Consider the following 72,089-nt stretch of genomic DNA (forward strand, 5'->3'; position numbering starts at 1 on the left):
TGGGACTCGTTCAACATCTTCTTCACGATCTCTATAATAGTCCTATTTATTGCATGGTTGATCGATAAGAGTTGTTGGGACGCCTCCGGAAAGGCGTTGTTCACAGTGCGGGACATCCGCTAGCAGTTATCAAGTTTAAAACTGTCACACATCTTTTCCCTTAAGCATGGATTAATAATATGAAAACATTTTAAATCTACCGGCTGATTTTCACACCGCATAAGCCGTCTCGAACGCATGACATGTGTCCAGTCCATGGCCGCTCGCTCCGTCCTAGCCTTATCTTCTTCGTGTCCACATGTTCGTCCATTCCTTTTCCCATCCACCCGTTGTCACACGCGGGAGAGGAGGCATGGGGTTGCAATATGAAGGAGGAGGCCGAAGCCTGACGCCGCTCGTCGTCGGCACTGCAGCTCAACATGTGAAGGCCGGAGGCAGGTGCCGCTCATCGTCGGAGCAAGCAACATCCCCCATAGATCTCGCCAGGGTGGCGGAGCTACAATGCAGCACTAGCGGCGCTCCGACCCCGTGAAGCTCGCCGGCGACGATGCTGTAGGGGAGCTCTCGCCGTCTGTCGAAGCTGTAGTGCTCGCGCCGGCTGTCGAAGTTGCGGTGCTTCAATGCAGCAGCCATGGGGCTGCTCGCTGGACACGAAGCTTCAACGCAGCAGCCATGGGGCTGTTTACCGGGCAGAAAGCTTCAACGCAGCAACCATGGCGCTGCTCATCGGCGACAGAGTTGCAACACAACAACGATGGTGCTACAACGCAACATCCATGGCGATGTTGCTCGCTGGCGACAGAGCTGCAACACAACAGCGATGGTGCTTCGATGCAACATCCATGGCGTTGCTCGCCGACGACAAAACTTCAACGCAACATCTATGGCGCTGCTTGTCGGCGAGAGAGCTGCAACACAACATCTATGGTGCTACTCGTCCGTCGATGGAGCTGCAAAGGTGTGAAGATGTTTGCGGATCTCACGTGTGATAAAGTTAGAAAAGCCGAAGGAAGACAAAAGGATGACTGAAGAAGGAATCAAGCGGCTCTAATGAATCATTGCGAAATAAATCGGACGGCTTGCTAGGTGGCTGATCTTTGCTAACAGCAAGCAAGCAAGAAGCGCCAAGAACCGCGGCAGCAGGTAAGGGAGTTGCGAGCGAGAGACGGGGAGTTCTGCCTTTTTTTTTTTCATGTCCGTATCATGGATGGAGACGAGGGGGATTAATGAGCGCTGATCCAACGACCACGCGAGGTGAAATCGGACGGTCGGGAAGGTGACAGATCTGAAGCCCGATCGGACGGTCACCGACGCGGAGCAGAGAGAGTCCATCTCAAAAACGGGCACGAACTACACGGCGCCGACGTCTTTTTTGGCTGGACGCCTGGACCAGACCCGATCGCGCTCCCCACCGCCTCTCGCTCCCGTCGCCTGCCGCCACCCGCCGCCGAGGGTCTTCAGCGCGGCTGCCCTCTCCCGGCTCGCTCGGACTGCACCTCGCTGAACCACACGCACGGCACAGAGGCTGCCATCCGCGCGCGTCGTCAGCATCCGATCCGATGGCGGTGACGGGGCGAGAGGGGGACGACGTCGACCACTACGAGGTGCTCCGCCTCCCGTCCGGCGCGGAAGGCGCGGCGCTGAGCGTCGAGCGGATTGACAAGGCCTACCGGACGCAGTCGCGGCTCCGGCACCCCGACAAGCGCCCCGACGACCCCAACGCCACCGCCGACTTCCAGGCCCTCGCCAGCTCGTACAAGCTCCTCCGCGACGAGTCCCTCCGCCGCGAGTTCGACGCCCGCCTCCGAGGCCGCCGGGAGGCCGCCGCCCGCGCCGCGGCGAGAGGGGCCAAGCGGCGGAAGGCCGTCTCGGACCTAGAGGAGCGCGAGCGCGCCTTCACCGCCCGCAGAGGCGTCGGCGCTGCCGAGCTGGCCAAGCGAGAGGACAAGCGGAAGGCTGCCGATATCGAGCGCAGGCTCAATGAGCACTTCGCTCTCAAGAATTCCTGAATCTCTGGCGTTGCTTCGACTTCGGTAATGTCTCGATGTCGTCTGAATCTATTCGATTATCTGTTCGTTTTTATTCATTGTGCAGGATCGATAGCGATGTACTCTTGCTGCAGTTACAGTTTGCTGCTTGCCTTTTGGGAGGATGAATGGTGTTGGGGAATATCTTTAAAGCTTTAGTTAGATTTAAAAAGTAAAATGCTGCACCTTAAAAGTTAAAACTAGCTTATTTCTGAAAGGATGGCAGTTGATCAGAAGGGATAACTTTTGCAACCGCAGCTATAGCCTTAGGGCATGTACAACAGTACCGACGCCTCCTATCTATAGTATACATACACATCACCTATAGACACCGCGAAAAAAAAATATACAACAGGACATCAGGTGTAAACGCTCCAACCGCTAGTAAATATTGGACCTACAAATATGCAATCCATCAGCCCATGCACACGACGGACTCATACAATGGAAAAACAGACGTCTATAAGCAGTGATTTACCTGGGAGTAGACCGTCGTTAATTCTACAGACAGGCTCTAGTGTTTCCCTCTTTCTCCCTCTTCCACGTCATTTATTTTCATACATGGCATGTATCACAGACGGCTGACTAGATGCCGTTGTACATGCCCTTACAGATGAACATGTTAGAAATAGATTATAACTGTACGAACGTATGTGTCCGTACGGACGCCTCCTTTCCCGTAGAGCCGCCTCTTTTATTTACCGATATTGTGAACAGTCGCAACATTTATAACCGGTGTCTCCAAGAGACGCTTACCCATGTATAAATGCCCAGTTTTAGGATCAATGCAATAGACAAGTTTCACATTCTCTCGTTTACGTTCAACACGTTATCAGCACGCTCTCAACTGAGCGATCTCGATTTCAAGAAGAAAAGAAGAACAGAGAGGAACGGGAAGAACAGAGGCATACATCTGCTATGCTAATAGGTAAGAACCACTAAAAATCGAAGACCTCGAACCAACAAGGTGAGCACCAAAGTGACCTCCGATTCAAGATGTTCTTATCACCTTGATAACATCGGACAACGGAAAGGCTCCTCGGCCTCAGACCCGTTCTTCGACCGGCACGTCGCACCATGCGCCCAAGCCGACAGCCGACCTGCGTCAGAGCGGCGCAGCGGCACCCGGGACCGTGGGACCTCGGTCTGCGGCTCCTCACGGTGCGGCGTCGTCCGCAGTGGAGCGACCGCCCAAGGCGCAGCGCCGCGAGGGAGAGACGGCGGCGGACGCTGCTCCCGCTCGCATCCCTGCGATGCAGCCGCACCCATGGCCGCTGCCTCCTAGCGAGCCCCCCCAGCGGCTCGGCCGAATGAGTCGCGGTAGCCGATTCCGACCGGCGGCGCCCGCCGGGACGCGGCCCGCCAACCCCCCTCCCGGTGACAATCTCCGGCGCTTGGTAGCACTCGTGATTTGGGGAAACTGTTTCCGTATGGAACAGCAACGGAGAAGAACCTTGTCTGTTCGATATTTTATTTCCCCTGTGTCCGTGTCCTCCCCTTCTCCGATCAACGGATCAACCGATCTGGTCCTTTCTAGCCTGCCTAATAGGCCCAGTTAATTACGTGTTGGGCTTGGCTACCAGCAAAGTATTTATTTAACAGCTCGTTTACATGAGCAGTTTAAGATATTGGTCAACTAGCGCTATTACTACTTTGAAGTACTTGTCATGTTTTGGACCTTTGTATATTAATGTTTTAGACTTACGTTGTGTCTGCAAATCATTATATGTTCAATGTGTTTGCACTCTGCAATCCCTATAACATATATAATGGGTACAATAATATTATTTTTGCAATTGAAATTTATTTTCTTGCAAAGTTAAATATCAACTCACCATCAATTAAGTTCAAAATTTCCTAAAAGGCACAAAGTGACTTAATTCGAATTGAATTGATATGAAAAAAATTGTGAAGTGACTATCAAAAGGCGAGACGGACTCCAAATGTTGATATCTCGAAACGAGACATACCCCATTTGGTGATATCTCGAAAATAAAGTGATAGATGTTTGTGGTCTACACCAAACAAAATTCAAGTCTTCACTTGAACTCACGATTTTACAAATTTTATTACATCATAACCATGATGATTTTAATTTACATACAAGTAAATTTACAAATCCCTGGTTCTCATTCATGTAGGACAAAATGACCGTCAAAGAATTTGAAGAGCTTGCGCTTGACGGACATAACTACCCTACATGGGCTATGGATGTTAAAGTTAGTCTTTCATCCCGTGGAATTGCAGCTGCACTCATACCACCTGGGGATCCTCTTCCGCAGGGAGTTGCACAATTAACCGAGCAACAAAAATATGGTGCTTTATATATTATAAGGAACCATATTCACCCATATCTGAAATCTGAATATTTAATGGAGGAATCTCCAAGCAATATATGGCAAGCACTCAAAACTCGATATGAACGGCAAAAGGCAGTTTTACTACCTGAAGCCACTCATGAGTGGACCCATTTAAGACTCCAGGATTTCAAATCCATCGGAGATTGTAATCATGCGGTTCACAAGATTTGTTCAAAGTTGGGCTTTTGTGAGAAAGAACCTTCAGAAGTGGAGAAGATAGAAAAGACTCTATCAACTATGCTCCCGGCTGATATGATCCTACAACAACAATATCGTGCAAGGGATTACCTGTTGGGGAACGTCGCATGGGAAACAAAAATTTTCCTACGCGCACGAAGACCTATATAGCATGGTGATGTCCATCTATGAGAGGAAATGAGTGATCTACGTACCCTTGTAGATCGTACAACAGAAGCGTTAGTGAATGCGGTTGATGTAGTGGAACGTCCTCACGTCCCTCGATCCGCCCCGCGAACAATCCCGCGATTAGTCCCACGATCTAGTACCGAACGGACGGCACCTCCGCGTTCAGCACACGTACAGCTCGACGATGATCTCGGCCTTCTTGATCCAGCAAGAGAGACGGAGAGGTAGAAGAGTTCTCCGGCAGCGTGACGGCGCTCCGGAGGTTGGTGATGACCTTGCCTCAGCAGGGCTCCGCCCGAGCTCCGCAGAAACGCGATCTAGAGGAAAAACCGTGGAGGTATGTGGTCGGGCTGCCGTGGAAAAGTCGTCTCAAATCAGCCCTAAAACCTCCGTATATATAGGTGGGAGGGAGGGGACCTTGCCTTGGGGCTCAAGGAGCCCCAAGGGGGTCGGCCGAGTCCAAGGGGGGAGGACTCCCCCCCAAACCGAGTTGGACTTCGTTTGGTGGGAGGGGGACACCCTTCCTTCCCACCTCCTCCTTTTTTTTCTTTTCTCTTGATTTTCTCTTCTTGGCGCATAGAGCCCTTTTGGGCTGTCCCACCAGCCCACTAAGGGCTGGTGTGCCACCCTCAAGGCCTATGGGCTTCCCCGGGGTAGGTTGCCCCCCCCCCGGTGAACTCCCGGAACCCATTCGTCATTCCTGGTACATTCCGAGTAACTCCGAAAACCTTCCGGTAATCAAATGAGGTCATCCTATATATCAATCTTCGTTTCCGGACTATTCCGGAAACCCTCGTGACGTCAGTGATCTCATCCGGGACTCCGAACAACATTCGGTAACCAACCATATAACTCAAACACGCATAAAACAACGTCGAACCTTAAGTGTGCAGACCCTGCGTGTGACAGCCCGGTGCCGACGTTCCAGAAGATTCCCCTCTCTTTCCGTTTTCGTCATGTGATTTATTTTATTTGTCGCATCATCATCGCATCATGCGCATCATCTGCATTGCATCGGCATCTCTGTTGTCGCCCGTTTTCAAAACTTGCATTCGTTAGTAGTCGCCGGTTCTCGTCGTTGTCCGTTCCGAGCCCCGGCCGCACACGCACGCGCCCGCGGCACCGTCGAAACCCTGTTTTAAAAGCGCGTTTAAAACTCTCTCTGATCGAGGTGAAACTTGGCACGCGGTCGCGATTAGATGTAGCTAGGCCGCCTGTCGAATTTCGTCGCGATCGGAGACCGACTGGTACCCGAACGGTCGACCGTAGCGGCACCGTCTTCGGTTATTCGTCGGACGTCTATCGGTGTTGTTAAAAACTCATGCCGTGCCGCCCGCTCTCCCTCTCGTCTCCGGATATCCACACAACACGGCCACTTAGCACGTCCCGCGTTCGGAATCGTCCGAATCCGACCCCGCGGTTGGATCCGGATCCCGATTCCGGTTAACCGAGCTCCCGTTTGTCTATATATAGACCCTCTTATTATTTTTAGGACAGCTACCTCTCTCCTCCTCGTTTTCCGCGCAGCCTAAACCTAACCCTAGCCGCCGCCCCACCTCTCTCTCCCCTGCCGCGCCGCCGGGCCCGCGAAGCCCATCCGGGGCCCGCCCGGCCCGGATCGCGCCGCCGCTCCTCCCGAGCTCGCCTGGAGGCAGCCGACCGCTGCAGTTCCGCGACCTCGCCTCCGCCCCTTGCCGGCCGGGTCCCACCGGAGGAACACGCCGGATCGAGCGGTCCCTCGCCGGCGTCCCTGTTCCCCTCTCTATTGCGAATCCCGTGGGGTATCTCCGCCTGCAGCCGCCGGTTCCGGTGAGATCCGGACGGTCCGGCGTTCCTCGGGTTCCCTGCGCCCCGCGCCGGCCACCGGAGCTGCCGGTCCGTAGCTCCGCCACGCCGTCGCGCAAGGTGCACCGCCGCCAAGATCCGCCGCTCGTGGCCCTCGTCGCCTCTGCCTCCATGCTCGCCGCCGCCTCGCAGCTTGCGCCGGCGCCGCCAGGCCCCGTGCCATCGGGCACGGGAGGAGACGAACGGGAGCGTAGCCTGCTCCCGCACCGCCCGTCGCACGCGTGGGCCGCCCCCAGCATGCCTGGGCCGAGCGCCCGAGGCCCAGCGCCAGCGCCGCCTCCAGGGTCACGCAGACCCGAGCTGGGCTGGCCTCCCGCCCCGAGGCCCAGGCCAGCAGCCGTGGTGAGCCATCTCCCAAGCCCTTTTTATGTCGCCCTGGGCGTCTGTTAATTATCTTAAGCTTCAGTTTCGGCCCGTTAGACATCTATTTTATTTTTCCTTTTTTCGGTTTAGTTATTTCAGGTTTAGCTGATTATTATTTTAAACGCCCGTAACTTTTGTTCCGTTAGTCGGATCGAGGTGATCTTTATATCGTTTTGGGGTAGCTTCGCGAGTAGAACACGTTTATCGAACATGCATATTTATTTAACGTTGTTTAGAGTGCCTAATGTCTCGTTTTACGTGCTGTTTAACTAGGATCCATTCCGTAGTTAATTTTCGTGTGCATCCGGATTGCCCGTATGCCATAGATTTAATGTCCATGTTTTAGGGACCATGTTTCTACGTATTTTAGAGCGGTCACTCGTATTTTTCCGTGTAGGGTTTTGCCGGTAGTTGCTTTTCCCGTATATAGGTTATCCTCCCGCATTATTGTGTGGCAAGATTTTGTGTTGCAAACCCCACATTATATATATGTTTCCGGGGTAGAAAAATCCCATGGATTTTTCTGTGCAATTAGTTTTAGCTTTTGACGAAGTTAGTTCGCGAGATATTTTACCGTGATGCCCTTTGGTTTAATTCGTAGGATTTAATCCGTGCGTCGTTTGACGGAGTTGTCAACTAGAGAGTTGATCTTGGATGTTTTGTTTAGTCCCTGGTATTTTTGGTTGCAATAGAAATGCATGTTTAGGTGTTGTTTGACTGCCCTCAAGTTGCTTGAATAGTGCTGTTTCAGAGGAGCTGAAATATTTCTAAGTCTGGAATCTGCTATTATTTTGTTGCTGTTTTGTTTTGCTTCTAGCTTGTGACCTGTAGCTCTTTTGGGGTTGGTCCAATGGAGTTATATGTACCCCTTATGTTTCTTTAGCATGCTGTGAAGTTTCATGCCATTTGGAGTCCTGTAGCTATAGGTTTTGCTGCTGTCAATATTGCTTCAGGCTGAAAACTGCACTTTGACGAGGTGTTATTTTCACTAAGTCTGAAATAGTGCGTGAGTTGCCATGTTGTGTCTTCTTTTCCTAGTGCTCCTTGCTGCCATGTTAGTTGTTGTCAGTAGTTTGTAGTAGTGCTTCTTGCCCTCTTCCGTGCCATGCCTTGCTTGAGTTTATCGGAGTTGTGTAGCCGGAGTTGAGAGGTGTAGAAGTTGCTATGTAGCTGTTTTAGGCAGATTGTAGTGTTTTCTTGTTTTGCTCGTAGTTTTCGAACCGTAGCTCCGTCTTGATCGTGCCCTACATGTAACTTGCTTAGAATCTCATGTAGTTTCATTTCCTCTTGCTGTTTGTTTGTGTTGAAGTGCTCGTAGCCGCCGTTGCACACATTTTGCATTCATGCCATCATATCTTGCGGTGCTTGTATCTGTTGAACCGTAGCTCCGTTGGAGATGTTCCTTATGTGTAGATTGCTTGCCATGACGCGTAGAATCACGTGAACCTATTTGTTTTGCTGTTAAACAACCAATTAAATGCATTAGTTCAGATTTGGACAGAATTGTAAATTAACATGTGAGGTCGTCTCGGAGGTGCTATATGACATTTCCGACCTCATTTAAAATGCCTAGATAAGTAGTTTAATTTCCGCTTCACCTCTTGCCTGTTTGACAACATTAATATTGCCGTGTAGATAACCGGGAGTGAACTAAATAATTAACGTGGAGTCTCGTCAATATGCAACTCGTGCATATTGAACTTCACTTAAGGTGTAGTGTGTGATTGTGTGATTTGTCATGCCGTGACTTGCATGTATGCAGTAGCTCAGGCATCATATGTATTGTGCATCGTGTGGTGAATCTCGTGTGTTGATTTGTGTTTCCGGTTTGCTTCGTCTCGATAGAGTTCCGCAGCGTGCCGGATTGTGAGGACCCGTTCGACTACGTCGGTTCGTCTGCTTCACGGAGGCATTCTTCTTCTCAGCGGGATCTCAGGCAAGATGATCATTTCCCCAGATACCATTACTATCATTGCCATGCTAGTTTTACCGTTGCTACCGTTTATGTCTCGTTGCCTACCACCTGTTAAATGTCAGCCTCTCAACAATACCATGTTAACCCTCAACCTGTTCAACCTAGCAAACCACTGATTGGCTATGTTACTGCTTGCTTAACCCTGTTGTTAGCATTGCTAGTTGCAGGTGCAGATGCTTCCATGTGATAACATGGGTCCCTTGTCATATCACCATATTAATACTATTTAATTTAATGCATCTATATACTTGGTAAAAGGTGGAAGGCTCGGCCTTTCTAGCCTGGTGTTTTGTTCCACCTTTGCCCCCTTAGATTCGGCTACCGGTGTTATGTTCCATAAATGAGCGCTCCTAACATGATCGGGGTTGTTATGGGGACCCCCTTGATAATTCGTTTTAGATTAAGGCTGGTCTGGCAAGGCCCAACTTTGGTACTACTTTTGCCTAAACACCTAATAAAATTGCATAGGGACTTTCCGGACCTCGAGGATAATTTAATCAACCCCCGGGCCAGTGCTCCTCATGAGTGTTGGCCCCACCTGAGCGATGTCCGGCGCCCCTCTGGTCACCCGGAGGTTTAGCGATCCCGACGTCTAGCTCATCCGCCGTGTCCTGAGAACGAGGTACGCGACTCCTATCGGGATCGTCGACACGTCGGGCGGCCTTGCTGGATTAGTTTTACCTTTGACGAGATATCTTGTGCATCGGGATTCCGGTGATGCTTTGGGTAATCTCAGAGTTGAGGTTTTCCACTAGGGAATCCGACGAGATCGCGAGCTTCGTGATTGAGGATTTCTATGCGGCTTGTGGTAATTTGTGATGGACTAGTTGGAGCACCCCTGCAGGGTTAAATCTTTCGGAAAGTCGTGCCCGCGGTTATGTGGCAGCGTGGAAAATTTGTTTAACACTGGTTCTAGATAACTTGAAGTTAATTAATTAAAATATGCCAACTGTGTGCGTAACCGTGACTGTCTCTTTCGTGAGTTCCTTCTCCGATCGAGGACACGGTGGGGTTATGTCTGACGTAGGTAGGTGTTCAGGAGCATTCTTTTGATCATCTGTAGTGACGTCCGTTATGCGTAGATCTCCCCCCTCTTATTTCTTGTACTCGTAAGTTAGCCACCAAATATATGCTTAGTCGCTGCTGCAACCTCACCATTTAACCATGCCTCACCCACTAAGCTTTGCTAGTCTTGATACCTTTGGAAATGAGATTGCTGAGTCCCCTGTGGCTCACAGATTACTACAACACCAGTTGCAGGTACAGGTAAAGGTTATTCGACGTGAGCGCGTTGATTGTTCATTTGGAGTTGCTTCTTCATCTTCTTCTCCTTCTTCGATCTAGGACGGGTTCCAGGCCGGCAGCCTGGGATAGCAAGGATGGACGTCGTTCTTCTTTTGTCATTTGTTTTCATCCGTAGTCGGACCCTCCTCTTACTCTTGATGATTATGTAATGTGCTGATGTGACTCTGATGTAGCTTGTGGCGAGTGTAAGCCAACCCTTCATATATCTCATCTTTTCAGTACATGTACTTGTAACGATATCCATCCTTGCGACACGACGAGATGCGCTTCTATCCCTGACGAGGCCCCCGTGCCAAATTGAGGATAGGGTCGCAACTTGGGCGTGACATTGCGGGTTCGAGAACTATGTAGACATGACCCGAGAGACTCCTCGGTCAATATCCAATAGCGGGACCTGGATGCCCATATTGGATCCTACATATTCTACGAAGATCTTATCGTTTGAACCTCAGTGCCAAGGATTCATATAATCCCGTATGTCATTCCCTTTGTCCTTCGGTATGTTACTTGCCCGAGATTCGATCGTCAGTATCCGTATACCTATTTCAATCTCATTTACCGGCAAGTCTCTTTACTCATTCCGTAATACAAGATCCCGCAACTTACACTAAGTTACATTGCTTGCAAGGCTTGTGTGTGATGTTGTATTATCGAGTGGGCCCCGAGATACCTCTCCGTTCACACGGAGTGACAAATCCCAGTCTTGATCCATACTAACTCAACTAACACCTTCGGAGATACCTGTAGAGCATCTTTATAGTCACCCAGTTACGTTGCGACGTTTGATACACACAAAGCATTCCTCCGGTGTCAGTGAGTTATATGATCTCATGGTCATAGGAATAAATACTTGACACGCAGAAAACAGTAGCAACAAAATGACACGATCAACATGCTACGTCTATTAGTTTGGGTCTAGTCCATCACGTGATTCTCCTAATGACGTGATCCAGTTATCAAGCAACAACACCTTGTTCATAATCAGAAGACACTGACTATCTTTGATCATCTGGCTAGCCAACTAGAGGCTTGCTAGGGACGGTGTTTTGTCTATGTATCCACACATGTAAATGAGTCTTCATTCAATACAATTATAGCATGGATAATAAACGATTAACTTGATACAGGAATTATAATAATAACTATATTTATTATTGCCTCTAGGGCATAATTCCAACAGTCTCCCACTTGCACAAGTGTCAATAATCTAGCCCTCACATCACCATGTGAATTACATTGTAATAAATCTGACACCCATACAGTTCTGGTGTTGATCATGCTTTGGCCGTGGAAGAGGTTTAGTCAGCGGGTCCGCTACATTCAGATTCGTGTGCACTTTGCATATATTCACGTCCTCTCCCTCGACGTAGTCGCGGATGAGGTTGAAGCGTCGTTTGATGTGTCTGGTCTTCTTGTGAAACTGTGGTTCCTTTGCTAAGGCAATGGCACCAGTGTTGTCACAGAACAAGGTTATTGGATTCGGTGCGCTTGGCACCACTCCAAGATCCATCATGAACTGCTTCATCCAGACACCCTCCTTAGCCGCCTCCGAGGCAGCCATGTACTCCGCTTCACATGTAGAATCTTCTACGACGCTTTGCTTGGAACTGCACCAGCTTACTGCACCCCCATTAAGAATAAATACGTATCCGGTTTGCGACTTAGAGTCGTCCGGATCTGTGTCAAAGCTTGCATCGACGTAACCTTTTACGGCGAGCTCTTCGTCACCTCCATACACGAGAAACATCTCCTTAGTCCTTTTCAGGTACTTCAGGATATTCTTGACCGCTGTCCAGTGATCCACTCCTGGATTACTCTGGAACCTACCTGCCATACTTATGGCCAGGCTAACATCCGGTCTAGTGCACAGCATCGCATACATGATAGAACCTATGGCTGAAGCATAGGGGACGGAGCGCATATGCTCTCTATCTTCATCAGTTGCTGGGCACTGAGTCTTACTCAATCTCGTACCTTGTAGAACTGGCAAGAACCCTTTCTTGGACTGTTCTATTTTGAACCTCTTCAAAACTTTATCAAGGTATGTGCTTTGTGAAAGTCCTATCAGGCGTTTTGATCTATCCCTATAGATCTTAATGCCTAGAATGTAAGCAGCTTCTCCTAGGTCCTTCATACAGAAACTTTTATTCAAGTAATCCTTTATGCTCTCTAAAAACTCTACGTTGTTTCCAATCAGTAATATGTCATCCACATATAATATTAGAAACGTCACAGAGCTCCCACTCACTTTCTTGTAAATACAAGATTCTCCAACCACTTGTATAAACCCAAATGCTTTGATCACCTCATCAAAGCGTTTGTTCCAACTCCGAGATGCTTGCACCAGTCCATAAATGGATCGCTGGAGCTTGCACACCTTGTTAGCATTCTTAGGATCGACAAAACCTTCGGGTTGTATCATATACAACTCTTCCTTAAGAAAACCGTTAAGGAACGCCGTTTTGACATCCATCTGCTAGATTTCATAATCGAAAAATGCAGCTATTGCTAACATGATTCTGACGGACTTAAGCATCGCTACGGGTGAGAAAGTCTCATCGTAGTCAACTCCTTGAACTTGTGAAAAACCCTTTGCCACAAGTCGAGCTTTATAAACGGTCACATTACCGTCAGCGTCCGTCTTCCTCTTAAAGATCCATTTGTTCTGAATGGCCTTGCGGCCCTCAGGCAGTACCTCCAAAGTCCACACTTTGTTCTCATACATGGATCCTATCTCGGACTTCATGGCCTCCAGCCATTTGTTGGAATCTCGGCCCACCATTGCTTCTTCATAATTCGCAGGTTCATTGTTGTCTAACAACATGATTGATAAGACGGGATTATCGTACCACTCTGGAGCAGCACGTGGTCTAGTCGACCTGCGTGGTTCGACAGAAACTTGAACTGGAGTTTCATGATCATCATCATTAACTTCCTCCTCAACCGGCGTCGCAATGACAGAGGTTTCCCCTTGCCCTGCGCCACCATCCAGAGGGATGAGAGGTTCGACAACCTCGTCAAGTTCTATCTTCCTCCCACTCAATTCTCTCGAGAGAAACTCCTTCTCGAGAAAAGCTCTGTTTTTAGCAACAAACACTTTGCCCTCGGATTTGAGATAGAAGGTGTACCTAACTGTCTCTTTTGGGTAACCTATGAAGACGCACTTTTCCGCTTTGGGTTCCAGCTTTTCAGGCTGAAGCTTTTTGACATAAGCATCACATCCCCAAACTTTAAGAAACGACAACTTTGGCCTTTTGCCATACCACAGTTCGTATGGTGTCGTCTCAACGGATTTTGATGATGCCCTATTTAAAGTGAATGCAGCTGTTTCTAATGCATAGCTCCAAAATGATAACGGCAAATCAGTAAGAGACATCATAGATCGCACCATCTCTAATAGAGTACGATTACGACGTTCGGACACACCATTACGCTGTGGTGTTCCAGTCGGTGTTAACTGTGAAACAATTCCACATTGTCTTAAGTGAGCACCAAACTCGAAACTCAGATATTCACCCCCATGATCAGACCGTAGGAACTTGATCTTCTTGTTACGATGATTTTCCACTTCACTCTGAAATTGCTTGAACTTTTCAAATGTTTCAGACTTGTGCTTCATCAAGTAGACATAACCATATCTACTTAAATCGTCAGTGAAGGTGAGAAAATAACGATATCCACCGCGTGCCTCCACGCTCATTGGACCACACACATCGGTATGTATGATTTCCAACAAGTCACTTGCACGCTCCATTGTTCCTGAGAACGGAGTCTTAGTCATCTTGCCCATGAGGCATGGTTCGCACGTGTCAAGTGAATCAAAGTCAAGTGACTCCAAAAGTCCATCAGCATGGAGTTTCTTCATGCGCTTTACACCAATATGACCTAAGCGGCAGTGCCACAAAAATATGGCGCTATCATTGTTAACTCTAACTCTTTTGGTCTCAATGTTATGTATATGCGTATCGTTATCAAGATTCAATATGAACAATCCTCTCACATTCGGTGCATGACCATAAAAGATGTTACTCATAGAAATAGAACAACCATTATTCTCTGACTTAAAAGAGTAACCGTCTCGCAATAAACAAGATCCAGATATAATGTTCATGCTCAACGCAGGCACTAAATAACAATGATTTAAGTTCATCACTAATCCTGGCGGTAACTGAAGTGACACTGTGCCGACGGCGATTGCATCAACCTTGGAACCATTTCCTACGCGCATCGTCACTTCATCTTTCGCCAGCCTTCGCCTATTCCGCAGTTCCTGTTTCGAGTTGCAAATATGAGCAACAGAACCGGTATCGAATACCCAGGCACTACTACGAGAGCCGGTTAAGTACACATCAATAACATGTATATCAAATATACCTGATTTTTCTTTGCCCGCCTTCTTATCTGCCAGATACTTGGGGCAATTGCGCTTCTAGTGACCCATACCCTTGCAATAGTAACACTCCGTTTCCGGCTTAGGTCCAGCTTTGGGTTTCTTCGTTGGATTGGCAACAGGCTTGCCGCTCTTCTTCGAATTGCCCTTCTTGCCTTTGCCGTTTCTCTTGAAACTAGTGGTCTTATTCACCATCAACACTTGATGCTCTTTACGGAGTTCAGACTCTGCGACTTCCAGCATCGCAAACAACTCGCCGGGAGACTTGTTCATCCCTTGCATGTTGTAGTTCAACACAAAGCCTTTATAGCTTGGTGGCAGTGATTGAAGGATTCTGTCAGTGATAGCTTCTTGCGGGAGTTCAATCCCCAGCTCGGCTAGACGGTTTGAGTACCCACACATTTTGAGCACATGTTCACTGACAGATGAGTTTTCCTCCATCTTGCAAGCATAGAATTTATCGGAGGTCTCATACCTCTCGATCCGGGCGTTCTTCTAAAAGATAAACTGCAACTCCTGGAACATCTCAAATGCTCCATGACGCTCAAAGCAACGTTGAAGTCCCGGTTCCAAGCCATACAAGACTGCACATTGAACTATTGAGTAGTCCTCCTTACGTGCTAACCAAGCGTTCTTAACATCCTGATCAGCCGTAGCGGGTGGCTCATCTCCTAACGCAGCATTAAGGACATAATCCTTCTTCCCAGCTTGTAAGATTAGCTTAAGATTACGAGCCCAGTCTACAAAGTTGCTTCCATCATCTTTCAACTTAGCTTTCTCTAGGAACGTATTAAAATTCAGGATGACTGTCGCGTGAGCCATGATCTACAACACAAATATATTCAAAGTGGACTTAGACTATGTTCAAGATAATTAGAGTTTAACTTAATCAAATTATTCGCTAAACTCTCACTCAAAAAGTACATCTCTCTAGTCATTTGAGTGGTTCATGATCCACTTACACTAGCTCAAGTCCGATCATCACGTGAGTTGAGTATAGTTTCAGTGGTAAGCATCCCTATGCTAATCATATCATCTATATGATTCATGATCGACCTTTCGGTCTCATGTGTTCCGAGGCCATGTCTGCACATGCTAGGCTCGTCAAGCTTAACCCGAGTGTTCCGCGTGCGCAACTGTTTTGCACTCGTTGTATGTGAACGTTGAGTCTATCACACCCGATCATCACGTGGTGTCTCGAAACGACGAACTGTAGCAACGGTGCACAGTCGGGGAGAACACAATTTCGTCTTGAAATTTTAGTGAGAGATCACCTCATAATGCTACCGTCGTTCTAATCAAAATAAGGTGCATAAAAGGATTAACATCACATGCAATTCATAAGTGACATGATATGGCCATCATCACGTGCTTCTTGATCTCCATCACCAAAGCACCGGCACGATCTTCTTGTCACCGGCGCCACACCATGATCTCCATCAACGTGTTGCCATCGGGGTTGTCGTGCTACTCATGCTATTACTACTAAAGCTACATCCTAGCAAAATAGTAAACGCATCTGCAAGCACACACGTTAGTATAAAGACAACCCTATGGCTCCTGCCGGTTGCCGTACCATCGACGTGCAAGTCGATATTTCTATTGCAACATGATCATCTCATACATCCAATATATCACATCACATCATTGGCCATATCACATCACAAGCATACCCTGCAAAAACAAGTTAGACGTCCTCTAATTTTGTTGTTGCATGTTTTACGTGGTGACCATGGGTATCTAGTAGGATCGCATCTTACTTACGCAAACACCACAACGGAGATATATGAGTTGCTATTTAACCTCATCCAAGGACCTCCTCGGTCAAATCCGATTCAATTAAAGTTGGAGAAACCGACACTTGCCAGTCATCTTTGAGCAATGGAGTTACTCGTAACGATGAAACCAGTCTCTCGTAAGCGTACGAGTAATGTCGGTCCAAGCCGCTTCAATCCAACAATACCGCGGAATCAAGAAAAGACTAAGGAGGGCAGCAAAACGCACATCACCGCCCACAAAACCTTTTGTGTTCTACTCGAGAAGTCATCTACGCTTGAACCTAGCTCTGATGCCACTGTTGGGGAACGTCGCATGGGAAACAAAAAAATTTCCTACGCACACGAAGACCTATCATGGTGATGTCCATCTACGAGAGGGGATGAGTGATCTACGTACCCTTGTAGATCGTACAGCAGAAGCGTTAGAGAACGCGGTTGATGTAGTGGAACGTCCTCACGTCCCTCGATCCGCCCCGCGAACAATCCCGCGATCAGTCCCACGATCTAGTACCGAACGGACGGCACCTCCGCGTTCAGCACACGTACAGCTCGACGATGATCTCGGCCTTCTTGATCCAGCAAGAGAGACGGAGAGGTAGAAGAGTTCTCCGGCAGCGTGTCGGCGCTCCGGAGGTTGGTGATGACCTTGTCTCAGCAGGGCTCCGCCCGAGCTCCGCAGAAACGCGATCTAGAGGAAAAACCGTGGAGGTATGTGGTCGGGCTGCCGTGGAAAAGTCGTCTCAAATCAGCCCTAAAACCTCCGTATATATAGGTGGGAGGGAGGGGAACTTGCCTTGGGGCTCAAGGAGCCCCAAGGGGGTCGGCCGAGTCCAAGGGGGGAGGACTCCCCCCCCAAACCGAGTTGGACTTCGTTTGGTGGGAGGGGGACACCCTTCCTTCCCACCTCCTCCTTTTTTTTTCTTTTCTCTTGATTTTCTCTTCTTGGCGCATAGAGCCCTTTTGGGCTGTCCCACCAGCCCACTAAGGGCTGGTGTGCCACCCTCAAGGCCTATGGGCTTCCCCGGGGTGGGTTGCCCCCCCCGGTGAACTCCCGGAACCCATTCGTCATTCCCGGTACATTCCCAGTAACTCCGAAAACCTTCCGGTAATCAAATGAGGTCATCCTATATATCAATCTTCGTTTCCGGACTATTCCGGAAACCCTCGTGACGTCCGTGATCTCATCCGGGACTCCGAACAACATTCGGTAACCAACCACATAACTCAAACAAGCATAAAACAACGTCGAACCTTAAGTGTGCAGACCCTGCGGGTTCGAGAACTATGTAGACATGACCCGAGAGACTCCTCGGTCAATATCCAATAGCGGGACCTGGATGCCCATATTGGATCCTACATATTCTACGAAGATCTTATCGTTTGAACCTCAGTGCCAAGGATTCATATAATCCCGTATGTCATTCCCTTTGTCCTTCGGTATGTTACTTGCCCGAGATTCGATCGTCAGTATCCGTATACCTATTTCAATCTCGTTTACCGGCAAGTCTCTTTACTCGTTCCGTAATACAAGATCCCGCAACTTACACTAAGTTACATTGCTTGCAAGGCTTGTGTGTGATGTTGTATTACCGAGTGGGCCCCGAGATACCTCGCCATTCACACGGAGTGACAAATCCCAGTCTTGATCCATACTAACTCAACTAACACCTTCGGAGATACCTGTAGAGCATCTTTATAGTCACCCAGTTACGTTGCGACGTTTGATACACACAAAGCATTCCTCCGGTGTCAGTGAGTTATATGATCTCATGGTCATAGGAATAAATACTTGACACGCAGAAAACAGTAGCAACAAAATGACACGATCAACATGCTACATCTATTAGTTTGGGTCTAGTCCATCACGTGATTCTCCTAATGACGTGATCCAGTTATCAAGCAAAAACACCTTGTTCATAATCAGAAGACACTGACTATCTTTGATCATCTGGCTAGCCAACTAGAGGCTTGCTAGGGACGGTGTTTTGTCTATGTATCCACACATGTAAATGAGTCTTCATTCAATACAATTATAGCATGGATAATAAACGATTAACTTGATACAGGAATTATAATAATAACTATATTTATTATTGCCTCTAGGGCATAATTCCAACATTACCATGTTTATTTTGAACTTATACATGTACTCCTCTAAGCAGAGAAACATGATGAACTTCTTTTGAAGAATAGTCATCATCGCCCGGTTGGGGCTGTCCCTCTACCTGAAGTACATGCAAATTTTCAGAAAAACAATGAGTTTAATGGTCAATTCAATGGCCAAAACAAGAACTTCAATGGTAACAACTACCACAACAAGAAGAACAAGCCACACAATTCAGACAAGGGGAAAGGCGTAGCAAGGAACAAGTTTGATAAAACTAATCTTTGCCAGAAATGTGGATGCTACAAGCATATCACTAAAAAATGTCGCACCCCAAAACATCTGGTAAACCTCTACGTGCAATCCATGAGACGTAACAGACCAGTCCAAGGAGCAAGATATGAAGCCCACTTCAATCTTCAACCTGGTAATAACATGGAAGCTGGATGTTCGCAAGATGTTCAAGAAGAACCAAGCAACACCGAGAAATTCCATCTACCACATGACTCCAAGGACACGGAGAATATGATGATCGAATATGCATCAAACGACGTATTCGATGACTTTCACTAGTCGATCACCTCCATTAGATAATATATTTACATCCATCATATTGTTGCAATAAAAACATATTATTATTGTTGTTGTCATCACCATATATTGTAAAGCACAATATATATTGTATCAGCACTTTGCTATCAATAAAACTTGTGTATTCTATATATCCAATGAAAGTTTTTATCGCTGAAAATTCTACACCTCAATATATAGAATTTTACGACAGTCAATCCGATGGAAGAGAAAATTATCTTTGTGGACAATGTAACCACAAACTCTATACATGAGGATATCAATCGCTAGACGCGATACAATAATTGTTGGCCCTAGTTGTGCCAAAATTTTACTCCCTAAGGGTACTCAAGTACTAATTGAGAACACTTTATATTATCTTAATTTAATTTGTACCTTTACAAGATATAGAGATATCCGTCAAAACGATTTCCATATTGAAACTATGATGACAACTAAGAGGAGTATCTCTTTTTTACCAAAGCAATCGGATATGATAAGCATTTAAACGCAATATTTCCTCTCTATCATCAAAATTGTATTGCACATACATTAAACGTGCAGTACATGTTGCGAAAAAGTCATGCAGTGTTACACCCTCCTGACATGATTCAACTGCAGTATACTAGATCTCGTAGTATCCTCCCTATAAACATAGTACATGCAAATTAAAAGTATTTCCTATCTGCGATTATTTGGTTGCATACCAATATCACCACCGCGGCATACATCAATGGCTCCTCATGGAAAATTGGGATCTATGTGAGGAATAACTCTATTCCGTCAAATACCTCAAGCCCCTATCAGGGGGAGTTATTCAAGGCCAGTATACTTAGTGAGGACTATTTCTAGGCATTAGGGGGAGATTTTTAAATATGCCAGAAAACCAATTGGAATGTTTGACACATTTCTGCGTCATATTCACGTACTCAAGACATTGGACTTCACGTCCAGAAAATTAATTTGCAATAAATTGCAAATAACCTGCCAAATTCATTTACTGATTATATATATATATATATACATATATATCATAAAATTCTATAATCCTGCAACAATTGTGCCCGAAAGAGTGGAGGTACCAACAAAAACCACTCAACTCCTTGTTCAAAACAAGTGAGGAAGAAGTAAGGCCACAAAGTAGGTTTCAACTTCTTGCAAGCAACAAAAGAAACTGAGGAAGAAACCCTCGTAATCAGTAAATGCAAGTCAATTTCACGTTGATAGACACAAAATGGGTAGTACACACCCAGTGGATGAAAAACCATCACAACCCAGCTCAATAGTGCACACAATGACTGGGATATCGGAATACCTAGACTAGACCGTATTGGGAAACCACGAAGAGTCACCAAGGGTAAATAAAATTTTCATCAACTATATACATTCTGGAGAATCATATATTGTCGACATACACTTCTCCACCATATTGCAAACAACCTTTAACAAGATCCAGATCCAAAGACCATGGCCATGGCAGAGTTAAAACACTTGTTTGGATTAGGCTCGGTCAAAGGATGCAATTCAGGGAGAAACATCCTTGCCCAATAAAGGAAGGTATACACAAAAGGAATACCTACACCAGTTTTCGTCCAAAAACGGATTGAGAACAACAAGGTGGTGAGTCAATAGCAAGGAATGTAGCATAAGGGTTCACGCAGATACCCAAAATCCATTCTCCAGACACAAGTGATATCACTTTCCGATAACTTGTCTCAAATGGCAGCACAAATCATCTATTTATGCAGTTGATAGATGTAGTGACCATATATATTCATGTGTCACTTGATTCAGACATATATGTTCCCCGTGGGAATTCCAATTCTGAATCCAAATACAAATTGCAACATACATAGTGTAAACTCAATAAGTCACCTCATGACTTACAATAGTCGGAACAAATTTGGTACAACCGACTTAGTTAGTTTCTTATACAAAAGGATTACTCTAATGATGATGATTGTTCACACGTGTTCAATAATCCTAAATAGGGCATTCATCAAATAAGTTTATGTTGATGAAGCACGTAATCATCTAGAGATGGAATTTAATATGAAGTATATAAGTAGAACCAAATTTTGCTTTAGCTACAATATGAGCACCTTTGCTCAAGATCTAGGTACACCCATTTTCCTATATCCAGAAATTATTGGAGAAATTCAAATATGGGTCATATCCATCCAAACTCTATTGTTGTTCAATATCTAGACGTAGAGAAACATATATTCAAACCATGCAAGATGGAGAAGTCAGTGCCATTGGACCTAACACTAGTGAACAGGAAAAAGAGTATCTTTCGATATCTCCAATGCACCAAACACCTTGACCTATTTGCAAAATTTCAGAGAAATCTGAACTCCAATATCATCGGATGCACTCATACTGACTACTTATCTGATCCCCATGTTGTCAGATCACTAATAGGCTACATGTACCTATATGGTGGGCTTGCCATTCCATTGTTGTCTTCAAACAGACTCTAATGGCTACAACCACCTATCATTCTGAAATACAAGGCTTCACATAAATATGTGTGGCTTCACGGAATGATAAACCGCATACAACATTCATGTGGAATTGGTTCTATTGAATCACCAATTATTATCTACAAATATAATAATACTTGTGTTGCTCAGATGCAAAAAGGTTATACAAAAGCAATATCACTAAGCATATTGCAACCAATTTTCAAGGATCAGGGGGAGTATCTCTTCCTGAATTATAACCTATTCAAACATTATATTACACTCTTTTTCCCTTTATGAGTTTACTCCCAAGGTTCTCATCAGGGTTTTTAATGAGGTAATATCAACACAAGAATATATGTCATACTTCCTATTTTTCCCCACCGGGGTTTTTAACGGATGTATACATGGCATATAAAATGTCCTCTCAACTTACCAATGAGTTTTATCCTCTCGAGGTTTTCTCATATAAGTTATCAAAGAGACAATCACCATCATATGTTGTATCATTTTCTTCTTATTTTTCCCACTGGGTTTTAAGGAGTTTTAACAACATATCAAATACTATTCTCCTCACATTTTTCCCAAAGGGTTTATGGGGGAGATATTAACAACTTCAAATACAATATGTCATACTTTTCTATTTTCCCCACCGGGGTTTTCAAAGGAAGTATACAAGACATATTTATTGTTCTCTAAACTCGCATATGGGGTTTTCCTTTATTAAGGTTTTCTCATATGAGTTATCAAAGAGACAATAATCAATATATGTTGCACCATTTTCTCCTTATTTTTCCCACTGGGTTTAAAGGAGTTTTAGCAACATATCCTACACACTACTCTCCTCATTTTTTCCCACAGGGTTTTAGAGGAGTTATTCAAATCAATATACACTTGTGATCAAGACCAACTATTTCGAAGATTATACATGGAATACAAGACATGCAAGAAGGTGCTTTGTGCAAGGGGGAGTGTTAGAAATAGATTATAACTGCCAAAGGGTAGTTACTTTTTGCCCAAAGCGTCGTACGAACGCATGTGTCCATACGGACGCCTCCTTTCCCGTAGAGCCGCCTCTTTTATTTACCGACATTGTGAACAGTCGCAACCCTTGTAACCGGTGTCTCCAAGAGACGCTTACCCATGTATAAATACCCAGTTTTGGGATCAATGCAATAGACAAGTTTCACATTCTCTCGTTTACATTCAACAGAACATACACCACATTTGTAGGTTAACACTCTAAAACATCTTCCTTTGACACGTCATAGCATGGTATATTTTTAGTTATAGCCTTACAGCAAAAGTATTTCATCATCCAAAGTAGCCATGTGAACGTATGTAGATTATTCAGCATCAAACATCTTCCTTTGACACATCATAGCAAAGCTTTTTTTCTTTTCTTTTTTGTGTGTGTGTACATGTCTCATTTTTCTTCCTTAGTACCAATGTAGATTTCAAAACTATCCAAGATATTGCCTATTTGTATGCTGCAAGAGATTTTAATTTGTATTTTTTATGTTAGCACTGACCACAACTTGGTATAATTTTTCTCTTTAGGCACACGGACCAAAAACAGACAAGGGTAGGATCTTGAAGGTTTCATGGGAAGGGGGTGCAGATTACTACACCGCAGCAAAGCTGGACGAGATCTTTAAGCAATTCGGCACGGTTGAAGACATTGTGATCAAGACTAGTAAATCAAAGAGCAAGGGCTCAGCACTTGTTGTCATGGCTTCCAAATTGGCAGCAGTAAGTCTCATTTGTATATATCGTTCTTTTTGTCTGGGAGAGTTTTTCCACCGCAAAAGTCCTTTAGATCTTGAACTAGCATAGAAAATTGAGTTTGTTTTTAATCCACTGCAAGATAGAAGTTCATAAGCAATTCTTACAATGTCCGCATGCCCATGTGTGATCGTGCATGGCTTCTTGCTGTCTTTATTTATGGTTCAACATATATGTCATTGGTTTCATTTGCGTTTGTTATCTCTTGGAATCGATTATATATTTCTATTATGTGGCTAACAAATGCGTGTTCTTTTAACAGAAAACGGCACTCGAGAACCATTCTGTCTACAATGTTTTCCTTGTCCCGTTAAATGTTTCTCTTATTGAAGAATCGGACGTGTTGCCAGCAGAGTCAACTCAAACACCTCAACCGAGAAGATGCAACGTTGCCGGGACTGAACTTATCGATTTCGAAGAAAGGCTGCTTCGAAATCTTCAAGAGGTACTTAAATGAACATGATTTTAGTTGCAGCCGCTTTGTTGCCTTTCTTTTTTCTTCAGTTTTCACCATATTACTTGAATATACATATTCATGTGCATCACGGCTAGTGAACAAAAAGAACTCCATCTTAGAATTCTGTTTAGTTTCCTTAGTTTGCATATGCTGTTGTGTGATACAGATATACTCGTGGAATGCACGTTGCACGACGTATCAAACCGATTTAACTAATACACATGTTCTTGACTTTGCAGATCCTGAAAAGGAAGGAATGTGTATAATTCATGGTCTTGAAACATGGGCTAGCAACTTAAGGAGGACATCTGCCATCCCCACCACCTGAGGATCATCAGGACAATTCGTTGCAAATTCAAAACATTTTTGTAGTATCCGCTGCTGATATATTTTTGCGGGTTACGCACATGCTGGACCCAATCTGTATCCAGCTACGGTGATATCTTGTTCTTTTAACTCTGTTTCTTACAAGTATTGTCTGGAGCAGCTTGTACTTCAGATTTTAGAGGCAATATTTTCTAGTAAGTTTAAAGAAAACAAAACCCCTCCTTGTATTTTTCACGCACTTGTAATTCCTAGTTGGTGCTGGACAGTCAAAACTTATTTCGGTAGGCTCTGCCATGCCATGAAGTCATGAACAATAAGCTCATGGCGTGACACGTGAACAATAAGCTTCATCAAACATAAAATGGTTTTGACTTAATTCAAAATAGATGGAGCTTATAAGCTGAAAAAGTAGAGAGCAGGTGTGTTTTGGATGATGGCCAAAACCCAGCGTGCCAATTTTTTGTTAATGACCGAATTTCCCAAATTTCTCTGATGTCAGTTTTTTTGACATGGCAAATCGAACATTTTTAATGGCAATTTATATTGGCGTGAGGATGATAGATTTAGTTTGCAAGCACGGTAATTTTCTGGCAAAAATGAATTGAGACGGATTTGTCATGCTCATCAAGCAAACTTATCCTCGACGAGCGCAATTTAACATGAAAAATATTTGTTTTGCCAGTTTGCTGGATATTCGGGTCCAATTTCTTTTGGCTGTGTTTGGCCAGTGTGTGACTTCCTGGCAGACAATGAAGGCAAAGAATACACTGGAGGAATTAGTTGGTGTTTCCGGGAGCGCCCAAGAGTGTGTGTGAAAAATATTTTTTGAAATGTAAAAAGAATCCAATAAAATTATGTGCTCTGTACGACATACAAATTTCTAAACAAAAAGGTTAAACATTTTGGCATGTGCAAATAAGTCCCACACATGTGGCACGAATCAACTCCGCCCACACACGTGGGCTAAAAAAGTCGGGCCGAACGCTCTTCTAATCGCACATTGTAACACGACAGTCTTTCTATTTCTCAAAAAGAATGCATGCAAACAGGGACAAAAACAAATGATGTCAGCGGAATTTTTTGGATTTTTCAAACTTTAAAATATTTTATCGCTTAAATGAAAATTTTGATTGAAAACCTAATTTCATCATTTAATCCGTCGCGATGAGATCTTCGGAATTAGATTTCATATAGATATTTTGATAACTTTTTATTGGGTCAAAAGTTGTCATGTCTATTGCATATAAATTGTCATCATGATTATATTAAAATTGTCATGATATATTTCAACTATATTTTTCTATGTTTAAAGTAAATTTCAACATGTTATAAAAGAAGAAATTAAGAAACTAAACTTGCCATGATGAATTACTAAAATTTGTCATGATCAATGAAATAATTTTGACATGGTTTATAAGTATAAAGAAACACGTCGTCATTTACTTTAAAAATGCTTGGTTAATGGTTCAAATTTGCGATGAACCAGAAAATAGAATTGCCATGGTGAAGTACTAAAATTTGTCATGGTTCATAAAAATATATTTTCCATGTTCAAAATACTAGAATTGGCATGATCAAAATACTAAAACTATCATCATCTATAAACTTAATTTGACATGATGAATTATTAAAAATTACCATGATACATGAATTAAATTTGCCGTGGTTAATTACTAAATTTGCCATGGTCAATTAATAATAATTACCGTGAAAGTAGTTGAAATACAATGGTGGCTTTAAATCCAGGAAAAAAAAACTAGATGAAACGTGTTGTGGTAACTTTTTTGTAAACACTAGGACAATTTTAGTGTAAATATCATGGCAACTTTTGGCCGAAAAACAGTCGCCGAAACATATCAATATGGAATTAAGTTTTGAAGATCTCCTTGAGACGGATTCAATGATGAAAATGTATTTTTATTGGATTTTTTATTTAATTGATAAAACATTTGTAAGTTGAAAAAACAAAAAAAATCGTTGAAGTCATATATTTAATGTATCAAGATGAATGGTTATGAAGGCATGTGAACCATGTTGACTCGTGTAACACGCATGGGCATAACTATTTCGAAAAAAAATCAAACGTTACCTAAAATTTTTCATCATAGATTTGTATTTTTCATCGGCGAAATGCTGCTGCTCCGTTTCGCATGAAAATTTTCAGGGATGTCTGCGACACTAACAAGAAAATTTACAAAAAAAGTTTTTTATGCAAACATTTAATATATCTTTTGTTTACTATTCACGCTTGGGTGAAGTTGGAGGAGGTAATTCCGAGTTCATGCGAAGCAGCAGCGCCGCTACGAGTTACGACAGTGCAATCCAGCGGACACGTCACCACCATCTTGTCCCCTTGCTTCGCTTGGTTGGTTCGGCTCATCCCGGATAGACCGGCCCCTTGCTCCACCCATGGCCACGCCGCTGGTCCTCGCCTGCCGTGGCGCCGCCGCCGCCGCCACTACCACCACCTGCGCCTCCCAGCACCTTGCCGCGGCCACCTCCAAGGAGCCCCCACCGAGCGTGAGGCCTAAGCCGGGCGGCACCAAGTCGCTCGTCCTCTCCCACGCCGCCGCCGGCCGCATGGACGACGCCCAGGAGGCCCTGGCGGCCGCCGGAAGCCGGGACGCGTTCCTCCACAACGTTGTCATCCGGGGCCTCGCCGACGCGGGCCTCCCGGGCGCCGCGCTGGCCGCCTACGCCGCCATGCTGGCGGCCGGCGCGCGCCCCGACCGCTTCACCTTCCCCGTCGTCCTCAAGTGCTGCGCGCGGCTCGGCGCGCTCGACGAAGGACGCGCAGCGCACTCGGCGGCGATCAGGCTCGGCGTGGCGGCCGCTGACGTGTACACGGGCAACTCGCTCCTCGCCTTCTACGCCAGGCTCGGCCTCGTGGACGACGCCGAGAGGGTGTTCGACGGAATGCCGGCCAGGGACGTCGTCACCTGGAACTCCATGGTCGACGGCTACGTGTCCAACGGCCTCGGGACGCTCGCACTCGTCTGCTTCAGGGAGATGCACGAGGCGCTGGAGGTGCAGCATGACGGTGTCGGGATCATTGCCGCGCTCGCAGCTTGCTGCTTGGAGTCGGCTCTAATGCAAGGGCGGGAGGTCCACGCCTACGTGATCAGGCACGGGATGGAGCATGACGTCAAGGTTGGCACTTCTATCCTTGACATGTACTGCAAGTGTGGCGACATTGCTTCTGCCGAGGGCGTGTTTGCGACGATGCCGTCGAGGACCGTGGTGACATGGAATTGCATGATAGGTGGGTATGCGCTCAATGAACGGCCTGAGGAGGCATTTGACTGCTTCGTGCAAATGAAGGCAGAGGGCCACCAGGTGGAAGTGGTCACTGCTATCAATTTGCTGGCTGCCTGTGCTCAAACTGAGAGCTCACTGTATGGAAGGAGTGTTCATGGTTACATAACTAGAAGACAGTTTCTTCCTCACGTGGTGCTTGAGACTGCTCTTCTTGAGATGTACAGCAAAGTTGGCAAAGTGAAATCATCGGAGAAGGTATTTGGACAGATGACGACCAAAACTCTGGTATCATGGAACAATATGATCGCTGCCTATATGTACAAGGAGATGTATATGGAAGCGATCACATTGTTCCTCGACTTACTGAATCAGCCGCTTTACCCTGATTATTTCACCATGTCGGCAGTAGTACCGGCGTTTGTTTTGCTGGGGTTGCTGAGACAATGCAGGCAAATGCACAGCTATATTATCAGGCTAGGTTACGGGGAGAACACTCTCATCATGAACGCAATTATGCATATGTATGCTAGGTGTGGTGATGTTCTGTCCTCAAGGGAGATATTTGACAAAATGGCAGCTAAGGATGTGATCTCTTGGAACACAATGATAATGGGCTATGCGATTCATGGTCAGGGGAGAAGTGCACTGGAGATGTTCTCCGAGATGAAATGTAATGGCCTGCGACCAAATGAGAGTACCTTTGTCTCCGTGTTGACTGCTTGCAGTGTCTCGGGCTTGACAGATGAAGGCTGGACACAGTTCAATTCAATGCAACGTGACTATGGTATGATCCCACAGATTGAGCACTACGGATGCATGACAGATCTGCTCGGTCGGGCAGGTGATCTTAAAGAGGTTATGCAATTTATTGAAAATATGCCAATAGATCCAACATTCAGGGTTTGGGGCTCCCTACTGACCGCAAGCAGGAACAGAAATGATATAGATATAGCAGAATACGCAGCAGAGAGGATATTCCAACTAGAACAGGACCAGTTGGAACATGACAACACAGGTTGCTATGTTCTTATTTCTTCCATGTACGCCGATGCTGGGAGATGGAAGGATGTCGAGAGAATAAAATCACTGATGGAAGAGAAGGGGCTCCGAAGGACAGATCCAAGAAGCATAGTTGAGCTTCATGGTATCTCCTGCAGTTTTGTCAACGGGGACACGACACACCCTCAGAGCAAGATGATTCAAGAAGTGTCCAACTTTCTGTCAGGAAAGATTGGAGAAATGAGGGACCCAATGAATCAGTCCGATCCGACCTCTCTGGACTCGAGGAGAACAACAGAGCCTAACAAGCATAGTGTGAGGCTGGCTGTCGTTTTTGGTCTGATATCAACCGAGGCCAGAACCCCAATTCTTGTCAAGAAGAACGTGCGTATATGCAACGACTGCCATCATGCGCTGAAGTTGATATCGAAATATTCAGGACGGAGGATTGTTGTCGGCGACACAAATATCTATCACCAATTCTCGGATGGCTCTTGCTGCTGCGGTGACTACTGGTGAACAGAATGGTTCTGGTTGATGCCAAGCTCGAAAGCATTTCGGCAAGAGCAAGCGAGCACCAGGGCGCAGATATGGTTTCATGACAATCTGCAGCTGCATGTCACAGATTCAGACCTGACACAGCTTCTAAATTCTGATGCTCCATTTTTGCTCTAAAAAAATGCTTCTGAATTCCGATGCTAGCACCAGTAGTCCAGTACAAACTTTAGGGAACATACATGAGGGATCAACTCTCGTGTACTCGTCGCATCGGCTGGAAGAACATATCTTGTCTTGCTGCTGGCAATGGAGATCACACATGTACTGGAAGAAGCACCGTCTTTTGACTTTTGTAACTGACAATGACACGGTGTACAAAGCCGGTTCTTTTCAACTGAAAATTTTGGAAATACAGGTAACCCAGTGTATAGTTGTATAGCACACATACATCATACATGGATCAAATCCAAAATGAATGTTGATTTCCTGTCACATTTCTTGGCAAAGATAGAACAGGGCATGACAATTGACAAGGATGAAATGCTTCATAAGCAACTCATTTTGTGTCGCATGGCATAAGCCTTCGTACATAGTGACTTCTACAACCAAATTATAACAAACATAAGCAGCAGCAGCAGAGAACTCGGCCTCCAGTCGGGGTGGGGGTGGGGGGGATCTACGACCCGCCGCGGCGCTTGGCCTCCTCGGCCTGGACCATGCGGCGCGAGGCGTCGGCGACGCGCTCCAGGGCCTGGTCGACGGCGTCGCGGCCGCCGATGAGGAGCCGCGCCACCACCTCCGGGTCGCGCTCGCCGCGGGCCTCCTCGAACTCGCGGCGCGCGTTGGCGCGCAGTGTGTCCCGCCACGGCACCCCGCGCTCGTCGGGCCACTCGAACAGCCGCGTCGCCCGCAGGATGTCCCGGTACAGCCCCAGCGCCTCCCGCCGCGAGCTCGTCAGCCGCCGCCGCGCCAGGGCCTCCGCCGCGTCGTCGTCGAGGATGGGGGATGGGGACTTCTTGGTGAGGTGGCGGTCCAGGAGCTCGTCGATGGTGTCGGGCCCCTCGTGGATGGATCGGACCCCCGGCGGCGGGGGCTGCCTCCCGCCGGCGAGGGCGCGGAGGAGGGGGGAGCCGCGTGCGCGTGCGCGTGCGGCCACGGCCATGGTGGTGTTTCGTGTGGGTTGGGTCGGGTCGTCGGTTGGGTTCCTTTTGCGGGTCGGGTCGGGCTCAGTGGCGGCTTTGACCTGGTTGGGTTGCAACTTGCGGCAAAGAGCGGCGAACTGTTCAGACCGGAAGCACGATTACCCAGAATACTTTCCATTTACACAGCAAAATCAGATGAGTACAGTAACGAAGCTTGATGGATCACAATGTCTTCGATTTCATACAATTCACAGCAAATCCCACTCCTCCAAGTTCGTTTTGCATCCAAAGATTTACATGCAGTAGTAGACTAGTAGTAGGACTGATTACAGCAGGAAGAAGCATGTGCAAGCATCAAGCTTCTCTCAGCTCAGCGCGGGGAGGCGGCGGCGACGGCGGCGGAGGAGGAGCCGGTGGCGGTGGGCGTGACGGCCTTGACCTTGATCCGGTACCTGGGCCGGCGGGGGATGACCTGGCTGGGGCCCATCCCGAGCTGGCCCGTCCCTTCCATGACCGGCGGCCCGTCGTCGTAGACGTGGCCGAGGAGCTTGCCGCAGGCGTCGCAGCTGATGCGGGTGCGCTTCCGGTGGATGCCCCAGTAGTCGAGCGTCTCGAAGAAGGGCCGGATCCTGTCCTCCGCCGCGAACCGCAGCCGCGACTCGTCCGCCCAGCTGAAGGACAGCGTGCCCTTGTTCCCCGCCTCGAAGTAGGTCCCCGCCGGGTACAGGTGGGACGCCGAGAGGTTCAGGTCCGCGCCGCACGCCGCGCACCCGTACGCCGCCGCCGGAGTCGACGGTGGATGTGCCATCCGTGTGGTTTGGATGGTTTGGTCTTGGGGGATTTTCACGGTACGCTGCGCCCACCGCGTTGGACCGGGCGTTTTGAGGAGACAGGGAGAACGTTGGATTTTCACAAACACCCATTCAGAAGTCCACATCACGGACTGGTAAAACCACATACAAATCTAATCGACTTTAGCTGGTAGGCAGCTAGTCTCAAATAATCCTTAAAAAATGAGAGCAAATAGTTCGCGAGCGTTTTCTCGTGAGCCTCTCAACCATCGCTTCCGTGCGTCGTCACTTGCGCGTTTCCAGCCGCCGTCATGTGTCGCGTTCTGAGCGTTTTTTTAGAAAAAAATTTCGCACGTATTTTCGTCTTTTTTGAATGGTTTTTCCTGAACTTTTTTGGTGTTACGGTTTTTCATCGGTCTTTCGTAACTTTTGGACGGAAAAAAATTTCAAAATATTTTCGCGAAAAAATGCGTTTTCTGTTATTTTTTACACGAAAAAACATGTTTCTGTTTTTTCGATAGACACGGTTTTGCTTTCGCGAGAGGCACGGTTTTGCCTTGGCGAGAGGCACAGTCGTGCCTGTGCCTCTCGGTAAGGAATAAAACGCGTTTTCTGATTTTTTTTGAGAGACACGGTTTTGCTTCCGCGAAAGTCACGGTATTGCCTTCGCGAGCGAGAGGCACGATTTTGCTTCCGCAAAAGTCACGGTTTTGCCTTCGCGAGAGGCACACCCCCGAAAGGGAAAAATGTGTTTTCTGTTTTTTTTTTGCAAGAGGCACGGTTTGACTTCCGTGAAAGGCACGATTTTGCCTTCGCGAATGGCACGCCGGTGCCTCTCCCGAAAAGGGGGAAAACGTGTTTTCTGCTCACTTCTTTTCCATGAGAGGCACAGTTTTGCTTCCGCAAGAGGCACGGTTTTGCCTTCGCGAGAGGCACGACCCGTGTCTCTCGGAACCGGTCCCCAAAGTTCGCGGAACGTTCGGATCGCCCCGGGAACAAAAATCAGTGAATAATAGCATAGAAAACTGATCAGAATGGACCAAATCCGCGAGTTCTGACAATGTCCCCATAGACCAACCTCGAAGTTCCCCGATCGTTCGGATCGCCCCAGAACCCCAAATCAGTGAGTAATAGCATAGAAAACTTGTTAGAATGGACCAAACCTGCGAGTTTTAACGAGGTCCCCGTCACCGGTCCCCGAAGTTTCCCGAACATTTCTTGCGTCACGGGATCCAGAATCAGTGAGTAATAACATAGAAAACTGGTCAGAATGGACTAAATCTGTGAGTTTTCATGAGGTCAGAATCAGAATGAACTAAATCTGTAATAGCTAATTAAAATATCTTAGACCCCAACTCTTTTTTACTATACCTAGGAGATTACTGCGAGTAAAAACGCATTGGCTGTAGCCAGCTACCATTACTAGACTTGCCTGCATGCGGCCTTAAAAACGCGGACGTCGCTGGGTGGCCAAACCACCTTTTAAGCACGGACAGATCATAGAAAACTGGCTAGAATGGAGCAAACCTGTGATTTTTGATAAAGTCCCACTAGCCGGTCACCAAAGTTCGCGGAACGTTTGGATCGCCCCGGGAACAAAAATCAGTGAGTAATAGCATAGAAAACTGGCCAGAATGGACCAAATCTACGAGATTTGACAATTTCCCCATAACTCGACCCTGAAGTTTCCCGAACGTTTTTAGCGCCACGGGACCCAAAATTAGTGAGTAATAGCGTAGAAAACTGGCCAGAATGTACCAAATCTGTGAGTTTTCATGAGGTCACCATAACCGGACCCCGAAGTTCCCCGAACGTTCGTATCGCCCCGGGTCCCAAAATTACTGAGTAAATAACATAGAAAACTGGCTAGAATGGACCAAATCTGTGAGTTCTCACGAGGTCCTCGTAAAAGGTCCCCGAAGTTTCCCGAACGTTTTTAGCGCCACGGGACCCAAAATCAGTGAATAATAGCATAAAAAACTGGTCAGAATGGACCAAGTCTGTGAGTTTTCATGAGGTCATCGTAACCGGACCCCGGAGGTCATCGAACGTTCGTATCGCTGCGGGTCCCAAAATTAGTGAGTAAAAGAATAGAAAACTGGCCAGAATGGACCAAATTTGCGAGTTTTGAAGAGGTCCCCGAAGTTTTTCCGAACATTTGTAGCGCCACGGGACTTAGATACAGTGAGTAATAGCATAGAAAAGTGTACAAAATGGACCAAATCTATGAGTTTTCATGAAGTGAGAGTAACCGGACCCCGAATTTCCCCGACCGTTCGTATCGCCCCGGGTCCCAAAATCAGTGAGTAATATCATAAAGAAGTGGCTACAATGGACCAAATCTGCGAATTTTGACAAGGTTTGAGTAACCGGTGCACGAAGTTCGCGGAACGTTCGGATCGCACCGGGAACAAAAAACAGTGAGTAATAACATAGAAAACTAGCCAGAATGGACCAAATATGTGAGTTTTGACAATGTCCCCATAACCCGACACCGAAGTTCCCCGAACGTTTGGATCGCCCCGGGACCTAAAATCAGTAACTAATAGCATAGAAAAATGGCCAGAATGGACCAAATCTGTGAGTTTTAACGAGGTCACCATAACCGGACCCCAAAGTTTCGCAAACGCTCGTATCGCCCCCGGTCCCAAAATCAGTGAGTAATAGCGTAGAAAACAGGGCAGAATGGACCAAATCTGCGAGTTTTGACGAGGTCCCTCTAACCGGTCCCCGAATTTCCCCGAACATTTGTAGCGCCACGGGACCTAGAATGCGTGAGTAATCGCATAGAAAACTAGTTAGAATGGACCAAATTTGCGAGTTTTCATGAGGTCCCCATAACCGGACCCCGAAGTTCCACGAATGTTCGTATCGCCACGGGACCCAGAATCAGTGAGTAATAGTATAGATAACTAGTCAGAATGGACCAAATCTGCGAGTTTTCACGAGGTCCCCGTAACCAGACCCCGAAGTTCCCTCAACGTTCATATCGTCCTGGGTCCCAAAAATCAGTGAGTAATAGCATAGAAAACTAGCAAAAATGGACCAAATGTGCAAGTATTGACGATGTCCCAATAACCCGACTCCGAAGTTCCCCGAACGTTTGGATCGCCCCATGACACAAAATCAGTGAGTAATAGCATAGAAAAGTGGCCAGAATGGACGAAATCTGCGAGTATTGACGAGGTCCCCGTAACCGGTCCAGAACTTTCCCAAACATTTGTAGCGCCACGGGACCGAGAATCAGTGAGTAATAACATAGAATCTGGCCATAATGGACCAAATTTGTGAGTTTTTATGAGGTCTCCTTAACCGAACCCCGAAGTACCCCGAACGTTCGTATCGCCCCGAGTCCCAAAACTAGTGAGTAATATAATAGAGAAGTGGCTAGAATGGACCAAATCTGTGAGTTTTGACGAGGTCCCCGTAACCGGTCACCGGAGTTCGTGGAACATTTGTAGCGCCCTAGGACCCAGAATCAGTGAGTAATAGCGTAGAAAATTGGCTAGAATAGACCAAATCTGCGAGTTATGACGAGGTACCCGCAACCGGTCCCCGAAGTTTCCCAAACATTTGTAGCACCACACGACCCAAAATTAGTGAGTAATAGAATAGAAAACAAGCCAGAATGGACCAAATCTGTGAGTTTTCAAGAGGTCTCCGTACCGAACCACGAAGTTCCCTGAACGTTCTTATCGCCCCGGTTCCCAAAACCAGTGAGTAATAGCATAGAAAACTGGCCAGAATGGACCAAATCTAGGAGTTCTGACGAGGTCCGTGTAACCGGTCCCCGAAGTTCCCCGAACGTTATAGCGCCACGGGACCCAGAATCAGTGAGTAATTGTATAGAAAACTGGCCAGTATGGACCAAAAATTTGAGTTTTCACGAGGTCTCCATAACCGGACCCCGAAGTTCCACGAACATTCGTATTGCCATGGGACCTAGAATCAGTGAGTAATAGCATAGAAACTGGTTAGAATGGATCAAATTTGCGAGTTTTCACGAGGTCCCCGTAACCGGACCATGAAGTTCCCTGAACGTTCATATCTCCCTGGGTCCCAAAATCAGTGAGTAATAGCATAGAAAACTCGCAAGAATGGACCAAATGCGCGGGTTTTGACAATGTCCCCATAACCCAACCCCGAAGTTCCCCGAACGTTCGGATCACTACGGGACCCAAAATCAGTGAGTAATAGCATAGAAAACTGGCTAGAATGGACCAAGTTTGCTAGTTTTGAGAAGGTCCCCGTAACCGGTCCCCGAAGTTCGCGGAACATTCGGATCACCCCGGAAAAAAAATCAGTAAGTAATAGCATACAAAACTGGCTAGAATGGACCAAATCTGCAAGTTTTGACAATGTCCCCATAACCCGACCCCGAAGTTCCCCGAACGTTCGAATCACCTCGGGACCCAAAATCAGTGAGTAAGCATAGAAAACAGGCCAAAATGGACAAAATCTGCGAGTAGTGACGAGGTGCTCGTAATAGGTCCCTGAAATTCGTGGAACGTTTGTACCGCCCGGGGACCCAGAATCTGTTAGTAATAGCATAGAAAACAAGCAAGAATGGACCAAATCAGCGAGTTTTGACGAGGTCCCCGTAACTGGTCCCCGAAGTTCGCGGAATGTTCGGATCGCACCGGGAACAAAAACCTATGAGTAATAGTATAGAAAACTGGCCAGAATGGACCAAATCTGCGAGATTTGACAATGTCCCCATAGACCGATCCCGAAGTTCCCCGATCGTTCGAATCGCACCGGGACCCAAAATCAGTGAGTAATAGCATAGAAAACTGGCCAGAATGGACCAAATCTGCGAGTTTTAACGAGATCCCTGTCACCGGTCCCTGAAGTTTCCCGAACGTTTCTAGCGCCACGGGATACAGAATCAATGAGTAATAGCATAGAAAACTTGCTAGAATGGACCAAATCTGTGAGTTTTCATGAGGTCAACGTAACCGGACCCTAAAGTTCCTCGAACGTTCGTATCGCCCCGGGTCCCAAAATCAGTGAGTAGTACTCCCTCCGTCTGGGATTATAAGGCTCTTCAACAACATCTCTCGGACCAAGGGAGCTGCAGTAATTCAAACGCAAAAGCTAAATGACTGCATGCTTCGGTAGATCATTAAAATATCTTAGACCCCACTTCTTTTTTACTATACCCAGGAGCTTGCTGCGAGTAAAAGCAATACAACGGGACATGCATTGGCTGTAGCCACCTACCATTACTAGACTTGCCTGCATGCGGCCTTAAAAACGCGGACTCCGCTGGGTGGCGAAACGACCTTTTAAACACGGACAGATCATAGAAAACTGGCTAGAATGGACCAAATCTGCGAGTTTTGAGAAGGTCCTAGTAACCGGTCGCCAAAGTCCGCGGAACATTCGGATCACCCCGGGAACAAAAATCAGTGAGTAATAGCATAGAAAACTGGCGAGAATAGGTCAAATCTATGAGTTTTGACAATTTCCCATAACTCGACCCTGAAGTTTCCCGAACGTTCGGATCACCGAGGGACCCAAAATAAATGAGTAATAACATAGAAAACTTGGCAGAATGGACCAACTCTATGAGTTTTGACAAGATCTTCGTAACCAGACCCCTAAGATTCCCGATAATTTGTAGCGCTCGGGACCCACAATCAGTGAGTAATAGCATACAAAACTAGCCAAAATGGACCAAATCTATGAGTTTTCACGAGGTCACCGTAACCGGATCCCAAAGTTCCCCGAACGTTCGTATCGCCCCGGGTCCCAAAATTAGTGAGTAAATAACATAGATACCTGGCCAAAATGGACCAAATATGCGAGTTTTGACGAGGTCCCCGTAACCGGTCCCCGAAGTTTCCCGAACGTTTGTAGCGCCACGGGACCCAAAATCACTGAGTAATAACATAGAAAACTGGCCAGAATGGACCAAATTTGTGAGTTTTCATGAGGTCACCTTAACCGGACCCCAAAGTTCCCCGAACGTTCGTATCGCCCCGGGTCCCAAAATTAGTGAGTAAAACCATAGAAAACCGACGAGAATGGACCAAATCTGCGAATTATGAAGAGGTCCCCAAAGTTTCCCGAACGTTTGTAGTGCCACGGGTCCTAGTTACAGTGAGTAAAAGCATAGAACAGTGTACAGAATGGACCAAGTCGATGAGTTTTCATGAAGTCATAGTAACCGGACCCCAAATTTCCCCGAATGTTTGTATCCCCACGGGTCCCAAAATTAGTGAGTAATATCATAGAGAAGTGGCTAGAATGGACAAAATCTGCGAGTTTTGACAAGGTCCGAGTAACCGGTCCACGAAGTTCATGGAACGTTCGGATCTCCCCGGGAACAAAAATCACTGAGTAATAGGAGAGAAAACTAGCCAGAATGGACGAAATTTGGGAGTTTTGACAATGTCCCTATAACCCGACCCCGAAGTTCCCCGAAAGTTCGGATTGCCCCGGGACCCAAAATGAATGAATAATATCATAGAAAACTAGCCAAAATGGACCAAATCTATGAGTTTTCACGAGGTCACCATAACCGGACCCCAAAGTTTCGCAAACGTTTGTAGCGCCCCGGGACCCACAATCAGTGAGTAATAGCGTAGAAAACTGGCGAGAATACACCAAATCCGCGAGTTATGACAAGATACCCGGAATTGGTCCCTGAAGTTCCCCGAACATTTGTAACGCCACGGGACCCAGAATCAGTGAGTAATCGCATAGAAAATTAGTCAGAATGGACCAAATGTGCGAGTTTTCATGAGGCCACGGGACTTAGAATCAGTGAGTAATAACGTAGATAAATCGTGAGAATGGATCAAATCTGCGAGTTTTCACGAGGTCCCCGTAACCGGACCTCGAAATTCCCTGAACGTTCGTATCGTCCTGGGTCCCAAAAATCAGTGAGTAATAGCATAGAAAACTGGCAAGAAATGGACCAAATCCGCGAGTTTTGACAATGTCCCCATAACCCGACCCCGAAGTTCCCCGAACGTTCGGATCACCCCGTGACCCAAAATCAGTTAGTAATAGCATAGAAAACTGGCCAGAATGGGCAAAACCAGCGAGTATTGACGAGGTCCCCGTAACCGGGTCCCGAACTTTCCCAAACGTTTGTAGCGCCACGGGACCCAAAATCAGTGAGTAATAGCATAGAAAACTGGCCAGAATGGACCAAATTTGTGAGTTTTCATGAGGCCACCATAACCAGAGCCCAAACTTCCGTGAACATTCGTATCGCCCCGGATCCTAAAATTTGTGAGTAATAGCATAGAAAACACGCCAGAATGGACCAAATCTGCGGGTTTTCACGAGGTCTCCATAACCGAACCCCGAAGTACCCCGAACGTTCGTATCGGCCCGAGTCCCAAAATCAGTGAGTAATATCATAGAAAACTCGCTATTACTCACACATTTGTAGCATGAAGTTTCTCAAACATCTGTAGCACCACACGACCCAAAACTAGTGAGTAATAGCATAGAAAACATGACATAATGGACCAAATCTGTGAGATTTCACAAGGTCTCCGTACCGAACCCCTAAGTTCCTCGAACGTTCGTATCGCCCCGGGTCCCAAAACCAGTGAGCAATACATAGAAAACTGGCCAGAATGGGCCAAATCTACGAGTTCTGAAGAGGTCCATGTAACCTGTCCCCGAAGATCCACGAACATTTGTACCGCCACGGGACCCAGAATCAGTGAGTAATAGCATAGAAAACTGGCCAGTATGGACCAAAAATTTGAGTTTTCATGAGGTCCCCGTAACCGGACACCGAAGTTCCACGAACATTCATATCGCCATGGGACCTAGAATCAGTGAGTAATAGCATAGAAAACTGGTCAGAATGGATCAAATTTGCGAGTTTTCACGAAGTCCCCGTAACCGGATCCTGAAGTTCCTTGAACGTTCATATCGCCCCGGGTCCCAAAATCAGTGAGTAATAGCATAGAAAACTCGCATGAATGGACCAAATCAGCGGGTTTTGACAATGTCCCTATAACCGGACCCCGAAGTTCCCCGAACATTCGGATCGACACGGGACCCAAAATCAGTGAGTAATATCATATAAAACTAGCTAGAATGGACCAAGTCTGCTAGTTTTGAGAAGGTCCCATAACCAGTCCCCGAATTTCGCGGAATGTTCGGATCGCCCGGGAACAAAAATCAGTAAGTAATAGCATAGAAAACTAGCTAGAATGGACCAAATTTGCGAGTTTTGACAATGTCCTCATAACCCGACCCCGAAGTTCCCCGAACGTTCGAATCGCCTCGGGACCCAAAATCAGTTAGTAAGCTTAGAAAACTGGCCAAAATGGACAAAATCTACGAGTAGTGACGAGGTCCCCAGAGTTCATGGAACGTTTGTAGCGCCCGGGGACCAAGAATCTGTGAGTAATAGCATAGAAAACAACCAAGAATGGACCAAATCAGCGAGTTTTGACAAGGTCCCCGTAACCGGTCCCCGAAATTCATGGAACTTTTGGATCGCCCCGGGAACAAAACTCTGTGAGTAAGCATAGAAAACTGGCTCGAATGAACCAAATCTGCGAGTTTTGACAATGTCACCATAGACGGACCCCGAAGTTCCCCGATCATTTGGATCGCACCGGGACATAAAATCAGTGAGTAATAGCATACAAAAATGGCCAGAATGGACCAAATCTGTGAGTTTTAGCGACGTCCCCGTCACCGGTCCCCGAAGTTTCCCGAATGTTTGTAGCGCCACGAGATCCAGATTCAGTGAGTAATAGCATAGAAAAGTGGTCAGAATGGACCAAATCTGTGAGTTTTCATGAGGTCACCGTAACCGGACCCCAAACTTCCCCGAACGTCTCTATCGCCCCGGGTCCCAAAATCAGTTAGTAGTACTCCCTCTGTCCGGGATTATAAGGCCCTTCGACAACATCTCTCGGACCAAGGCAGCTGCAGCAATTCAAACGCAAAAGCTAAATGACTGCATGCATTGGCTGCATTTTTGGAAGCTAATTAAAATATCTTAGACCCCACCTCTTTTTTACTATACCCAGGTGCTTGTTGCGAGTAAAAGAAATACAATAGGACATACATTGGCTGTAGCCAGCTACCATTACTAGACTTGCCTACATACGACCTTAAAAACGCGGATGCCGCTGGGTGGCCAAACGGCATTTTAAACACAGACGGATCATAGAAAACTCATTAGAATGGACCAAATCTGCGACTTATGAGAAGGTCCCAGTAACCGGTCCCCAAACTTCGCAGAACGTTCGGATTGCCCCGGGAACAAAAATCAGTGAGTAATAGCATAGAAAACTGGCCAGAATGGACCAAATCTACGAGTTTTGACAATTTCCCGATAAGCCGACTCTCAAGTTGCCCAAACGTTCGGATCGCCGAGGGACCCAAAATTAGTGAGTAATAGCATAGAAAACTTGCCAGAATGGACAAAATCAGCGAGTTTTGACGAGGTCCTCATAACCGGACCCCGAAGATTGCCGATAATTTGTAGCGACATGGGACCCAAAATTAGTGAGTAATAGCGTAGAAAACTGGCCAGAATGGACCAAATCTGTGAGTTTTCATGAGGTCACCATAACCGGACCCCGAAGTTCCCTGAACGTTCGTATCGCCCGGGTCCCAAAATTACTAAGTAAATAACATAGAAAGTTGGCTAGAATGGACCAAATCTGCGAGTTCTCACGAGGTCCCCGAAGTTTCCCGAACGTTTTTAGCGCCACAGGACCCAAAATCAGTGAGTAATAGCATAGAAAACTGGCCAGAATGGACCAAATCTCTGAGTTTTCATGAGGTCATCGTAACCGGACCCCGAAGTTCCCCGAACGTTCGTATCGCTCCGGGTCCCAAAATTAGTGAGTAGAAGCATAGAAAACTGGCCAGAATGGACCAAATTTGCGAGTTTTGAAGAGGTCCCCAAAGTTTTTCCAAACGTTTGTAGCGCCACGGGACCCACATACAGTGAGTAATAGCATAGAAAAGTGTACAGAATGGACCAAATCTATGTGTTTTCATGAAGTCACAGTAACCGGACCCCGAATTTCCCCGACCGTTCGTATCGCTCCGGGTCCCAAAATCAGTGAATAATATCGTAGAGAAGTGGCTAGAATGGACCAAATCTGCGAGTTTTGACAAGGTCCGAGTAACTGGTGCAAGAAGTTCGCGGAACGTTCGGATCGCCCCAGGAACAAAAAACAGTGAGTAATAGCATAGAAAACTAGCGAGAATGGACCACATATGTGAGTTTTGACAATGTCCCCATAACCCGACGCCGAAGTTCTTCGAACGTTCGGATCGCCCAGGGACCCAAAATCAGTAATTAATAGCATAGAAAATGGCTAGAGTGGACCAAATCTATGAGTTTTCATGAGGTCACGATAACCGGACCCCAAAGTCTCAAAAATGTTTGTATCATCCCCAGTCCCAAAATCAGTGAGTAATAGCGTAGAAAACTTGAAAGAATGGACCAAATCGGCGAGTTTTAACGAGGTCCCTGTAACCGGCCCCCGAAGTTCCCCGAACATTTGTAGCGCCACGGGACCCAGAATCAGTAAGTAATCGCATAGAAAACTAGCCAGAATGGACCAAATCTGCGAGTTTTCATGAGGTCCCCATAACGGGACCCCGAAGTTCCACGAACGTTCGTATTGCCACGGGACCCAGAATCAGTGAGTAATATCATAGATAACTGGTCAGAATGGATCAAATCACCGAGTTTTCATGAGGTCCCCGTAAACGGACCCCAAAGTTCCGTGAACGTTCATATCATCCTGGGTCCCAAAAATCAGTGAGTAATAGCATATAAAACTAGCAAGAATGGATCAAATCCGCAAGTTTGACGATGTACCCATAACCCGACTCCGAAGTTCCCCGAACGTTCGGATCGCCACGTGACACAAAGTCAGTGAGTAATAGCATAGAAAACTGGCCAGAATGGACGGAATCTGCGAGTATTGACGAGGTCCCCGTAACCGATCCCCGAACTTCACCAAATATTTGTAGCTCCACGAGACCCAGAATCAGTGAGTAATAGCATAGAAAACTGGCCAGAATGGACCAAATTTGTGAGTTTTCATGAGGTCACCGTAAGAGGAGCCCAAACTTCCCTGAACGTTCGTATCGCCCCGGGTCCCAAAAATCTGTGAGTAATAGCAAAGAAAACAAGCCAGAATCGACCAAATCTGCGAGTTTTCGTGAGGTCTCCGTAACCGAACCCCGAAGTACCCCGAACGTTCGTATCGCCCCGAGTCCCAAAACTAGTTTGTAATAGCATAGAAAACTAGCTAGAATGGACCAAATCTGTGAGTTTTGACGAGGTCCCAATAACTGGTCACCGGAGTTCCTGGAACTTTGTAGCGCCCCGGGACCTAGAATCAGTGAGTAATAGCGTAGAAAATTGGCTAGAATAGAACAAATCCGCGAGTTATGACGAGGTACCCGTAACCGGTCCCCGAAGTTTCCCAAACATTTGTAGCGCCACACGACCCAAAATTAGTGAGTAATAGCATATAAAACAAGCCGGAATTGACCAAATCTGTGAGTTTTCACGAGGTCTCCGTACCGAACCACGAAGTTCCCCGAATGTTCGTATCGCCCCGGGTCCCAAAACCAGTGAGTAATAGCATAAAAAACTGGCCAGAATGGACCAAATCAATGAGTTCTGACAAGGTCCATGTAACCGCTCCCCGAGGTTCCCCGAACGTTATAGCGCCACGGGACCCATAATCAGTGAGTAATTGTATAGAAAACTGGCCAGTATGGGAATTTTTTTGAGTTTTCACGAGGTCCCCGTAACCGGACCCCGAAGTTCCACGAACATTCGTATTGCCATGGGACCTAGAATCAGTGAGTAATAGCATGGAAAACTGGTTAGAATGGATCAATTTGTGAGTTTTCACAAGGTCCCCGTAACCGGACCCTGAAGTTCACTGAACGTTCATATCGCCCCGGGTCCCAAAATCATTGAGTAATAGCATAGAAAACTGGCAAGAATGGACCAAATCCGCGGATTTTGACAACGTCTGTATAACCCGACCCCAAAGTTCCCCGAACGTTCGGATCACCACGGGACCCAAAATCAGTGAGTAATAGCATAGAAAACTGGCTAGAATGGACCAAGTCTGCTAGTTTTGAGAAGGTCCCCGTAACCGGTCCCCGAAGTTCGTGGAACGTTCGGATCGCCCCGGGAACAAGAACTTGTGAGTAATAGCATAGAAAACTGGCTAGAATGGACCAAATCTACGAGTTTTGACAATGTCACCATGGACCGACCCCAAAGTTCTCCGATCATTTGGATCGCACCGAGACAGAAAATCAGTGAGTAATAGCATATAAAACCGGCGAGAATGGACCAAATCTGCGAGTTTTAACGACGTCCCTCCTACTGCAACAAAAGACCTTCCAACGGCGCCAGAAACAAGCATGCTGACGGGAGAATATTCTTGTCTTGATACTCCTCAGGAACGGCACCAGGAATCTTTCTCCTATGGCTACGCCTTTAGGGACTTCCTTGGCAAATATGCAAAGGATTCCCCTATGGCCTTGGAGCCTTGCGTTGGTGTTCCTTCGAAGCAGAAAGGGTGATGTAGCACAGCGGCGGTAAGTATTTCCCTCATTTTTGAGAACCAATGTATCGATCCAGTGAAGGAATATCACAAGTACCTGCTGTTGGGTAACGCAGCATAAATTCAAAATTTTCCTACGCATATTCAGATCTTCCTATGGAGAGACCAACAACGAGAGAGGGGTAAGAGCATCTTCATACCTTTGAAGATCGCTAAGCGGAAGCGTTGCTAGAACGCGGTTGATGGAGTCGTACTCGCAGCGATTCCCATCTAGTGCCAAACTACGACACCTCTGCGTTCAACACACGTGCAGCCCGGTGACGTCTCCCGCACCTTGATCCAGCATAGGGTTTGCTCCCCTTTTCTCTCCCCCACGCATTGGGCTGAGTGGGGAGGCGCACCAGCCCACCTAGTGTTGGAAATATGCCCTAGGGGAAATAATAAATTAGTTATTATTATATTTCTTAGTTCATGATAATCGTTTATTATCCATGCTATAATTGTATTGATTGGAAACACAATACTTGTGTGGATACATAGACAAAACACTGTCCCTAGTAAGCCTCTAGTTGACTAGCTCGTTGATCAAAGATGGTCAAGGTTTCCTGGCCATAGGCAAGTGTTGTCACTTGATTACGGGATCACATCATTAGGAGAATCATGTGATGGACTAGACCCAAACTAATAGACGTAGCATCTTGATCGTGTCATTTTGTTGCTACTGTTTTCTGCGTGTCAAGTATTTGCTCCTATGACCATGAGATCATATAACTCACGGACACCGGAGGAATGCTTTCTGTGTATCAAACATCGCAACGTAACTGGGTGACTATAAAGATGCTCTACAGGTATCTCCGAAGGTGTTCGTTGAGTTAGTATGGATCGAGACTGGGTTTTGTCACTCCGTGTGACCGAGAGGTATCTCGGGGCCCACTCGGTAATACAACATCACACACAAGACTTGCAAGCAATGTGACTTAGTGTAAGTTACGGGATCTTGTATTACGGAACGAGTAAAGAGACTTGCCAGTAAACGAGATTGAAATAGGTATGCGGATACTGACGATCAAATCTCGGGCAAGTAACATACTGATGGACAAAGGGAATGACATACGGGATTATATGAATCCTTGGCACTGAGGTTCAAACGAGAAGATCTTCATAGAATATGTAGGATCCAATATGGGCATCCAGGTCCCGCTATTGGATATTGACCGAGGAGTCTCTCGGGTCATGTCTACATAGTTCTCGAACCCGTAGGGTCTGCACACTTAAGGTTCGACGTTGTTTTATGCGTATTTGAGTTATATGGTTGGTTACCGAATGTTGTTCGGAGTCCCGGATGAGATCACGGACGTCATGAGGGTTTCCGGAATGGCCTGGAAACGAAGATTGATATATAGGATGACCTCATTTGATTACTGGAAGGTTTTCGGAGTTACCGGGAATGATGAATGGGTTCCGGGAGTTCACCGGGGGGGGGGGGGGGGGCAACCCACCCCGGGGAAGCCCATAGGCATTGGGGGTGGCGCACCAGCCCTTAGTGGGCTGGTGTGACAGCCCAAGAGAGCCCTATGCGCCATAGGAAGAAAAATCAAAGAGAAAAAAAGAGGAGGTGGGAAAAAGGGGAAGGACTCCTCCTTCCAGACCTAGTTGGACTCGGTTTGGAAGGGGAGGGTTCCCCCCTTAGGTTCGGCCGACCCCCTTGGGAGTCCTTGGACCCCAAGGCAAGGCTCCCCCCTCCTCCCCCTATATATACGGAGGTTTTAGGGCTGATTTGACACAACTTTGCCACGGCAGCTCGACCACATATCTCCACGGTTTTACCTCTAGATCGCGTTTCTGCGGAGCTCGGGCGGAGCCCTGCTGAGACGAGATCATCACCAACCTCCGGAGCACCGTCACGCTGCCGGAGAACTCTTCTACCTCTCCTTCTCTCTTGCTGGATCAAGAAGGCCGAGATCATCGTCGAGCTGTACGTGTGCTGAACGCGGAGGTGCCGTCCGTTCGGCACTAGATCGTGGGACTGATCGCGGGACGGTTCGCGGGGCGGATCGAGGGACGTGAGGACGTTCCACTACATCAACCGCGTTCACTAACGCTTCTGCTGTACGGTCTACAAGGGTACGTAGATCACACATCCCCTCTCGTAGATGGACATCACCATGATAGGTCTTCGTGCGCGTAGGAAATTTTTTGTTTCCCATGCGACGTTCCCCAACAGTGGCATCATGAGCTAGGTTCATGCGTAGATGTCTTCTCGAGTAGAACACAAAAGTTTTTGTGGGCGGTGATGTGCGTTTTGCTGCCCTCCTTAGTCTTTTCTTGATTCCGCGGTATTGTTGGATCGAAGCGGCTCGGACCGACAGTACTCGTACGCTTACGAGAGACTGGTTTCATCGCTACGAGTAACTCCGTTGCTCAAAGATGACTGGCGGGTGTCAGTTTCTCCAACTTTAGTTGAATCAGAATTGACCGAGTAGGTCCTTGGATGAGGTTAAATAGCAACTCATATATCTCCGTTGTGGTGTTTGCGTAAGTAAGATGCGATCCTACTAGATACCCATGGTCACCACGTAAAACATGCAACAACAAAATTAGAGGACGTCTAACTTGTTTTTGCAGGGTATGCTTGTGATATGATATGGCCAACGATGTGATGTGATATATTGGATGTATGAGATGATCATGTTGTAATAGTTATCGACTTGCACGTCAATGGTACGGCAACCGGCAGGAGCCATAGGGTTGTCTTTAAACTAACGTTTGTGCTAGCAGATGCGTTTACTATTTTGCTAGGATGTAGCTTTAGTAGTAATAGCATGAGTAGCACGACAACCCCGATGGCGACACGTTGATGGAGATCATGATGATGGAGATCATGGTGTGACGCCGGTGACAAGAAGATCGTGCCGGTGCTTTGGTGATGAAGATCAAGAAGCACATGATGATGGCCATATCATGTCACTTATGAATTGCATGTGATGTTAATCCTTTTATGCACCTTATTTTGCTTAGAACGACGGTAGCATTATGAGGTGATATCTCACTACAATTTCAAGACGAAATTGTGTTCTCCCCGACTGTGCACCGTTGCGACAGTTCTTCGTTTCGAGACACCACGTGATGATCGGGTGTGATAGACTCAACGTTCCCATACAATGGGTGCAAAACAGTTGCACACGCGGAACACTCGGGTTAAGCTTGTCGAGCCTAGCATGTGCAGACATGGCCTCGGAACACATGAGACCGAAAGGTCGAGCATGAATCGTATAGTTGATATGATTAGCATAGAGATGCTTACCACTGAAACTATTCTCGACTCACGTGATGATCGGACTTGAGATAGTGGATTTGGATCATGTACCAGTCAAATGAATAGAGAGATGTACTTTTTGAGTGGGAGTTCTTAAGTAATATGATTAATTGAACTAATTGTCATGAACATAGTCTAATGGTCTTTGCGAATGACGACGTAGCTTGCGCTATAGCTCTACTGTTTTATATGTTCCTAGAGAAAATTTAGTTGAAAGTTGATAGTAGCAAACTTTGCAGACTGAGTCTGTAAAACCGAGGATTGTCCTCGTTGCTGTGCAGAAGGCTTATGTCCTTAATGCACCACTCGGTGTGCTGCACCTCGAGCATCGTTTGTGGATGCTGTGAACATCCGACATACACGTTTCTGATGACTACACGATAGTTCAGTGCAAAATACTTAATGTCTTAGAAGCAAGGCGCCGAAGACGTTTTGAAACGTCACGGAACATAAGTGATGTTCTAAAGAGATGAAATTGTGATTTCATGCTTGTGCCCTTGTTAAGAGGTACGAGACCTCCGACAAGATTCTATGTCCACAAAGTAAAGGAGAAAAGCTCAATCGTTGAGCGTGTGCTCAGATTGTCTGAGTACGACAATCGCTTGAATCAAGTGGGAGTTAATCTTCTAGATGAGACAGTGATAGTTCTCCAAAGTCACTGCAACCAAGCCGTGAGAGCTTCGTGATGAACCATAACATATCAAGGATAGATACAATGATCCTTGAGCGATTCGCGATGTTTGACACTACGAAAGTAGAAATCAAGGAGCATCAATAGTTGATGGTTTGTAGAACCACTAAGTTTCAAGGAAGGCACGGGCTAGAAGGGATACTTCGTGAAACGGCAAAACAGTTGCTACACTAATGAAGAGACCCAAGATTAAACCCAAACCTGAGACTGAGTGCTTCTGTAATGAGGGGAACAGTCACTGAGACGGAGCAACTCTAGATACTTGGTAGATAAGAAGGCTGGCAAAAGTCGAAAGAAGTATATTTGATATACATGATGTTGATGTGTACTTTACTAGTACTCCTAGTAGCATGAGGGTATTGGATACCGGTTCGGTTGCTAAGTGATTAGTAACACGAAATGATAGCTACGGCGTAAACAGAGACTAGCTAAAGGCAAGGTGACGATACGTGTTGGAAGTGTTTCCAAGATTGATATGATCAAAACGTCGCACGCTCCCTCTACCATCGGGATTGGTGTTAAACCGAAATAATTGTTATTTGGTGCTTGCGTTAAGCATGAACATGATTGGATCGTGTTTATTGCAAAACGATTATTCATTTAAAGAGAATAATGGTTACTCTGTTTGCTTCAATAATCACCTTCAATGGTTTATTGAATCTCGATCGTAGTGTTACACATGTTCATAATATTGGTGCCAAAAGATACGAGGTAATGATGATAGTACCACTTACTTGTGGCACTGCCGCTCGAGTCATGTTAGTATAAATTGCATGAAGAGGCTCCATGCTGATGGATCTTTATACTCACTTGATTTTGAATCACTAGTGACATGCAAATCATACCACATGAGAAAGGCCTTATTTTCATTGAGATGAAACAAGATAGTAACTTGTTGGAAGTAATACATTTTGATGTATGCAGTCCAATGGGTACTGAGGCACGCAGTGGATATCATTATGTTCTTACTTCAATGACGATTTGAGTAGATGCAAGAGTATTTACTTAATGAATCACAAGTCTGAAATATTGAAAAGTTCAATTCTGTTTCGGAGTGAAGTTCGTCGTAACAAGAGGATAAACGGTCTACGATATGATCATAGAAATGAATATCTGAGTTACGAGTTTTGGTACGCAGTTAAGACAATGTGGAAATTGTTTCGCAGTTCATGCCACCTGGAACATCATAGTGTGATGATGTTTCTGGACGTCATAGCCACACACTATTTGGTATGGTGCATACTATGATGTCTCTTATCGAATTACCACTATCGTTTATGGGTTATGCATTAAAGACAACCGCATTCACTTTAAATAGGGCACCGCGTATTTCTGTTGAGATGACACGGTATAGACTGAGGTTTAGAGAAATCTAAACTGTCGTTTCTTGAAAGTTTGGGGCTTCGACACTTATGTGAAAAAGTTTCAGTCTGATAAGCTCGAAGCCAAAGCGGATAAATGCATCTTCATAGGATATCCAAAACAGTTGGGTACATCTCCTATCTCAGATCCGAAAGCAAAGTGTTTGTTTCTAGAAACAGATCCTTTCTCGAGGAAAGGTTTCTCTCGAAAGAATTGAGTGGGAGGGTAGTAGAACTTGATGAGGTTATTGAACCATCACTTCAACCAGTGTGTAGCAGGGCGCAGGAAGTTGTTCCTATGGCGCCTACACCAATTGAAGTGGAAGCTGATGATGGTGATCATCAAGCATCGGATCAAGTTACTACAAGCCTCGTAGGTTGACAAAGTCGCGTACTACTATAGAGTGGTACGGTAACCCTGTGTTGGAGGTCATGTTGTTGAGCAACAGTGAACCTACGAGTTATGGAGAAAGCGATGGTGGGCCCAGATTCCGACAAATGGCTGGAAGCCATGAAATCCGAGAGAGGATCCATGTATGAAAACAAAGTGTAGACTTTGGAAGAACTACTTGATGGTCATAGGACTATTGAGTAAAAATGGATCTTTAAAAGAAGACAGATGATGATGGTGATAAGTCACTATTAAGAAAAGCTCGACCTGTCGCAAAGATGTTTTCGACAAGATCAAACAGTTGACTATGATGAGACTTTCTCACTCGTAGCGATGCTAAAGGTCTGTTAGAATTATGTTAGTTGTTGATGCATTATTTATGAAATATTGCACGTAGGATGTCAAAACATTGTTTTCTCGACGGTTTCCTTGAGCAAAACATTGTATGTGATACAACCAAAAAGTTTTGTCGATCCTAAAGATACTAGCAAGTATGCAAGCTCCAGTGATCCTTCAATGGACTGGTGCAAGCATCTCGGAGTTGGAATATACACTTTGACGAGATGATCAAAGATTTTGGGTTTGTACAAGGTTTATGAGAAACTTGTATTTCCAAAGAAGTGAGTGGGAGCACTATAGAATTTCTGATAAGTATATGTGGTAGACATATTGTTGATCAGAAGTAATGTAGAATTTCTGTAAAGCATATAAGGTTGTTTGAAAGGAGTTTTCAAAGGAATAACTGGATTGCGCTACTTGAACATTGAGCATCAAAGATCTATGGAGATAGATCAAAAGCGCTTAATGAAAGTTTCAATAAGATGCATGCCTTGACAAGTTTTGAAGGAGTTCAAAATAGATCAGCAAAGAAGGAGTTCTTGATTGCGTTGTAAGGTGTAAATTTGAGTAAGACTCAAAACCCGACCACGGCAGAATAAAGAGAATAGACGAAGGTCGTCTTCTATGCCTTAGCCGTAGAATCTAAAATATGCCATGCTGTGTACCGCACCTGATGTGTGCCTTGACTCAAAGTCTGTTGAGAGGTACAGAGAGTGATCCATGATTGAATCACTAGCAGCGGTCAAAATTTATCCTTAGTAACTAATAGACTAAGGAATTTTTCTCGATTATGGAGGTGGTTAAAGAGTTCGTCGTAAAGGGTTATGTCGATGCAAGCTTTGACACTAATCCGAATAACTATGAGTAGCAAAACGGATTCGTACAGTAGAGTAGATATTTGGAGCATTTCCGAATAGCACATAGTAGCAGCATCTATAAGATGGCATAAAGATTTGTAAAGAATGCACGGATCTGAAAGTTTCAGAACCGTTGACTAAAACCTCTCAAACGAGCAAGACGTGATCAGACCCCATAACTATATGGGTGTTGGATTCGTTGGAATCACATGGTGATGTGAACTAGATTATTGACTCTAGTGCAAGTGGGAGACTGTTGGAAATATGCCCTAGAGGCAATAATAAATTAGTTATTATTATATTTCTTAGTTCATGATAACCGTTTATTATCCATGCTATAATTGTATTGATTGGAAACACAATACTTGTGTGGATACATAGACAAAACACTGTCCCTAGTAAGCCTCTAGTTGACTAGCTCGTTGATGAAAGATGGTCAAGGTTTCCTGGCAATAGGCAAGTGTTGTCACTTGATAACGGGATCACATCATTAGGAGAATCATGTGATGGAATAGACCCAAACTAATAGACGTAGCATGTTGATCGTGTCATTTTGTTGCTACTGTTTTCTGCGTGTCAAGTATTTGTTCCTATGACCATGAGATCATATAACTCACGGACACCGGAGGAATGCTTTGTGTGTATCAAACGTCGCAACATAACTGGGTGACTATAAAGATGCTCTACAGGTATCTCCGAAGGTGTTCGTTGAGTTAGTATGGATCGAAACTGGGTTTTGTCACTCCGTGTGACGGAGAGGTATCTCGGGGCCCACTCGGTAATACAACATCACACACAAGCCTTGCAAGCAATGTGACTTAGTGTAAGTTACGGGATCTTGTATTACGGAACGAGTAAAGAGAGTTGCCAGTAAATGAGATTGAAATAGGTATGCGGATACTGACGATCAAATCTCGGGCAAGTAACATAGCGAAGGACAAAGGGAATGACATACGGGATTATATGAATCCTTCGCACTGAGGTTCAAACGATAAGATCTTCGTATAATATGTAGGATCCAATATGGGCATCCAGGTCCCGCTATTGGATATTGACCGAGGAGTCTCTCGGGTCATGTCTACATAGTTCTCGAACCCGTAGGATCTGCACACTTAAGGTTCGACGTTGTTTTATGCGTATTTGACTTATATGGTTGGTTACCGAATGTTGTTCGGAGTCCCGGATGAGATCACGGACGTCACGAGGGTTTCCGGAATGGTCCAGAAATGAAGATTGATATGTAGGATGACCTCATTTGATTACCGGAAGATTTTCGGAGTTACCGGGAATGTACCGGGAATGACGAATGGGTTCCGGGAGTTCACCGGGGGGGGGGGGGGGGGTGCAACCCACCCCGGGGAAGCCCATAGGCATTGGGGGTGGCGCACCAGCCCTTAGTGGGCTGGTGTGACATCCCAAGAGAGCCCTATGCGCCATAGGAAGAAAATTCAAAGAGAAAAAAAAGAGGAGGTGGGAAAAAGGGGAAGGACTCCTCCTTCCAAACCTAGTTGGACTCGGTTTGGAAGGGGAGGGTTCCCCCCTCAGGTTTGGCCGACCCCCTTGGGAGTCCTTGGACCCCAAGGCAAGGCTCCGCCCTCCTCCCCCTATATATACGGAGGTTTTAGGGCTGATTTGACACAACTTTGCCACGGCAGCCCGACCACATATCTCCACGGTTTTACCTCTAGATCGCGTTTCTGCGGAGCTCGGGCGGAGCCCTGCTAAGACGAGATCATCACCAACCTCCGGAGCGCTGTCACGCTGCCGGAGAACTCTTCTACCTCTCCGTCTCTCTTGCTGGATCAAGAAGGCCGAGATCATCATCGAGCTGTACGTGTGCTGAACGCGGCGGTGCCGTCCGTTCGGCACTAGATCGTGGGACTGATCGCGGGACGGTTCGCGGGGCGGATCGAGGGACGTGAGGATGTTCCACTACATCAACCGCGTTCACTAACGCTTCTGCTGTACGGTCTACAAGGGTACGTAGATCACACATCCCCTCTCGTAGATGGACATCACCATGATAGGTCTTCGTGCGCGTAGGAAATTTTTTGTTTCCCATGCGACGTTCCCCAACACCTAGGGGCTGGTTACCTTCCGCACTTGGCCCACCTTAGCTCCCGGGGTTGTTGCCCCCCTTCGGTGGACCCCCGGGGCCACCTCCGGTGGTCCCGGTGGTCCCGGTACGTTACCGGTGATGCCCGAAACACTTCTGGTATCCGAAACCATCCGTCCTATATATCAATATTTACCTCCGGTCCGTTCCGGAGCTCCTCGTGACATCCGGGATCTCATCCGGGACTCTGAACAACTTTCGGTAACCTCGTATAACAATTCCTATAACCCTAGCATCATCGAACCTTAAGTGTGTAGACCCTACGGGTTCGGGAGACATGCAGACATGACCGAGACACCTCTCTGGCCAATAACCATCAGCGGGGTCTGGATACCCATGGTGGCTCCCACTTGCTCCACGATGATCTCATCGGATGAACCACGATGTCAAGGATTCAATCAATCCCGTATACAATTCCCTTTGTCTGTCGGTATAGAACTTGCCCGAGATTCGATCGTCGGTATGCCTATACCTTGTTCAATCTCGTTACCGGTAAGTCTCTTTACTCGTTCCGTAGCACGTCATCGTGTGACTAACTCCTTAGTCACATTGAGCTCATGATGATGTTCTACCGAGTGGGCCTAGAGATACCTCTCCGTCACACGGAGTGACAAATCCCGATCTTGATTCGTACCAACCCAACAGACACTTTTAGAGATACCCGTAGTGCACCTTTATAGTCACCCAGTTACGTTGTGACGTTTGATACACCCAAAGCACTCCTACGGCATCCGGGAGTTGCACAATCTCACGGTGGAAGGAAAGACACTTGACATTAGAAAAGCTTTAGCATACGAACAATACGATCTAGTGCTATGCTTAGGATTGGGTCTTGTCCATCACATCATTCTTCCAATGATGTGATTTCGTTATCAATGACATCTAATGCCCATGATCAGGAAACCATGATCATCTATTGACTAACGAGCTAGCCCACTAGAGGCTTGCTAGGGACACATTGTGATCTATTTATTCACACATGTATTATTGTTTCCTGTTAATACAATTATAGCATGAACAATAGACGATTATCATGAACAAGGAAATATGATAATAACCATTTTATTATTGCCTCTAGGGCATATTTCCAACACCTGCACAAACACAAAGAGCTTGCACCCAACGCTATGAAGGGGTTGTCAATCCCTTATAGATTGTTTGCCAAGTGAGAACTGAAAGCAAAAGGAAACAAAGCAAAGTAAAAGCGAAAGTGGAAACGATAGGTGTGAATAGACCCGGGGGTCGTAGTGTTCACTAGTGGCTTCTCTAATGAAAGCAAGTAGGCGGTGGGTGAACGAATTACCGTCAAGCAATTGATAGAACCGTGCAAAGTCATGACGTTATCTATGACAATGATTATATCTATAGGCATCACGTCCAAAACAAGTAGACCGATACTTTCTGCATGTACTACTATTACTCCACACGTCGACCGCTATCCAACATGCATCTAGTGTATTATGTCGAAAAGAACAGAGTAATGCCTTAAGCAAGATGACATGATGTAGATGAACAATCTCATATCTACGATAAAAGCCCATCTTGTTACCCTTGCTGGCAACAACACGATGCGTGCCTTGCTGCCCCTTCTGTCACTGGGAAAGGTCACCACAAGGTAGAACCCAAAACCAAGCACTTCTCCCATTACAAGAATCATAGATCTAGTTGGCCAAACAAAACCCAAGACTCGGAGAGACTTACAAGGATATCAAATCATGCAAATAAGAAATCAGCAAAGACTCAAATATATATCATAGATAATCTGATCACAAATCCACAAATCATCGGATCTCGACAAACACACCACCAAAGAGGATTACATCGGATAGATCTCCAAGGAGATCATGGAGAACTTTGTATTGAAGATCCAAGAGAGAGAAGAAGCCATCTAGCTACTAACTACGGACCTGTAGGTCTGAAGTGAACTACTCACGAGTCATTCGAGGGGCGATGATGTTGATGAGGAAGCCCTCCAACTCCAAAGTCCCCTCCGGCCGGGCACCAGGAAGGGTCTCCAGATGAGATCTCGCAGAAACGGAAGCTTGCGGCGGCGGAAAAGTGTTTTCGTGGATTCCGTGATTTTTTCTGATTTTTTTGGGAATTTATAGGCCAAAGACCTAGGGCAGGGGAGTGCCAGGGGGCCACAAGCTTGGTTGCCGCGGCCTCCCCCTGGCCGCGGCAACAGGGCTTGTGGGCCCCCTGTGGGCCCACTTGCTTGGCCCTCAAGCCTCTCGATCTTCTTCCGTTGTGGAAAAAATTATTTCGGGGATTTTATTCCGTTTGGACTCTGTTCCAAAATGAGATCTGAAAAGAGTCAAAACACAGAAAAAACAGGAACTGGCGCTTGGCACTGAATTAATAAGTTAGTCCCAAAAAAGGTATAAAAGGCAAACAGAACATCCAAAGTTGACAAGATAACAGCGTGAAACCATCAAAAATTATTGATACGTTTGAGACGTATCAAGCATCCCCTAGCTTAACCCCTGCTCGTCCTCGAGTAGGGAAGTGATAAAGAATGAATTTTTGATGCTTTCATGCTACCTAACATAGATGTCCTTTGTAACTCCTATTATGTGACGTGAATGTTCAGATCCATTAGATTCAAAACAATAGTTTGCTATTGACGTGGAGACAATAATACTTCAAGCAAACTAGCAAGGTAATCATGAACTTTCAAAATAACAAGGCCAAAAGAAAGTTACCCCTACAAAATCATATAGTCTGGCTATGCTCTATCATCATTGCACAACGAATTTAAATCATGCACAACCCTGATATTGGCCAAGTAATTGTTTTCACACCTTTACTTTCTCAAACTTTTTCAACTCTCACGCAATACATGAGCGTGAGCCGTGGTTTTAGCACTATAAGTGGTGTGGAGTGTGGTGGAGGTTGCAAGGCAAACAAGGAAAAGATGGTCACATTGACTAGGCATATCAATTAGCTATGGGGATGCTCATCAATAGATATCAACGTGAATGAGTAGGGAGGCTAATGGTGGGTCTAGTGCACCGGCGAAAGTTGCACGTCACTAAGAAGATAGTGATGGTGGAAGGTGAAAGTGCATCTAAACCATGGACACAACATTAGTCATGAAGAACTAGTATACTTGTTGCAAAAGTTTTATTAGTAATCGAAACAAAGCATTCAACGCATACTCCTAGGGGAAGGGTTGGTAGGTATAAACCATCGCGCGCTCCCGACCGCCACACAAAGGATGACAATCAATAGACTAATCATGCTCAAACTTCATCACATAGTGGTTCACCATACGTGCATGCTACGGGAATCACTAACTTCAACACAAGTATTTCTAGATCCACAACACCTTACTAGCATAACTTCAATATTACCACAACCACAACTCAAAACTAGTTGAGATGAATCAAACTTCTCTAACTATTCAATGCACATGAAGGTGGAAGTTTTCATATCCCTTTGGATAACTACCCCTTTTGAGACTACTTTCAAAGCATGGATCAACTACCAAGCCACGCACCGCCGTGCTCTAAAAGATATAAGTGAAGCACATAGAGCAAAATCAACTAGCTCCAAAAGATATAAGTGAAGCACATGTGTGCTGAATTGTCTAACCAAAGAATATAAGTGAAACTCGACAAAATTACGGTGAGTGCATGTCTATCTCTCTAGGTGTGCAGCAAGGATGATTGTGAAACAACAAAAATAAAATTCTCCTACGATACAAGATACTCCAAGCAAAACACATAACATGTGGTGAATAAAAATATAGCCCCAAGTAACGTTACCGATGGATTGAAGACGAAAGAGGGGATGCCTTCCCGGGGCATCCCCAAGCTTAGGCTTTTACGACATCCTTGAATCATCTTGGGGTGCCATGGGAATTCCCAAGCTTGAGCTCTAGCCACTCTTTATCTTTTTGTCCATAAGAACTTCACCCAAAACTTGAAAACTTCACAACACGAAACTTAAATAGAAACTCGTGATAACATTAGTATAAGAAAGCAAACCACCACTTCCTTAGGTACCGTAGCAAACTTAAATTCTACTTATGTTGATGTTGGGTTACTGTATTTTCAATCTTCCATGGCTAATACCCCCCGATACTATCCATAGTTTCATCAAAATAAGCAACCAACATAACAAAAACAGAATCTGTTAACAGCAGACCAGTCTGTAGCAATCTGTATACTTCGTATACTTCTGGTACTTCAAAAATTCTGAAAAATTACGACAGTCTGAAGAATTTGCGTAGAAATCAGAAGAAAAAGAATCAACTCAAAATCTCTTACATAAAAAAACGAAAATGCTTTTCGTGAGCAGAAAGTTTCTGTCTTTTCCAGCATGACCAAACGATCATCCCCAAGACTAATCATAACGGTTTTGCTTGGCACAAACGCAAAAAGAAACACAAAAAACACAATCATAACAGAATTATGAAAGTGTGGAAAACACAAAACAGAAAGAAAAATGATGGATTCGTTGGGTTGCCTTCCAACAAGAGCTATTGTTTAACGCCCTTAGCTAGGCAAAAGGTGATGGAATCACGTATAGTCATCTTTGGTGCTCAAACCATAAGTAGTGTGATCATTTATCATCTTAAGATCTTCATCTTTATTGGATGACTCACCACTAGCTTTAGGAACAAAAACATACTTGACGGTCTTTTTGAGAGTGAGATTTGGAGTATTTTGCACAACGGCAAAAGCGGAACCCATGTTGGTTATGACATCCTCTAGTTTGCCAATTCTAGAGGAATCATTAACTATGGGTTCCTTCTCCCTTAAATTTTTCAAAACATTTCCCACTTTGGATCCGTAATGAGTAATTTGATTCTGGATCTTTCTATCCAAACACTCAATAAGTTCAACTGTGGCAATTTTGTTTTCAATAGCGTCAAGCCTTTGCATCACGTGTTCCAAGGTTAAGGTAGTTCCATTAACCGTGAGCGGGGGTGAGCCTACCAAATTAATGATAGCCCCATAGGAGTCAAAAATATGGCTCCCCAAATAATTCCCGCCTACGATGGTATCAAGAATATACCTATTCCAAGGAGATATTCCAACATAAAAACTGCGAAGAACGGTAGTGAATTGCTTACGAGTAGATCTACTCTCAGCATTGCAAATACGGTACCAAGCGTCCTTTAAATTTTCTTCCTCATTTTGCCTGAAATTGAGAACTTCGTTCTCAGGGGTACCGTTTGGAGTAGTGGGTCTAGCCATTGATGGACTATCTCACACACAAACGAGCAGGAAGCGAGTGAAGTGGGCAAAAGAGAACGGCAAAGGAAGACAAGCAAATGAAAACGGCAAATGTGAAGTGGGGGAGAGGAAAACGAGAGGCAACTGGCAAAAAAGTAAATGTAAGAGATGAGTTTGTGAGACCTACTTGGACAGATCTCTCCCTTCCCCGGCAATGGCGCTAAAAATACTTCTGCTACTGCAACAAAAGACCTTCCAACGGCGCCAGAAACAAGCGTGCGGACGGGAGAATATTCTTGTCTTGATACTCCTCAGCAACGGCACCAGGAATCTTTCTGCTATGGCTACGCCTTTAGGGACTTCCTTGGAAAATATGCAAAGGATTCCCCCGTGGCCTTGGAGCCTTGCATTGGTGTTCCCTCGAAGCGGAAAGGGTGATGTAGCACAGTGGCGGTAAGTATTTCCCTTAGTTTTGAGAACCAAGGTATCGATCCAGTGAAGGAATATCACAAGTACCTATACAAACACAAAGAGCTTGCACCCAACGCTATGAAGGGGTTGTCAATCCCTTATACATTGTTTGCCAAGTGAGAACTGAAAGCAAAAGGAAACAAAGCAAAGTAAAAGCAAAAGTGGAAACAATAGGTGTGAATAGACCCGGGGCCCGTAGTGTTCACTAGTGGATTCTCTCATGAAAGCAAAAGGAAACAAAGCAAAGTAAAAGCAAAAGTGGAAACAATAGGTGTGAATAGACCCGGGGCCCGTAGTGTTCACTAGTGGATTCTCTCATGAAAGCAAGTAGGCGGTGGGTGAACGGTTTACTATCGAGCAATTGATAGAACCGCGCAAAGTCGTGACGTTATCCATGGCAATGATTATATCTATAGGCATCACGTCCAAAACAAGTAGACCGATACTTTCTGCATCTACTACTATTACTCCACACATCGACCGCTACCCAGCATGCATCTAGTGTATTAAGTCCAAAAGAACAGAGTAACACCTTAAGCAAGATGACATGATGTAGATGCAGGGCCGGCTCTATATTTTTCGGGGCCCTTGGGCAAAGTTAAAAAATGGGCCCCTATAGATAATATATGTACGCATCTATAGAAATATAATGCAAAATATAAAAGTTTACATCCGACCATACATTATTATTTAGAGATGACTATAAATAAAAGAGTAGAAAAATTTAAGAAATAATATTCGCTGCTAGTTTAATTACCTCAAATAAGAACGAAGTTCATATGAGTTCATGGAAAATAATACTTCAGTGCTTTACAAAAAATCTTCTTCGTGCATTTCTAGATGCAAAATCGTTGATGAGAGTATCAAGATCAATTTTGTCCAAGACATCCTTCTCAATACAACACATAGCCAAGCCATTCAATCTGTCTTGTAACATAGTTGACCTCAAACAATTTTTCAGCAGTTTTAATTTAGAGAAACTTCTTTCATTTGAGGCTACGGTCACTGGTACAGTTAATTGGATCCGATAGGCAACTCATACATTTGGATAGCAGTCTACAACTGTAACAAATTGAAGAATCTCTAGTGCTGACATCAAATCATCCGGCAAAGTTATTTGCAACACTTTGAACTCGGAGAAAAAATCATCAAGATCAACATCATGTGACTTTTTATGAGTAAAAGTTTCAGCAAAAGTAGCGCAAGATTTTCGTAGATTACTATCGTCCAAGGACTTTAGATTGTTTGAGTTGAACAAGAAACCAAACACCTTTTCAAATGCCTTCAGCTGCTCAAATCGACTAGTCAATGAAGCAATTGCAGTGTCAACAATGACAAGAAAGTAAGTAACTCTGAAAGATTCAATAGCTGATAGTTGTGGATCTTCATCTACATCATTGATTTCATCAAAATGCCTCTTCGCTGCTAGTTTAATTTTGACTCTATGTCCATATTTTCTGCAATGACTTTGGCACTCTCAATACTAGAATAAAAGCCTTCATCTTTGTACTTCTCAAAATATAAAATGACTCCTTCAATGTGTTTGAGAGTAGCATCGATGCACACAATTTTTTCCTTTAAATTTTTGCTCACCATATTGACAGAAAATAGAATATCATGCCAAATAATCATACCAACTAAAGTCTCAAATTTCCCAAGTGCACTGAACAAAGATTGAGCATCACTTACTACAGCTGGATCATCCGTAGAAGACTTCTCTAGTTCCTTTAAAGCTGATCTTACTTGTGCAGTTTGATACCTTATAGGTTGCACGCTCTTTATTCTACTCTCCCAACGAGTATTAGATAAAGGTTTAATTGTAAGATTTGGAACATTATCAAGCAAAATCTTCCACCTTTTAGTAGAACATGCAAACACTACGTATATACGTTGTATAATACCAAAAAATGAAATAGCTTGTTCGCAATATTTCGCCATATCGCAAAGATTGAGATTCAAACTATGACATGCACATGGCATATATAATGCTTTGGGGTTAACTTTAAGCAACCGAGTCTGAACACCTTGATTTTTTCCCTTCATGTTGGAGCCATTGTCATAACCTTGCCCTCTCACATCAACGACATTTAAATCAAGAGAATCCAATGCATCTATCAATACATTAAAAAGACCCAATCCTGATGTGTCATCAACCTTTAAGAACTCTAGGAAAAATTCCTCCACTCTCGGAATGTTACTTGACATATTGACACAATGCACAATTAGTGTCATTTGCTCTTCATGGCTCACATCCGGGGTACATTCCAATATAATAGAGAAATACTTGGCATCCTTTATGGTGCGTAAGATAACCTTTTTCACGGCGTCACCAAGGAGAGAAATCAACTCATTCTGAATAGTGTGGCCAAGATAATGATGATGTATTTCTTTACATTGAATGCGCCTAATATGTTCTTGCATCACAGGATCGAATTCAGCAATCATTTCAACCGTGCCCAGAAAATTACCATTATTATCTTCATACAACTTCTCATTTGTTCCTCGAAATGCCAAATTACGTTTTGCAAGAAACTTCACTGCAGAAATTATTCTTAGCAAAACCTGTCTCCACCGCTCTTTTTCCTTTGCAACCTCCCGCTGCATGTCATCATCAAGTGTTTGATTTTTCCTTAACCTCAACCTTACATCATTCCATGTGTTCATGTTTGTTAAATGCTCTATACTGCTCTCATGTTCTTGGAGTCTTCCACTGAGACGCTTCCAGTCCCTTAATCCATCAGATGCTAGCAAAGACCTGCTCTGGTTTGATTTGAACAACTTGGAGGCAAAACAAAAAACTTTGTCCAACTCTTTAGAGTAAACCAACCACTTTCTATCCATAACCTCTTTATTAGCTAATTTTCTAGATTAGTAAGCATATGAAAAACGTCTACCTTCAAGATCAGGGAACTCCAGGCCCAATTCTCTCACTGGCCCCTTTTCAATTAAAATATCCCTTTTGCGATTTTCAAGATTATCTCATGTCCTAGGATCATATATAGATAAAAGAGAATCATCTTGTTCATCACCATTCCGAGCATTAGGCGAAGGCTGCAAATTTTCCTCTCCTGTATTATCCTCATTCTCATTAACATCAATATTGATATCTGCATTTAAATACAACAATTTGTTGTTAGTTACTTACTTACTTCTACAAAAAAAATTGACACTATTGAATTACTTACTATCATCCAAGGAATCGTCATTTGAATTAAGATCATCATCTTTTCCGGGTTCAGATTCTTGCCTTTGATTATGAACATTAGTTACCACCGGAAAATACCTTTTTAGAGCACCTTTTTCTGATTCAATGAGTTCATTCTCTTTCTTTTTTTGTTTCCTTTTCTCAGAACCGGACTTGTGTTTCGGCGGCATTGGAACACGAACACCTAACCTAAGGTTGCAATTTCCATAGAATTATCAGCTCAAGTGAATAACTGATCAAAAGAATTAGGGCACTAGGCTCAGATGATAATTGATAAATCATACAAGCAGATGAGGAGGAGGGCGAATAGGCTACCAGATGTCCAGATGCAGGGTCCTGATCAGATATTCCTGCAGATATTCAGATGCAGCTGTCGATCTCCACTGCACCTGCCTGTTCGAGCCGATGAGATCTCCACCTGCACGGCTGGCGGCTCCGCGGCTGCACTTGTGCCCTGCCTGAGACCTGTAGTCTTCTGTGTTTGTCCACACTATTGACTATTCAGGGAATGCCTTCGATGAGGGATTCAGGGATCAGGGATTCAGGCTTCACGGACACTCGTCCACGCAGGCGGCCAGATCGACTGATCGGGCGAAGCACCGAACGGCCAAAGCCGCGAGCCCACAAGACGAGGCGCTAGCGACAGGAGGCTGAGGCAGCTACGGGATCAGGAGACGAGGCGTCGACGGGAGCAAGATTGACGTATAGAAGCACGTATACATATCTAATGATGCCCCCAAACATGGGCCCTTGGGCGTTGCCCAAGGTCGCCTAGGGCCAGAGCTGGCCCTGTGTAGATGGACAATCTCATATCTACGATAAAAGCCCATCTTGTTACCCTTGATGGCAACAACACGATGCGTGTCTTGCTCCCCCTTCTATCACTGGGAAAGGTCACCACACGGTATGAACCCAAAACCAAGCACTTCTCCCATTGCAAGAATCATAGATCTAGTTGGCCAAACAAAACCCAAGACTCGGAGAGACTTACAAGGATATCAAATCATGCAAATAAGAAATCAGCAAAGACTAAATATATATCATAGATAATCTGATCACAAATCCACAATTCATCGGATCTAAACAAACACACCGCCAAAGAGGATTACATCGGATAGATCTCCATGGAGGTCATGGAGAACTTTGTATTGAAGACCCAAGAGAGAGAAGAAGCCATCTAGCTACTAACTACATACCCGTAGGTCTGAAGTGAACTACTCACGAGTCATTGGAGGGGCGATGATGTTGATGAAGAAGCCCTCCAACTCCAAAGTCCCCTCCGGCAGGGCACCGGGAAGGGTCTCTAGATGAGATCTCGCGGAAACGGAAGCTTGCGGCGGTGGAAAAGTGTTTTCGTGGATTCCCTAAATTTTTCTGGATTTTTTGGGAATTTATAGGCGAAAGACCTAGGGCAGGGGAGTGCCAGGGGGCCACAAGCTTGGTTGCCGCGGCTTCCCCCTGGCCGCGGCAACAGGGCTTGTGGGCCCCCCTATGGGCCCACTTGCTTGGCCCTCAAGCCTCCCGATCTTCTTTTGTTCAGGAAAAAATTATTTTGGGGATTTTATTCTGTTTGGACTCTGTTCCAAAATCAGATCTGAAAAGAGTCAACAACACAGAAAAACAGGAACTGGCCCTTGGGACTGAATTAATAAGTTAGTCCCAAAAAAGATATAAAAGGCAAACAAAACATCTAAAGTTGACAAGATAACAACGTGAAACCATCAAAAATTATAGATACGTTTGAGACGTATCAGTCCCCGTCACCGGTCCCCGAAGTTTCCTGAACGTTTGTAGCGCCACGGGATCCACGATCAGTGAGTAATATCTTAGAAAACTGGCTAGAATGGATCAAATCTGTGAGTTTTCATGAGGTCACCGTAACCGGACCCCAAAGTTCCCCGAACGCCCGTATCGCCCCGGGTCCCAAAATCAGTTAGTAGTACTCCCTCCGTCTGAGATTATAAGGCCCTTCGACAGCATCTCTCGGACCAAGGCAGCTGCAGCAATTCAAACGCAAAAGCTAAATGACTCCATGCATTGGCTGCATCCTTTGGAAGCTAATTAAAATATCTTAGACCCCACCTCATTCTTACTATACCCAGGAGCTTGATGCGAGTAAAAGCAATACAACAGGACATGCATTGGCTGTAGCTAGCTACCATTACTAGACTTGCCTACATACGACCTTAAAAACGCGGACGCCGTTGGGTGGCCAAACGGCCTGTTAAACACAGACGTATCATAGAAAACTGGCTAGAATGGACCAAATCTGCGACTTTTGAGAAGGTCCCTTTAACCGGTCCCCAAACTTCGTGGAACATTCGGATCGCCCCGGGAACAAAAAAAAAGTGAGTAATAGCATAGAAAACTGGCCAGAATGGACCAAATCTACGAGGGATGGTGTCCCTCGTAGAAAACTGGCCAAGTGAGTAATAAGCCGACCCTGAAGTTCCCCGAACGATCGGATTGCCGAGGGACCCGAAATCAGTGAGTAATAGCATAGAAAACTTGGCAGAATGGACCGAATCTGCGAGTTTTGATGAGATCCTCGTAACCGGACCCCGAAGATTCCCGATAATTTTTAGCGCCACGGGACTCGGAATTAGTGAGTAGTCGCATACAAAACTAGCCAAAATGGACAAAATCTGTGAGTTTTCACGAGGTCACCGTAACCGGATCCGGAAGTTCCCCGAAGGTTCTTATCGCCTCGGGTCCCAAAATAAGTGAGTAAAGAACATATAAAACTGGCCAGAATGGACCAAATTTGCAAGTTCTGACGAGGTCCCCGTAATCGGTCCTCGAAGTTTCCCAAAGGTTTGTAGCGCCACGGGACCCAAAATCAGTGAGTAATAGCACAGAAAACTAGCCAGAATGGACCAAATCTTTGAGTTTTCATGAGGTCACCATAACCGGAGCCCGAAGTTCCCCGAACGTTCGTATCGCCCCGAGTCCCAAAATTAGTGAGTAAAAGCATAGAAAACTGGTGACAATGGACCAAATCTGCGAGTTTTGAAGAGGTCTCCGAAGTTTCCCGAACGTTTGTAGCACCACGGGACCCAAATACAGTGAGTTTTCATGAAGTCAAAGTAACCGGACCCCGAATTTCCCCGAACGTTCCTATCGCCCCGGGACCCAAATTAGTGAGTAATATCATAGAGAAGTGGCTAGAATGGACAAAGTCTGCGAGTTTTGATAAAGTTCGAGTAACCAGTCCACGAAGTTCACGGAACGTTCGGATCGCCACAAGAACAAAAATCAGTGAGTAATAGCATAGAAAACTAGCCAGAAAGGACCAAATATGTGAGTTTTGACAATGTCCCTATAACCCGACCCCGAAGTTCCCCGAACGTTCGGATCGACCCGGGACCCAAAATCAGTGAGTAATAGCATAGAAAACTAGCCAGAATGGGCCAAATTTGTGAGTTTTCACGAGGTCACCATAACTAAACCCCAAAGTTTCGCAAACGTTCGTATCGCCCCGGATCCCAAAATTAGTGAGTAATAGCGTAGAAAACTGGCCAAAATGGACCAAATTTGCGAGTTTTGACGAGGTCCCTATAACCGGTCTCCGAAGTTCCCCGAACATTTGTAGCGCCACGGGGCATAGAATCAGTGAGTAATCGCATAGAAAACTAGCTAGAATGGACCAAATCTGCGAGTTTTCATGAGGTCCCCGTAACCGGACCCCGAGGTTCTACGAACATTCGTATCGCCACGGGACTCAGAATGAGTGAGTAATAGCATAGATAACTGGTCAGAATGGATCAAATCTGTGAGTTGTCACGAGGTCTTCGTAACTGGACCCCGAAGTTCCCTGAACGTTCGTATAGTCCTAGGTCCCAAAAATCAGTGAGTAATAGCATAGAAAACTGGCAAGAATGGACCAAATCCGCGAGTTTTGACAATGTCCCCATAACCCTACCCCGAAGTTCCTCGAACGTTCGAATTGCCCCGAGACCAAAAATCAGTGACTAATAGCATAGAAAACTAGCCACAATTGGACAAAATATGCGAGTATTGACGAGGTCCCTGTAACCGGTCCCCAAACTTTCACAAACGTTTGTAGTGCCACATGACCCAGAATTAGTGAGTAATAACATAAAAACTGGCGAGAATGGAACAAATTTGTGAGTTTTCTAGAGGTCACCGTAAAAGGAGCCTAAACTTCACTGAATGTTCGTATCGCCCCAAGTCCCAAAACCAGTGAGTAATAGCATAGAAAACAAGCCAGAATGGACCAAATCTGCGAGTTTTCACCAAGTCTCCATAACCGAACCCCGAAGTACCCTGAACGTTCGTATCACCCCGAGTCCCAAAACCAGTGAGTAATAGCATAGAAAACTTGCCAGAATGAACCAAATCTGTGAGTTTTGATGAGGTCCCCGTTGTTGGGGAACGTCGCATGGGAAACAAAAATTTTCCTACGCGCACGAAGACCTATCATGGTGATGTCCATCTACAAGAGGGGATGTTTGATCTATGTACCCTTGTAGACCGTACAGCAGAAGCGTTATTGAACGCGGTTGATGTAGTGGAATGTCCTCACGTCCCTCGATCCGCCCCGCGAACCGTCCGGCGATCAGTCCCACGATCTAGTGCCGAACGGACGGCACCTCCGCGTTCAGCACACGTACAGCTCGACGATGATCTCGGCCTTCTTGATCCAGCAAGAGATACGGAGAGGTAGAAGAGTTCTCCGGCAGCGTGACGGTGCTCCGGAGGTTGGTGATGATCTCGTCTCAGCAGGGCTCCGCCCGAGCTCCGCAGAAACGCGATCTAGAGGTAAAACCGTGGAGATATGTGGTCGGGCTGCCGTGGCAAAGTTGTCTCAAATCAGCCCTAAAACCTCCGTATATATAGGGGGAGGAGGGGGAGCCTTGCCTTGAGGTCCAAGGACTCCCAAGGGGGTCGGCCGAACCTAAGGGGGGAACCCTCACCTTCCAAACCGAGTCCAACTAGGTTTGGAAGGAGGAGTCCTCCCCCCTTTTCCCACCTCCTCTTTTTTTCCCTTTCCTCTTTGCTTTTTCTTCCTATGGCGCATAGGGCTCTCTTGGGCTGTCCCACCAGCCTACTAAGGGCTGGTGCGCCAACCCAATGCCTATGGGCTTCCCCGGGGTGGGTTGCCCCCCCGGTGAACTCCCGGAACCCATTCGTCATTCCCGGTACATTCCCGGTAACTCCGTAAACCTTCCGGTAATCAAATGAGGTCATCCTATATATCAATCTTTGTTTCCGGACCATTCCGGAAACCCTCGTGACGTCCGTGATCTCATCTGGGACTCGGAACAAAATTCGGTAACCAACCATATAACTCAAATACGCATAAAACAACGTCAAACCTTAAGTGTGCAGACCCTGCGGGTTCGAGAACTATGTAGACATGACCCGAGAGACTCCTCGGTCAATATCCAATAGCGCGACCTGGATGCCCATATTGGATCCTACATATTCTACGAAGATCTTATCGTTTGAACCTCAGTGCCAAGGATTCATATAATCCCGTATGTCATTCCCTTTGTCCTTCGGTATGTTACTTGCCCGAGATTTGATCGTCAGTATCCGCATACCTATTTCAATTTCGTTTACTGGCAACTCTCTTTACTCGTTCCGTAATACAAGATCCCGTAACTTACACTAAGTCACATTGCTTGCAAGGCTTGTGTGTGATGTTGTATTACCGAATGGGCCCCGAGATACCTCACCGTCACACGGAGTGACAAAACCCAGTTTCGATCCATACTAACTCAACGAACACCTTCGGAGATACCTGTAGAGCATCTTTATAGTCACCCAGTTATGTTGCGACGTTTGATACACACAAAGCTTTCCTCCGGTGTCCGTGAGTTATATGATCTCATAGTCATAGGAACAAATACTTGACACGCAGAAAACAGTAGCAACAAAATGACACGATCAACATGCTACGTCTATTAGTTTGGGTCTAGTCCATCACATGATTCTCCTAATGATGTGATCCCGTTATCAAGTGAAAACACTTGCCTATGGCCAGGAAACCTTGACCATCTTTGATCAACGAGCTAGTCAACTAGAGGCTTACTAGGGACAGTGTTTTGTCTATGTATCCACACAAGTATTGTGTTTCCAATCAATACAATTATAGCATGGATAATAAACGATTATCATGAACTAAGAAATATAATAATAACTAATTTATTATTGCCTCTAGGGCATATTTCCAACACCCGTAACCGGTCCCCGGAGTTCGTGGAACGTTTGTAGCGCCCCTGGACCCAGAATCAATGAGTAATAGCGTAGAAAACTGGCTAGAATAGACCAAATCTGCGAGTTATGACGAGGTACCCGTAACGGGTCCCCGAATTTCCCAAACATTTTTAGCGCCGCACGACCCAAAATTAGTATGTAATAACATAGAAAACAGTCTAGAATGGACCAAATCCATGAGTTTTCACGAGGTCTCCGTACCGAACCCCGAAGTTCCCCGAAAGTTCGTATCGCCCCGAGTCCCAAAACCAGCGAGTAATAGCATAGAAAACTAGCCAGAATGAACCAAATCTACGAGTTCTGACGAGGTCCGTGTAACCGGTTCCCGAAGTTCCTCGAACGTTTGTAGCGCCACGGGACCCAGAATCAGTGAGTAATAGCATGGAAAACTGGCCAGAATGGACCAAAACTATGAGTTTTCACGAGGTCCCCGTAACCGGACCCCGAAGTTCCATGAACCTTCGTATCGCCATGGGACCTAGAATCAGTGAGTAATAGCATAGAAAACTGGTTAGAATGGATCATATTTGCGAGTTTTCACGAGGTCACCGTAACCGGACCGTGAAGTTCCCTGAACGTTCATATCGCCCCGGGTCCCAAAATCAGTGAGTAATTGCATAGAAAACTGGCAAAAATGAACCAAATCTGCAGGTTTTGACAATGTCCCCATAACGTGACCGTGAAGTTCCCCAAACGTTCGGATCGCCACGGGACCAAAAATCAGTGAGTAATAGCATTGAAAACTGGCTAGAATGGACCAAGTCTGCTAGTTTTGAGAAGGTCCCCGTAACCGGTCCCCGAAGTTTGCGGAACATTCGGATCGCCTTGGAACAAAAATTAGTAAGTAATAGCATAGAAAACTGACTAGAATGGACAAAACCTGCGAGTTTTGACAATGTCCCCATTACCCGACCCCGAAATTCCGCGAACGTTCGATTCGCCTCGGGACCCAAAATCAGTGAGTAAGCATAGAAAATAAGCTAGAATGGACAAAATCTGCGAGTAGTGATGAGGTCCCCGTAACCGGTCCTCATAGTACGTGCAACGTTCGTAGCACCTCGGGACCTACAATCTCTGAGTAATAGCATTGAAAACAAGTAAGAATGGACCAAATCAGCGAGTTTTGACAAGGTCCCCGTATCCGGTACCTGAAGTTTGCGGAACGTTCGGATCGTCCCGAAAACAAAAATCTGTGAGTAGTAGCATAGAAAACTGTCTAGAATGGACCAAATCTGTGAGTTTTGACAATATCCCCATAGACCGACCCTGAGTTTCCCGATCATTTGGATCGCCCCGGGACCTAAAATCAGTGAGTAATAGCATAGAAAACTGGCCAGAATGGACCAAATCTGCGAGTTTTAACGAGGTCCCCGTCACAGGTCCCCAAAGTTTCCCGAACGTTTGTAGCGCCACGAGATCTAGAATCAGTAAGTAATAGCATAGAAACTGGCCAGAATGGACCAAATCTGTGAGTTTTCATGAGATCACCGTAACCGGACCCCAAAGTTCCCCCAACGTTCGTATCGCCCCGGGTCCCAAAATCAGTGAGGAGTACTCCCTCCGTCCGGGATTATAAGGCCCTTCGACAGCATCTCTCGGACCAAGGTAGCTGTAGCAAGTCAAACGCAAAAGCTAAATGACTACATGCATTGGCTGCATGCTTTTGTAGCTAATTAAAATATCTTAGATCCCATCTCTTTTAACTATACCAAGGAGCTTGCTGCGAGTAAAAGTAATATAACGGGACATGCATTGGCTGTAGCTAGCTACCATTACTAGACTTGCCTGCATGTGGCCTTGAAAATGAGGACGCAGCTGGGCGGCCAAACGACCTTTTAAACACGATCAGATCATAGAAAACTGGCTAGAATGGACCAAATCTACGACTTTTGAGAAGGTCCCAGTAACCGGTCCCCAAAGTTCGCGGAACGTTCGGATCGCCCCGAGAACAAAAATCAGTGAGTAATAGCATAGAAAACTGGCAAGAATGGAGCAAATCTATGAGTTTTGACAATTTCCCCATAACCCGACCGTGAAATTCCCCGAACCTTCGGATTGCCGAGGGACCCAAAATCAGTGAGTAATAGCATAGAAAACTTGCCAGAATGGACCAAATTTGTGAGTTTTGACGAGATCCTCGTAACCGGACCCCGAAGATTCCCGATAATTTGTAGCGCCACGGGACCCGGAATCAGTGAGTAATAACATACAAAACTATCCAAAATGGACCTAATCTGAGAGTTTTCATGAGGTCTTCGTAACCGCATCCCAAAGTTCCCCGAACGTTCGTATCGCCCCGGGTCCCAAAATAAGTGAGTAAATAACATAGAAAACTGGCCAGAATGGACCAAATGTGCAAGTTGTGACAAGGTCCCCGTAACTGGTCCCCAAAGTTTCCCGAACGTTTGTAGCGCCATTGGACCCAAAATTCGTGAGTAATAGCATAGAAAACAGGCTAGAATGGACCAAATCTGTGAGTTTTCAGGAGGTCACTGTAACTGGACCCCGAAGTTCCCCGAATGTTCGTATCACCCCGGGTACCAAAATAAGTGAGTAAAAGAATAGAAAACTGGCGAGAATGGACCAAATCTGCGAGTTTTCACGAGGTCTCCATAACCGAAACCCGAAGTACCCCAAACGTTCGTATCGCCCCGAGTCCCAAAACCACTGAGTAATAGCATAGAAAACTGGTCAGAATGGAACAAATATGTGAGTTTTGACGAGGTCCCCGTAACCGGTCCCCGGAGTTCGTGGGACGTATGTAGCGCCCCGGGACCCAGAATCAGTTAGTAATAGAGTAGAAAACTGGCTAGAATAGACCAAATCCGCGAGTTATGACGAGGTACCCGTAGCCGGTCCCCAAAGTTTTCCAAACATTTGTAGCGACACAAGACCCAAAATTAGTGAATAATAGCATAAAAAACAGGCCAGAATGGACCAAATCTGTTAGTTTTCACGAGGTTTCCGTACTGAACCCCAAAGTTCCCCGAATGTTCGTATCGCACCGGGTCCCAAAACCAGTGAGTAATAGCACTGGCCAGAATGGACCAAATCTACAATTTCTGAAGAGATCCCTGTAACCGGTCCCCAAAGTTCCCCGAACGTTTGTAGCGGCACGAGACCTAGAATCTGTGAGTAATAGCATAGAAAACTGGCTTGAATGGACCAAATCTGTGAGTTTTCACAAGGTCCCCGTAACCGGACCCCGAAGTTCCACGAACGTTCATATCGCCATGGGACCTAGAATCATTGAGTAATATCATAGAAAAGTGGTCAGAATTGATGAAATTTGTGAGTTTTTACGAGGTCCCCGTAACCGGACCCTGAAGTTCCCTGAACGTTCATATCGCCCCAGGTCCCAAAATTATTGAGTAATAGCATAGAAAACTGGCTAGAATGGACCAAATCTACAAATTTTGACAATTTCCCATAACCTGACCGTGAAGTTCCCCGAACGTTTGGATCGTCGAGGGACCCAAAATCAGTGACTAATAGCATAGAAAACTTGCTAGAATAGACCAAATCGTCGACTTTTGACGAGATCCTCGTAACCGGATCCCGAAGATTCCCGATAATTTGTAGCGTCACGGGACCCAGAATCAGTGAGTAATAACATACAAAACTAGCCAAAATGTATCAAATCTGAGAGTTTTCACGAGGTCGCCATAACCGGATCCCAAAGTTCCCCGAACGTTCATATCGCCCAGGGTCCCAAAATAAGTGAGTAAATAACATAGAAAACTGGCCAGAATGGACCAAATCTGCGAGTTCTGACGAGGTCCCCGTAACCGGTCCCCAAAGTTTCTCGAAATTTTGTAGCGCCACGGGACCCATAATCAGTGAGCAATAGCATAGAAAACTGGCTAGAATGGACCATATGTGTGATTTTTCATGAGGTCACCGTAACCGGACTGCGTAGTTCACCGAATGTTAGTATCGCCCCGGGTACCGAAATTATGGAGTAAAATCATAGAAAACTGGCGAGAATCGACCAAATCTGCGAGTTTTGAAGAAGTCCCCGAAGTTTCCCGAATGTTTGTAGCGCCACGAGATCTAGAATCAGTAAGTAATAGCATAGAAAACTGGCCAGAATGGACCAAATCTGTGAGTTTTCATGAGATCACCGTAACCGGACCCGAAAGTTCCCCCAACGTTCGTATCGCCCCGGGTCCCAAAATCAGTGAGGAGTACTCCCTCCGTCCGGGATTATAAGGCCCTTCGACAGCATCTCTCGGACCAAGGTAGCTGCAGCAAGTCAAACGCAAAAGCTAAATGACTACATGCATTGGCTTCATGCTTTTGTAGCTAATTAAAATATCTTAGATCCCATCTCTTTTAACTATACCAAGGAGCTTGCTGCGAGTAAAAGTAGTATAACGGGACATGCATTGGCTGTAGCCAGCTACCATTACTAGACTTGCCTGCATGTGACCTTGAAAACGAGGACGCGGCTGGGCGGCCAAACGACCTTTTAAACACGATCAGATCATAGAAAACTGGCTAGAATGGACCAAATCTACGACTTTTGAGAAGGTCCCAGTAACCGGTCCCCAAAGTTCGCGG

At 45.6% G+C, this 72,089-nt stretch overlaps 3 protein-coding genes and 1 pseudogene across 3 annotated transcripts; 2 read left to right on the forward strand and 2 right to left on the reverse strand.

Annotated features, from left to right (window-relative positions):
* The first annotated feature begins 1,559 nt into the window (after positions 1 to 1,559).
* Positions 1,560 to 24,118, forward strand: LOC123450828 (annotated as a pseudogene).
* A 2,363-nt stretch (positions 24,119 to 26,481) lies between these two features.
* Positions 26,482 to 29,282, forward strand: LOC123449738 (pentatricopeptide repeat-containing protein At4g35130, chloroplastic-like). The gene has a single exon (XM_045127057.1). It carries the CDS (start codon positions 26,527 to 26,529, stop codon positions 28,891 to 28,893), a length of 2,367 nt encoding a protein of 788 aa, XP_044982992.1. The 5' UTR covers positions 26,482 to 26,526; the 3' UTR covers positions 28,894 to 29,282.
* Positions 29,283 to 29,324: 42 nt separating this feature from the next.
* Positions 29,325 to 30,086, reverse strand: LOC123449740. Its single transcript, XM_045127060.1, has one exon. The coding sequence runs from the start codon at positions 30,032 to 30,034 to the stop codon at positions 29,549 to 29,551; it is 486 nt and encodes a 161-aa protein (XP_044982995.1). The 5' UTR covers positions 30,035 to 30,086; the 3' UTR covers positions 29,325 to 29,548.
* Positions 30,087 to 30,172: 86 nt separating this feature from the next.
* Positions 30,173 to 30,915, reverse strand: LOC123449739 (uncharacterized protein At4g08330, chloroplastic). The gene has a single exon (XM_045127058.1). It carries the CDS (start codon positions 30,820 to 30,822, stop codon positions 30,385 to 30,387), a length of 438 nt encoding a protein of 145 aa, XP_044982993.1. The 5' UTR covers positions 30,823 to 30,915; the 3' UTR covers positions 30,173 to 30,384.
* Positions 30,916 to 72,089: the final 41,174 nt, after the last annotated feature.

Source organism: Hordeum vulgare, chromosome 4H (assembly GCF_904849725.1).
Source record: "Hordeum vulgare subsp. vulgare chromosome 4H, MorexV3_pseudomolecules_assembly, whole genome shotgun sequence".
In the NCBI taxonomy this organism is placed as follows: Eukaryota; Viridiplantae; Streptophyta; class Magnoliopsida; order Poales; family Poaceae; genus Hordeum; species Hordeum vulgare.

Excerpts from the sequence above, each read along its gene's own strand:
- LOC123449739 (XM_045127058.1), bottom strand. The coding sequence starts at position 30,822 with ATGGCACATCCACCGTCGACTCCGGCGGCGGCGTACGGGTGCGCGGCG.
- LOC123449740 (XM_045127060.1), bottom strand. The coding sequence starts at position 30,034 with ATGGCCGTGGCCGCACGCGCACGCGCACGCGGCTCCCCCCTCCTCCGC.
- LOC123449738 (XM_045127057.1), top strand. The coding sequence starts at position 26,527 with ATGGCCACGCCGCTGGTCCTCGCCTGCCGTGGCGCCGCCGCCGCCGCC.